The sequence below is a fragment of the Lithobates pipiens genome, unplaced genomic scaffold (assembly GCF_037356315.1).
Source record: "Lithobates pipiens isolate NorthernLeopardFrog02 unplaced genomic scaffold, aLitPip1_a1.2 Scaffold_23, whole genome shotgun sequence".
NCBI classification, from domain to species: domain Eukaryota; kingdom Metazoa; phylum Chordata; class Amphibia; order Anura; family Ranidae; genus Lithobates; species Lithobates pipiens.
Genome location: NW_027507785.1, coordinates 176,196,409 through 176,268,497, shown reverse-complemented (window position 1 = coordinate 176,268,497; position 72,089 = coordinate 176,196,409). Strand labels below are relative to the sequence as shown.

The window sequence follows — 72,089 nt, the reverse complement described above, 5'->3', positions numbered from 1 at the left end:
GCCCCATAAAATTGGCGTTTTGGAAGGGATCCATCTTGTCTGCAAGACACAACACAAGACAAACCCTAAAATACTAATAATGCCATGATAAACCCTACTAATCTTGTCCCAGCGTCAGCCTAGATAGAAGCAGTCTAGTCTAGTGATGTACCAAGTTCAAAATTTTACCTTCGTTTGCACGATCGTCACGTCAGCTCCTCACTCTGTTCACAGATCGTACGGACGACACACGTGTGGTGCGTTTTATATACAGTGTGCATGCGTGAAACTCCGCCCGCCCCTGACGTTTTTTCTAGACTATTCCCCGCCCCGTGGGGAGAGCACATGGTGGAGAGAACGCAGGTGCACAATCAGAGTTCCACTAACGAGGAGGAGGGTGAGGAAAGCCTGGAGCCTGAAACGTCCCGATCCAGAAAGAAAAGATTTAAGGCCTCAAATATGTCTTTTGTAGAGATGTTGGAGATGGTGGACATATTGAACAGGACCGACTATGATGGGAAGTATGGACCTTACCCAAACCCAAATATCAGAAAGGCCAAGATCATGACTAAAGTTGTGAAGAGTCTTCAGAAGAATTTTGGCTTACGACGATCCAAGGATCAACTGAGAAAACGCTGGTCAGACCTGAAACTGAGGGAGCACGATCGGTACAGAAGGATCAAGCGTGTTCTTCAAAAAGTAAGTAGTTGTCGTGTGTTCATATTCTTGCTTGAATACTGTTTCATGTGCTTTGATTTCATGTTGTGCAATTTAAAATGGCCACTATCAAGTTCATGGTTTCATTCGTTCGCAAGAAACATCGTTCTGCAGGTAAGTATTCCAGCTTAACAAAGTGTCCACAATAATGTTCTCACCTTTAAACTCGGCCAAAAAACACAATTGTACAACACTTCCAAGCAATGTTTCATATTCCTATTTATGCCCTCTGTGTGCTAATTATTCCTTTTTTACATTCTCACAGGGGAGAGAAGACTCAGCAAGTCGGAGGACACCAGGGACCCCACCCCTCCCAAAGAAGGCAAAATTCCAAAACCAGAGGCAGAGGAGCAAGAGGAGGAGGAGGAAGGAGAGATATCGTTGAAGTTGGACAAATTGTCACCACAACAGGTGAGTGTCGGAGAACACAGCTTCCGGTAAGCTCATGAATGTATGTCGTCATATTTATAATACATAGTGTGTTTTTTTGCTTTGTTTTTTAGGTGATATGGAAGAAGAATAACATTTTACCAGTGAAAGTGCCCAGATCCTGATTGGGGAGATAATGGGGTGCAATCGGGATTTAGAAAATATACAGCAAAACATCAATGATGTTAAAAATAAAATGAAGAACATCATTGTTGTTTTGGGAAGAGTGTGAGACACCCCAAACTAGCTAGGGTTTTATTTTTTGGCTTTTAAACAACAACTTTTGTCTTTTATAAAAATAAAAATCATGGGGGATCAATGTACATTTTTTGTGGAAAGTGGCTGAGATGAAGGGGTTGCAGCCCCAAAACATGTACATTGATCCCCCATGATGGGAGATAGCACATGTTGACACACTGTGTGCATCTTCCAAATTTGGCTTTTCCAGGGGTGATTACATAAAAACACCAAGTTACAAAAAAATGACCTGAAATAATGTTTTTGATACACCCAATATGTTGGTTTGTTGTAAAACCCTTTTCTAAACGCACATGTGAATATGCTTGGATTAAAAAGTTAAATTATCAACAATGTGTGGCTTCCTTTTTCAATGCGCAAAAGCAGTATTTGTAGTAAAATTGTTGTTTTCGGTGACAATGGGTTTATTTACTAAAGGCAACTCCACTTTGCACTCCAAGTGCAGTTTCAGGTGTACTTTTGCAGTGCACTTGTAGTGCATAGTGGATGTGCCTTTAGTAAATAACACCCACAGTGATGTGTTAATTTTCACAATCATGCCATTTTCATGACCCCACATATTTCTGTCATGGTGCTGAAAATTAGCAAGATTTTGGTCAGTTATGCACTACATACATTAGTTAACAAAAACAAGGTGTGTGTAGCAGACCCACAACATAATAAGCGTATCTGAAGAAGAGACTGTCCCCTCATCTCGCTCAGAAATTGGGTTTGCACTGTTGTAGAAAAAGGCACAACAAGAAAAAACATAAATTTACCTAGGAGACACCTAAAACCAAGCCAAGCAGTAAATGAAAACAAATATTGGAGTTTCAAAGAAAAATGTATTTCAAAAATGCCGCTCAGACACTGTCTGGCATATCAATGGCCCCCCTACCCACAAAGTACTCCATATATTGGTTTCTAACCTCACGGGCGCTTTGGGGGGGCAAGCCAGGATGAGCAGCTTCAAGGCCCATGAGGTTCTCATTTTCTATCAAGTCTGCTTCTTGGACAACTGAGACCGCATAGTTTGCAGAATGTCTTTTTAGAAAATTGTGAAGAACACAGCACGCCAGCACTATGTGATTTACAGGTGTTCTCCACCACTCTTCAGGCTCTGGACAGGCGGAAATTAAAAATCCTCTGGTCCGGGGTGAGGGTTTTCATCGGGAAAGGCCGCATCAGATGGTTTGCCAGGGAAAACGCCTCATCCACGACGAAGACGAACGGGAGTCCTTCCTGATTCTCTTCTGGGGGTGGCAAGCCCAGACTGCCACTCTGGAGACACCAGTAGAACTCCGTCCGTGCGAACACTCCACCATCCGACATCCAGCCATTTTGCCCCACATCCACATACAAGAAGTCATAGGTCGCAGACACCACCGCCAACATCACGATACTATTAAACCCCTTGTAGTTAAAATAGTACGACCCCGAGTTGGGTGGTGGGACGATGCGGACATGTTTCCCATCAATTGCACCTCCACAATTGGGAAAGTCCCAATAACTGGCAAAGTGGGGGGCCACAGTCTGCCATTCCTGTGGCGTTGAAGGACACTGTGGAGTGAAACAAGACCAAAAATTAGTAATTTTGCAAACCAACATTGCAAGCAGATTAGACACCAATATTTTTGGCCAAGATCAGTATAACATTTTGGGAACTGAGTATTTAAAGCCTAAAGTATAAGGTCCCCTTATCAGAGTCATCACCCCCCCCATCCCCCCCCATCTGATGGGCCCTTGCTAAAAAATGAGGGGGGGGGGGTGTTTTGGACAGGTAACCCTCTCCACTTGATTGAGAGCTGAATGCTTAAATAATGTGTGATACTTTGGGAAGCCCCTCCTTACTTACGCTATTGGCAGCCCACCGGACAGGTAAGAAGTGTCATAATACCAAAAAGAAACCAAAATGGAAGCACATTTTCACATTCTGCTATTACATATCAAGATAATAATAGGGGAAAAAAATGATAGCATTTGAAAGTATTGAGGCAGGCCCTTGCACTACATGCTTTGGTGAATTCATCCATAAATGTGACCATCAAAAAGGTAGATATAGTGTGTATTGGGTTTGGTAAAGTCAGCAGATAGAGGATTGCTAGCAGCTGAGCTAGCAGTTGGGGGGAGGGGGGGTTCCTAATGAGTTTGGCACAACCAAAAAAAAAAAATGGCACTCTGCATGAATTGAAGCACGCACATAACATTTGTAGACATTTTAGGGGGTGTTTAGGGGAAAGCAATACTATGGAACTGAAAAAAGACATTGGTAAGTGACTAGACTATAGTTTTATGGGCCAAGAAGAGCATGGTGGGGAAGTTAGTGAGGCAAATATGCATGAGGACAAAGGGACAGAGCATATGAATTAGAGCATATTGCAATGATGGTAATTAGGTAATGAGGAAAGAAATGCAAGACATTAGCAATCATTAAATACATAGAATGTGATGTTAAAGGATAAAACTTACCTTCATATAGTCCTTCTGCAGGACCTGAATGATGGCAGAACAGGTCTCTAGAATAATGATCCCCAGAGCCTGGGGGGAGATGCCTGTAGAGAACTTGAGGTCCTGAAGGCTTCTCCCTGTCGCCAAGTAGCGCAACGTGGCGATGAGCCTCTGCTCCGGAGTGATGGCTTGCCGCATGCAGGTATCCTGCCTGGTGATATAAGGGGTCAGCAAAGCCAGCAGACGGTGAAAAACGGGGTCCGTCATCCGGAGATAATTCCTGAAATCATCAGGATTATTCTCCCGGATCTCACGGAGCAAAGGCATGTGTGAGAACTGGTCACGCTGACGCAACCAATTCTTGGTCCACAAACGCCTCCCCTCCCTGTTCATGGACCGGGCTTGTGTCAAAGTAAGAACCCCAACACGAAGCCTCTGCACAGCACAAACTCTACGATGAGTATGTAGACGAAACATGGTTTGAAAACGTTCGGCTGGTCAGAACGGACAACAGAAAGCACTGATAAACAGCAATGCCTGAAAGAACGACCTGAATAGCAGAAGCAAGCAGACAATAAGCAATGCAAATCAAAGCGTACTATACCAAGATATAGTTCACAATGAGAAACAAATACTTACTGACTACACGCACTGATTATCAGATACGCAAAGACAAGCAGAAACTGAAGAGCAGTAGCGAACTGAATCACAAATCTGAAAAGCGCAAATTGTCTCTCACCAAACTTCTACTAACACGCGATGCACACGAGATCAGCAGAAGGAGCCCAAAGGGTGCCGGACGTGGTGCTGAACTTCCCTTTTCTAGGCCCGCCGTACGCGGCTTACATCACCACGTTCTTGGCAACCCGAAATTCCGACAACTTAGTCTGACCGTGTGTATGCAACATCACTTCCGGACCTCGTCCGGAATTAATCTGTCTGAATAACTCCGACGGATTTGGTTGTCGGAATCTCCGACCGTGTGTACAAGGGCTTAGGGGTAGATTTCATCTCACTTCCTGTTGTCTCCTCCCATTTGCAAGTAGGAGTCATTTGTAAGTTGGATGTTTGAAAGTAGGGGCCGGCCCTATATACTCTGCAGAAATTTGGGCCTTAGGTGTTGGTGTTGACACAATACTGTAAGCCCTCACAGTTACTCTTGGTGGGCGCTGGAACGCCCTACTGTGAACTATTATATCAAGAATTGTAATTACATGCCATTGTTGAACAGTGGTAGAAAAATTGGACCTTTGGTTGTGGTGCTGGTGCCACAACACTGTAAGTCCTCACACGGTCGTCTTGGTGAGCGCTGGAACGGGCCCTGCTGTGAAATATTATATCAAGAGTTGTAATTGCATGCACCTGTTGAACAGGGGCAGAAAAATTTGGCCTTTAGTGGTGGGGTTGCCACAACACTGTAAGCCCTCACAGTTACTCTTGGTGGGTGCAGGAATGGGTCCTGCTATGAAATATTAGATTAAGAATTGTAATTACATGTCCCTGTTGAACAGGGGCATAAAAAGTGAGCCTTAGGCACTGGTGCCACAACACTGCAACACCTCACAGAAACTCTAGTTGGAGTACAGGAATGAGCCCTGATGCAAGTATTGCATCAAAAATTGTAATTACACGCCCCTGTTAAACAGGGGCTGAAAAATTGGGCCTTAGTTACTGGTGGCGGTGCCCAGAACCAAAAATGTTCTTACAAGCTATCAGCATGATCATTGAGGAGGTAGAGGATAGTAATTCAGCATAACAGGCAGTCTTGAAGGCATCTGACATTTCAAAAAAAAATATTCGGTTAGATCAGCATCAGGTGCTTGGTAGCTGGTAGTGATCCAAGACTGATTCATTTTTATGAAGGTCAGTCGATCGGTTACAAAGCCTCCAGCAGCACTGAATGAAAGAACGCTGGATGCAGGACAGGCCAGTAGCTCAATTGCATACTGTACAAGCTCTGGCCAGTGATCAATCCTTAAGACCCAGTAACCCAGAGGATTTTCGGTGGGAAAGATGTCCAAGTCTGATCTTGCTCCTAGGTATTCCTGCACCATGTAAATCAGACGCTGGCAATGGTTGCTGGAACTGGTCATACCTCTTCATTCATTCATACCTCTAGACTGCAGACTAAAAAATTATCTGAATGCATTGGTCAGGTGGCCACCTTCTCCACCGCTCCTTCTGTGACTGACCGAAGCCTCAGCAACACGTTGTCAAGGACGAGGAATTTGTAACCTCCCAGTCTCTGGGAACGCGTTGCACAGACCTTTCTGCAAGGCCTCCCGAAGATGTTTCATCCTCTGCTCCCTCTGCGACGGCATAAGCTTCATCTTGTAAAAAATACCCAATCAGGTGCAAGAAAGAGAAAAAAAAATCATTTTTGCTTGCTCATAATTGGATGATGGAAATCAGCAGAACATTCACTAAGCTCTGGGGAAAATGAGTGCAACTACTCAGTCTATTTGCTTTTAGTAAACACCCATTGTCTGTTTTTCTGGCAGATTTAAGCTCCTTACATTTCATGAGACAACTGTAAGTGATATGTTGACAAGGAGAGGTCCAATAGTCTCTGTTTCTGAGGGGAAAAGGGATGGGGGGGGAGAGATAAGTGAGAAACTAAATAAATATACAGATAGATAGCAGAGGCTGAAAAACAGGCAGATGGATGGAATGGAAAACTGTTCCACTACTCTAATGCCTTGTACATACGGCCGGATAGTCCGACCACAAAATCCATCAGATTTTTTCAGACGGATTTTGTCCAAAACTTGTGTTGCATACAGATGGTCGGACAAAGTTGTCTGTAAATTCGATCGTTCGTTACGAAGTGACGTACGTTGCGTATGAGGGGACTACGTAGAGGCTAGTAGCTTTGGTCTCGTAATTTAATCTGAGCATGCGTGGCACCTTTTCCGTTGGAATTCTCTACAAACAATTGAAAAAAGATCGGATTTTGTTGTCGGAAAATTTTAGATCCAGCTCTAAAACTTTTTCCATCGGGATTTCCCATGGAAAAAGTCCGATAGAGCCCAAAAATGTAAAGTCCCCTTATCAGATTCCTCACCCCCTCTGATGGCCCAAATATACATGCAGGCCAAAAAAGGAGCATTAAAAGATTCCAGCATGCATGAGGACAAAGGGGACATTCACAGCATATTACAATCGGGTAATTATGGAATGATGAAAGAAATACAAAACATTAGCATACATTAAATACATATAATGTGATGTTAAAGGATAAAACTTCCCCTAATATAGTCCTTCTGCAGGACCTGAATAATATTAGAGCATGTCTCTGGAATAATGATCCCCGGAGCCTGGGGGGAGATGCCTGTAGACAACTGTAGAGAACTTGAGGTCCTGGAGAATTCTCCCCATCGCCAAGTACTGCAAGGTGGCGACTAGCCTCTGCTTGGGAGTGATGGCTTGCCGCATGCAGGTGTCCTACCTGCTAATATAAGGGGTGAGCAAAGCCAACAACCTGTGAAAAATGGGGTCCGTCATCCAGAGAAAAATCCTGAAAACATCATGGTTATTCTCCTGGATCTTCCGCAGCAAAGGCATATGAGAGAATTGGTCACACTGGAGTAACCAATTCTTGGTCCATGAACTCCTCCCCACCCTGTTCATGGACTGGGTTTGGGTTAAAGTAAGAACCCCAACACCAGGCCCCCGCAAAGCATGAACTCTACGACGAGTACGTAAACACAACATGGCTTCAAAACGATCGGCTGGTCAGAATGAACTATCCGAACGCACTGAAGAACAGAAAGGCCTGTGTCAAGAAGGTCGTTCTGGTCGTCCGGCTTTCCCCGGAGGTCTTACCTGTAAAGCTTCTTGCAAAGGAGCCAACCGGCGCACGCGGGTGCGCGCTAACGCTGATGGGCGCACGAGGGTGCACGATAATGCTGATGGGCGCACGCTGGTGCGCATTAACTCTGTCGGGCACACGCGGGTGCGCACTAACGCTGATGGGCGCACGCGGGTGTGCGTTAGCTCTGTCGGGTGCACGCGGGTTCGCGCTAATGCTGGTGGATGCACGTGGGTGCACGCTAATACTGGTGGGCACACGCGGGTGCGTGGTGGAGTTGGTGCGTGCACGCGCGGGCGTGCGCGGATGCACGTGAGCGCACGCAGGCACGCAGCATGACAGTTCTTGGCGCCAAAGGGCTTATTTAAAGGGACCTGTCACATTGCCTCCTTGCTGTCCGGTCTACAGCGTTCCTAAGAGACCCCCGGTTACTACCTTGATCATTACCTGATTCCTGTTACCCAGCCTGCCTCTGACTACTCCTCGCTTGGTGCCAGCCTCCGACCTCGGCCTGTCTGACTATTCTTCCGCCTGCTGTTTTGGTACCATATCTGCCCGCCCGTGTATGACCCTGCTTGTCTCCGACTACGCCTGCTTGCTGCCTTGCTGTGTTCCTGCCAACCAGCATCCTACCCGATCTGCTTGAAGGTCCGCTGAGTGTCCTGAACTACAAGACCCCTTCCTCTCCGATCCGGTGTGAGTGTTCCTGCTGCTCCTGCTCCTCACTGACCTCAGTTCCAGCCTGCATCCGGTACCCCTCTGCTTCTTGGAGTCCAGACCAGCCCTTGCACCAGTGACCTGCTAGGCGCTTGTGCCCCTTCTGTGCTCCTGAACATCTGTCCGCTCTACCAGGAGTTCTTGAGCCAGAGGAATACGAGCAGCCCTCCCAGCATCCGTGGGCTCAGCCACCAGGTACGTGACAGCCTGTGAAGAGTGAGCTGAAAATCAGTAACGAGTGGACAAGTAAGCACTGAAAAACAGATACGAACTGACTACATGCACTGAAAACCAGATAGAAACCCATAATCACAAACTGAACAGCAGTAAAAGGATCGGAATAAGGACGAGTCTGAAAAGTGCGAATCATCTGTCACTAAACTTCTACTAACATGAGATAAACACGAGATTAGCAGAAGAAGTCCAAAGACTGGGTATTGAACTTACTTTTTATAGTCCCGTCATACGTATTGTACGTCACAGTGTTCTTTTTTTTTTTTTTGTTTCACAAAGTTTTATTGGGTGAAAAAGAAAACATAATACACCTTAGTATAGAAATACACAATAGCGCATATTACACATGTGATGATAGCAAAGTACAATTACAAAGGAAAATAGGAACAATATTCATGTGGGTAGTACAATATATATGTGATCAAATAAACATATTATTCCATCATATTAATGAAGGTCAGCTGGTTGTTAGGTTGAATATACACAGAGTGGCAAGGGGAGGAATGGGGGTGAGGGTGAGGGGGGGAAGGGGGAAGAAGAGAAAAAAAAATGGGGGGGGGGAACAGTACAGTGAGAAAAATACTTATATTTACAAATTTTATTTCAGTTATATCTGAGTTTTTCTCCTAAAGATGTTATTCGTTAATGGTTGACAATTGATTTATATTCCTGAGAGCTCTTATATTCTATCCATTCATGCCATGTTGCATAGAATCTTGTAATTTTTTCCTGAGATATACTGATAAGTTCTTCAATTTGCTCTATATTATTTATTCTGCGAAACCATTCGTTTTTCGTTGAAATGGCTTCGGAGCGCCAGTGGAAGGGGATACAATGACGTGCAGCGTTAACCATGAACATTGGCAGTGATTTCAGATATTTTTTCCTGGGGATGTCGTTTATATGAAGGAGGTATTGTGCAGCATTAAAGCTCAGGTGTTCTGAGGATATTTAGTTGATGGTTTCGTGAACCACTTCCCAAAAGGTCTGGATTAAGGGGCAGGACCACCATATATGGAGCATCGAGCCCTCATCCCGTTTGCATCTCCAGCATTTTTCTGAGATTGTGGGGGAAAATTTGTGTAGAATAGAGGGGGTCCTGTACCATCTGGATAAAATTTTATAGCTACATTCCTGAGTGGCTACATTTAGAGACCCTTTGTGTGCGTAAATATGTATTTTCTCCCATTGTTCTTCGGATATTGAGATATCAAGGTCTCTTTCCCAATTTTTACATGTTTTGTTGGAGAAGTCCGGTGCCCCTTCAAATAGTGAGTTATATATGATTGAGATAATATGTCTGTGTGGAGTTTATTTCGTACAGAGGTCTTCAACAGTCGTTAGGGGTTGCGTCCAAAGATATGTTGTCTGTTTGTTGGTCAGGAAGTGTCTAATTTGAATATAGGTCCATTGGGGTATTCGGAGAGGTGTTATAATGTCATGGAGGTCTTCTCTAGAAAGTATTTTCCCATATTTAAAGAAATGTTTGGTAAGGATTTCCTTATGTGGTCAATTATGTTTAAGAAAGTTTCTTTCTAATCCTGGTGGGAAGTCAGGGTTGTTTCTCAGAGGAGTGAGAGGGCTATACCAGGGAGTAGAGTTCTTGGATTTGAATGTGTTGTGAAAGATTTCTAATGTGGGTCTGACTAGTGGATGTGTTTTGATGTAATTAGAGTGATGTTTAGGGTGGATCCATGGAAGCAATTTGATTGTTGAGGTAAACTGAGATTGTTCTATCGTCACCCAGTCCTTTACAGATTGATGAATGTTCCAATCAACTATACGCGTTAAGAGTGTTGCTTGGTGGTGTTTCCTAAGATCCGGGAGAGCTATACCACACTTGTGTTTAGGGAGGTTTAATCTGGCAAACTTTATTCTGGGGGTTTTGCCCCTCCATATAAATAGGGAGCACGCCTTACGGAAGGCTGTAAAAAAGGATATTGACACTCTGATGGGGATAGTTTGCATAACGTATAGGTATCTAGGTAGGATTGTCATTTTTATCAGCGAGGCTCTGCCAAACCACAAGATATTTAGGGCGTTCCATCTTCTCTGGTCCTCTCGTGTTTCTTTTAGAATGGGTAGAAAGTTTAATTGGTATCGTTTTTGTAAATCCGAGGGGATTTCAATGCCCAAATATGTGATGCTCTTTTCAGCCCAGGTAAATGGGTGATTTTTCTTGCAAAGTTCTACTGAACTTGGCTGCAGTGTAATATTAAGAGCGTTTGACTTGGAATGGTTGATTTTTAGATTGTAGAGAAGATGGAAATGTTCCAGGTCTTTGAGGAGATTAGGCAAGGAAGTGTGTGGTTCCGATAAGAAAAGGAGCATATCGTCAGCGAATGCTGCAACTTTATAGGTGTTATTTTGGATCTCTATTTCTTTGATGTCATTATTTGCTCTGATTTTATTTAGTAGCGGTTCTAGAGTGAGGACAAATAGGAGTGGGGAAAGTGGGCATCCTTGTCTGGTGCCATTTTGTAAATTGAAGGCGTTCGATAGGTGGTTATTTACGCGAACTCGCGCAGTCAGATTGGAGTATAGTGCATTGACGTAAGATCTCATTTGGGGTAAGATTCCTATATGATTCAATACTGCGTCTATGAAATCCCAAGCCACCCTATCGAACGCCTTCTCTGCATCGAGGGAATGAAAGAATCCTTGTTTTTGTTTTGAGGTTAACCAGTGAATAATGTTCAAAGCTTTGGTCGTATTATCTCTTCCCTCTCTGCCAGGTATAAAGCCCACTTGGTCTAGTGTTATTAGGGATGTTAGGAAAGGTAGGATTCTGTTTGCTAAAATTTTCGCATATAGCTTTACATCTACGTTGATTAAGGAAATCGGCCTATAATTTGTGACCTGGGTTATGTCCTTGCCTTCCTTGGGTATTACAGTTATATGTGCTTCTAGTAGTTGTTTGGGGGGATGTTTTTCAGTATGTAATGATTGAAAAGATTTCAGAAATCGTGGTTTTAATATTTCAATGAAAGTCTTGTAATATTGTAGGGGTAATCCATCAGGGCCTGGGGCTTTTCCTATTTTAATCTCTTTTATAGCTTTGTCTAGTTCTGTGCCAGAAATCGGTTCTTCGAGTTTTTGGGCTGTTGCATCTGAGATTCGGGGTGGACTATATTTACCTAAAAAGTCTTGAATAAGGTTAGCTCTTAGGTCTGAATTTTGCGGACTTTTGGGATTGGAAGGGATATTGTAAAGAGACTGATAGTAGAGTTCGAATTGTTTTGCAATCTCCTCATTTGAGGATTGTAATTTTCCTTGTTTGTCCATTATCTGATGGATTGTTGCTGAGATTTTTTTGTTTTGTACTGCTTTAGCGAGCAGTCTCCCACTCTTGTTTCCTTGCTCGTAGTATATCTTGTGTCTCAAGATATATTGCCTTTTGGTTTTAATATTTAATTAATCTGCGAGCAGTTTTCTCGCATTTGTAAGCTCCTCAAATGTTGAGACTGCAACAGTTTTTTTATGCGTTATTTCTAGATTGTGGATGTGGGCTATCAATGAATTTATTTTGGCTTGTTTTTTTTATAAATTCTCCTCTAATAACACATTTGTGTGCCTCCCACTGTGTGATTGATGAGGTTTCTCCGTTATCATTTCGTGCAAAGTAGTCTTTTAATATTTCATTAAACTCTGAAATATCTTTGGGGTCTTTCAGTATGGAAGTGTTCAGTCTCCATGTTTTGGTGCTAGTGTTTTTCTCTGGGAAGGTTATTGTCATGGTGATTGGGTGATGGTCTGATATAGTCATTGGTTCGATGGTACTGTTGCTCAAGAGGGATAAGTCTGATTGTGTTATAAAAAATTAAACGATTCTTGAATAGTTTTGGTGAACATTGGAAAAGAATGTGAAGTCCTTGGATTGGGGGTTGAGGGTTCTCCAGGAGTCGTGTAACAGAAGGTTTTGGTACTGGATTTTAATTGCTCTGTACGGGAGGCTCGTTGCTCCATTTGAAGTGTCTATTGCGGGGTTTAGCGGGATGTTGAAGTCCCTCCCTAGGATGATAATTCCTGACGCGAAGGTCGTTAATAGGTCTTTGATTCTACGAAAAAAGGCTACCTGCTTAGAATTTGGAGCATATATATTAGCAATAGTTATAGGGTGGTGTCCTAGTTAACCTTTTAGAATATAAATCTACCTCCAGGATCTGTCATAGTGTCTTGGAGTTGGAATGGTGTCTGTCTAGAAACCAAAATCGAGACCCCTTTTGTTTTCCCTTCGGGGTTTGTGGCATGGTAAGCAAATGGGAATCTTTTGTCTTGTAGTTTTGGGGCTTTTTCGGATTTAAAATGTGTTTCTTGGATACAAATGATATTTGCTTTGTGTTTGTGAAGCTCATTGAGGAGTTTGGTTCTTTTTTCAGGTATGTTAATGCCATGGTGTGTGATGGGGGTTGGACCGGGGGTAGAGATAGACCTGCTAGTCTACCCTATTAGGAATCCGGTATGTTGAAAGAGTAATGGTGGTTGCCCTTTGTGTGAGAACGGGGTCCACTCAGGGTTCAATGGATGCTTGTGGTTGCTAATTAATTAGTGGTATACTAACCACTAAGAAGTTCTTTCTTTTTTCTCTTATTTTTTTTCCTTTCTTTCTTCTTTAAAATTTCTCTTCTTACTATTGAATAACTTCCTGCACTCGGGAGAAGTCAGTAAGATAATGCTTGATTAATTTAGGGCGTTTTCTTGATAGAATGGGCCAGGGTAAGGATTTGTATTTGACCTAGTATCAGTTAGATAGTGTTAGGGATGAGTTACTGTGGTTCAGCCCCCTGTGTACGAATGGAGAAACATGTTGGGGCAGATACTGTGCAGGTGTACCAAGACATATGACTTGATTGAGACATTCGTGAATTTCAAGTGCCTGAAAAAAGCTAGTAAAACGATTGACTAGCCTTTAGCGGAGGCCATTGTGTCTAACCTATAAGATGTTTGCGTCAGGTGCATATTGTACTAAAAACAGTAAACCAACATTAAGTCACACCAGTAGCCTAGATTTGTATTTTAACTTACACCAATAGTATTAGGTGTTGATCTTTCCTCTATGTCTGTTTTTAACCATATGAGGTAATATATAGCGTGTAAGCGTATAACTTTGAAGTATGTTAGTAATAGCAGGCAAAGTTAAGATATTGATTGTGTTGTCAGTGATCTGAACTAAGTGTCTCTCCTAGCGGAATATAGGAGGGGAAAAGATTGGTTGCATTCTAACGTCTTATATAAACACCTCCAAACTTCCAAGGGAGAGGAGCTCTCCCTCGGGCTTACCACCATAAATAACAACTCTATTAGAATTCCGAGCTTTAAACATTTTTAACCTGTGTCAACAATGCATGTGTCTTAATCATCTTATACCCAGTTCTATTGTCAAGGTAATCTTATCTTTGGTATTAAGAACACGTACGTAAAAACATTCTATATTATGTAAAGACGTATCTAGCAGGCTGCACTCTGATCAATACGTTTGTTAACCTTAGGATGCATGAAAACGGCATTCTTTGTCTTTAACCCTTAATTGTAATTACGGCAAGAGCAGTAGCTAAACTAGCTATTAGAACAATGAAGTAACTAGATCCACATTAAATTCTAACACTTCCCTCCCTACTCTACTCTCTTTGTCTCCTTCACTTCTTTTTGGTATTATACCATAACATTAAGTAATGTTTATCTACTCTACGACTTGGTTGGTCTGAGTCGTTTAAAGAATTTGTCTCAGTAAAAGGGGTGTTCATTACTGTGATGACTCAAAAGGTCAGCTCCAGGGGGGGAGGGGGTGCTACTAGCCTAAATTTGTGAAGTTGTCTAATCATACATCAGATCCATAGGGACCAGAAAAGGTAGGCATAAAAGAAATGTACTCTCCTTTCTCTTCCGCAACCCCTCACTTTCCTTTGTTCCCCTCTCAGGATCTCTTACCAGTTCTTGCTTGAAACGTCCTTCTTTGCGAGAGGGAGGGAAGAGACAGAAGACAAAGGGGAAAAAAGTGAAAAGATAAAAAATAGAAATAAAGCAAAAAAAGAGAATAGATAAGGGTATTGGTAGCGTAGAGTAGACAAAGTCACATTTTGTGAGGATTTCTAGGAGTATGACTTATCATGGAAGACATGAGTTCAGGTGTCCATTTGCTCTCGATGATCCATGCGGTCTCTGCGTCTGGGTGGGGAGATTCCGGGACTTCTTTGGAGAGCGTTTCTTCTGCTGTAATGTGGAGACGGTGATCTGCGGTGGCGGTCTCTATTCCTCTGGGTTCTTGGAGTGAGGTTGTTAGAAATTGCGATCCACGATTCGTTCGGTGTAAAGGAACTATACCAGTCCGGTACCTCAATTCTAGGAAGATCTAGAGTTTCGGAAAATGACTGTAAGTCTTCTGGTGTGCGTAATAGCGCTGTGTGGCCTCTCCACGTGGCTGATAGGCAAAAAGGGAATTTCCACCTGTATGGAATGCCTCTGGTGTGCAGTTGCTCTGTGATCGGGCGTAAGGCTTTGCGTTGTTGTAGCGTGATATTTGATAGGTCTTGGTACAGTTTGATTTCATTTCCATTAAAGATGATTCTGCCTTTTTCTCTTGCTTTTTTAAGAATTGCTTCCTTCAGGGGGAAATTAACAAGGCAACAGATTATGTCTCTAGGGGGGTCATCATCTCTGGGTCTGAGAGCTCTGTGGATCCTCTTGAATTCAATAGGGGAATCAGGGGGTCTGTCCAGGATGTCATTAAATAATGCAGCTGCAGTCTGTTCAACTGGATTTTGATCAGTCATTTCTGGGACTCCTCTGATTTTAATATTGTGTCTTCTCCCCCTATTGTCCAAATCTTCTATGCGGCGGTGCATATCTATGATGTGATTGAGGTGTATGTCAGCGTTTTTTTGTACCTGTTTTATTGCTTCTGCTTGATGAGCTGAGGCTTGCTCCATTGCTCCTGTTGTTGCTGCAATGCCTTGTATGTCTGCTCTTATCTCATTGGTGGCAGCGGAAAAGGAGGCTTTTATGTCCATAGACATAGCCTGCAGGTTGGCCTGAAGGTCTGTTAGGCTAAACGATTGGGAATGGTGTGTCTCTTGTCTATGAGCACCGTTTGCGCTGTTAGCGGTGTCCGCAACGGACGGGGAGCCGCCGGGCGGCATAGGCTTTTTAGGCGAGGCCGCGGCTTTGAGGCCTTCTCCGTGCGACATCCGGAACATCGCTGGGATGCTTACCGGCGGCTGTTGCTGATGCTCCATCTGAGCCTGGGGTGATGGGGAGCACAGATCTACTGTTCCCTGGCGTGGATGGCTTAAAATTAGCCCTGATTGAGGTGGATTGTTCTCGCGAGTGCTGGAGCTAAGGGATTAGGCATCCATCTTCGTCCGGAGTTAGGCCACGCCCCCTTTTTTGTTTTATGTATAAATAATTTATTTGGCATACAAAATGTACTTATACAGTTCATTTATATATTATATAGAAAATGCAATCAACGCAAAAAATGTCAAGACAAATATGCAAGCTGAACACTAAAAGATCTTCACAGAAATCCATAGCAGTATTGTAAACAAGAAAATGCAGCGCAAAAATCAACCACAAAAGAACAAAAGTCCAAAAGGAAACTGGCGAACCACAAGTCCTGAAAGAGATAAGCCAGGATAACCCCACAAGTGACCAACGGACACAAACCAGTGGGGGCAGACCCCCCACCCCCAAACCCACCGCCACGCCCACCCCACGGCATGGACCCCCGAACCAACAGGCAGCCACACCAGCAGGTCCCACACAACCAGGCAGGCAACAATGTCCAGTGGATCCTCTCCTCCAAAGCGACACCGCCAATGAGAACACCAGAACCACACACAAACAAAGAAGGGGAGAAGGGGAGAACCAAGTGCTCACTGCATAAATTCCGAACCCCATTAGAGGAGGAGCCATGCATGGATGACGTCACCCGCTGGCATCCTAGTTTTACATAGCATGGTGTTTGTGCTACATGCTTGATGATATCTGTTAAAATGTGAGTAGGATACCTTTGTTTTATAAAGTTCAGGATTCATACAGCAAGCACTCAGATCTCCCCTTCCCCATTTGTACATGGTTCCGGTGCTCCCACCGGTGACACCGCCCCCGAGGAGAAGACCCACCGGACACCGTTGCCGCCCACCCAATTGTGTGGGACCCGCCTGTGCGACTGCCCGTCAGCCCAGGGGTCCACACCGCGAGGCGAGCGCAGCGACAGGCCCGAAGGCGGAGCGCCACCCCCGATCCGCGCCCGCTGGTCTTCACCCATGGAATCATACTGGCTCATCTCCACTGGCATCCACAGCCCACCAGTTTCCCTCTGCACCCCCACTCCCCTGCAATTGACCTTTGCTTTGCACTTTGTTTAAAATACGTTTATACATTCTGTAAATTATTAATCTTTTATCACTATTGCTTTGTTTTAAAGTAGCTGAGACAGCTGCATCTTTTATATATCAGATTGTCATTAGTAACAATTTCATAGCTTTACTGAATCTGTCAATAAAATGGGATAAAAAAATATATAAAAAATCAAGGTAAACTTGATGAGAAATGTGTACAAACAGGAGACGGTTTCAATTTATTTTTTGTAGGAAAGGGGATTTCAATATTTTTTTTGGACATTCACTATCTGGGTGGGTTATATTTAGAACAGGAAAATTTTAATGGATTCGATTCATTCATTAAAAGGGAGAGAGTGTGAGCTGTGTATATTGAATGTAGGCAGCTATCTGAAATATCTTATCTGCTGGATGGCTAATAACTTTGTCAATTAAATTTCACCTAGATAACCTATAAGTCACATGGTCCAGATCTCGGTTTGTGGATTTTGTTTGATTTTTCGCAACTGGCATAGGGTGTATTGATGCTGTATTGCTTCCCATTTGTTTTTCTTTCCTACAGACTGTAATATCTGCTGGTGTTTAAGATGGTAAAAGATTTAATAAAGAATGCAAAAAAAAGAATAGTAGAGTGTGGCTGGATGCTGCAGATAACACCTCCACCTTCTTTCCTCCAGACTGTATCCTTGAAGATCCTAAAAACTAGCTAATTTATTAATGGAAGTAATAGGATCTAAACCAACACAACACAAACATTTTTTGGTCAATATTGTATCATATACAATATATCAAATATTGTATATTAAGGACACACTTTTTTTGCAGTTTGTTTTCAGTGGAGACAAATGAATTTTTGTGATAGCAGTCAAGGTCACATACATTAGACAATATATAAACACATCTATTCAATAATAAAAAAAAAAAAAAAAAAAGTTTCATCTCTCATTTTTAGTGATGTGGTGCTTTCCAGAGAGCGCCAGTGGAAAAGTGTTTACAAAAAGTGTAGCGACAAATTACCAAATCCTTGTGCTGAGGGTATCTCTAATATGTAACGGCAATAATTCCATAGATTGCAAAGTACATGTATATTTACTGTCCACAGTGCATTTTGTGAGCAGAACCAGTACTAAAAAGAATACAGTTATGGAATAGTTATTTGATTTCTACAGATTTATTTCTCTGTAGCTATCTTTAGTGCCTGCGCAAGGCAGACAGAAGTGCAGTGTGTATACGTATTCATAAGAAAAGCCCTTGACTGTTGTACAATAATTATATGCTTTGTACAATAAAACCATTTATATTTTTATAAAATTGGAAACAGGTAGCTTAATTTTGACGTTTTCCTTACATGATTTTCTTACTATATTTATAATAAAAATGTTTCTCTGTAAAAATAAATATTTCTATCAAATAGGCATAAGGTGTCTATGTTTACCCACATAAACATTTGGCCCACTTGATTCAAGTCAGATTTCAGAGATGATATGGTAACACTAGGATACTGAATTAAATGTTGGATTTTCTATGTAGTAATCGCTAGGAGACAGATTTAAAATATATCCTCCAATGGGGGACCTTCATCTCCTGGAGGTATTTCGGCTTCAAACATTCGCAGTAACAGGGCATCCACTGTTCTGCACCGTTTTGAAGCTATTCAAAACATTAGTCCTTTTTGCTCTCTCCCCAAATGCTCCAATATCATTTTCACAGTCTTCCATGTTGTCTGTTAAAGTGGTTGTAAACACTTACAACACACTTTGACCTACAGGTAAGCCTAGATTAAGGCTTACCTGTAGGTCCAAGAAATATCTCCTAAATCTACATGGTTTAGGGTGATATTTGCCGAAAGACAGGCACCGCTGTCTAAGGCGCACTGTGTGCATGCGCAGAAGTGATGTCATCGCGGCTTCGCCAATTGACAGCGGCGGAGCAGCGAGACCCACCGAGAAGATGGATACGCCGGACTACAGGGGACAGCAGTGACTTCGCTGGCTCCTGTGTCAGGTAAGTGACACATAATGGACTACTATGCGATGCATAGTAGTCCATTATGCTTTACCTTTGCAGGGAATGAAAGAGGAAGTAAACTCATCAGGGTTTACTTCCTCTTTAAGTTTCCAGAAAGATGATCTTCCTCTTTCACAGCCATACCCAGCTCCTGAATCTTGGTCTCAATAGTAGTTTCAACTTTACTCCTTTCCAACGAATACTCCACAAAAAAAGCTTCCAAAATAAATGCCATGAAGATGTTGATTATCATGATGACAACCACCACATGGAATAGAAGAAAATTAATTTTAGCTGCTGGGTGGGTCACCAGAGAAAAGCCAATGGCGATAATATGCCACTGGTTGACGACAGTCAGCTCCACTAATACAATGAATGCATATCCTATGTTATTGAAGTTATTTTTGCAGTACTTGCTTTTAGAAAAAGCAGAGTCCCTCAAGACGATGGTTCCACACTCCAGTGCAGAAGGGTCTGTGGAATTTTCAGGAAAGAAACACATTTTGTTCTTGAAGATTTCCATTCCAATAATGGCAAACACATAATATATAATGAAAATAATACCACAAAATGTCAGCATGGAGGGTAGGATGTTGATCAGTGTATTCATGATGACTCGAAACCTTTGAATACTGTCAATGATCCTGATGAGTCGGAGAACCCAGAGAATGAAGACCATGTCTAGGATTTGCTGGCTATTGTACTGACTCCCTGATTTCAGTCCTGAGTTGACTATGGTGGCAATAAGGGCAGCAATGATGATAAAGGTGTCAAACCAGTTTCAAAACTGATTCTTGGCAAAGAAAGTCCTAGGATCATATGTGTAGAGTTTCAGGATAATTTCTATAACATAGAGAGAGAGGAACCTCCACTCTGCATGTGATATTAGTGGGTTTCGGTCATCCAGGGCGATAAAAATGGCATTGATTAGAATGATCACATCAAAAGCATAAACAAACCCCTTATGATGGATGACCTGTCGTATAAAGCGACTTGCTGCACTTCTGTACAAATGAGGCAGCCAGCATTCAATTGGATGTTCACTGTGATAACTTTAATGTTCAACAAGTCAGCTAAACGGATAAAGGCATTCTTCCCCACGCATCTTTGGTTTTCTTCTTTAGATACGCTTAACAGCAGTTCTCTGTGAGAGTTACTGATGTCTGGTGCCACCAACTTCACCAGTTTGTTCCATGTGTCCACTGTTATAACAAAATCTGAGCCTTCTTTCACTTTGGGTGCATTAAATGCCTCTGCCATCTTGCGGTGTTTCATGTAAGCTAGCTTACAGATTTCATTCTTTAAGTGCTTCCTGTAATTGTTGTACACAACAGCCAAGAAGACTGACATAAGGATGTAAGTGTTCAAAATTATGTAGACAATGAAGAAAATGGAATACCACCAGTTGTAGTCATAAGCTGGCATCATGACATCAGGGCTATTAGCAGTAGTCACCAGCACATAAAGATTAAATACAGCTTCTAGGTAGTTTTCAAAGTAAGCTTCTCTGTCAGCTGTCTTGAGTTTTCTGTTCACAAAAGGTTTTAAAGCCATAAGTGAAAAAATGAGGACACTGAACATAAAGAGAAGGAAGACATAGAGGATCTCAGGTAAAGTGTTTCTAATGCTGCGGAATGCTCGACGAATCTGCTGACTTTCAGAAAAGTTAACCAAGTAAATGGGACATAACACTCTTGACCATCGAATTCTGTGAATGTGAGCTATACTCAAACATCCATAGATAATAAAATCAATTAAATTAAGCAGTATTGTGACAATTACACAGATTTTACTAAAATGTACAAGGCGAGCAAAGAAAGCCATTAGGCAGAAAACTTCAACAATGGATATAGCCAGGAATGGAAGTGGATATACAGCAGGCTCTTCAAAAACTGCCAGAGCTAAGTCAACAGTTATACAAACTGAACAGCAGTAAAATGATCGGAATAAGCACGAGTCTGAAAAATGCGAATCATCTGTCACCAAACCTCTACTAACATGAGATAAACACGAGATTAGCAGAAGAAGTACAAAGAGTGGCGCACTGGGTATTGAACTTACTTTTTCTAGTACCGTCATATTGTACGTGTTGTACGTCACCGCGTTCTTGACGATCGGAATTTGGTGTGACCATGTGTATGCAAGACAGCTTGAGCGGAATCCTGTCCGAATCCCATCGGAAAAACCATCAGGGCTTTTTCCGATCAAAATTCCGATCGTAGGTACACGGCATTAGAGTAATCTGCAACCACAAAGTGGGGAGCTACCTAATGCGGTACGGTAAGGCAATTTAGAGCATGAGACATTTAGAGCATGTGACATTTATGGCCAAGGAAAAACATACCATAACTATAACTGTATGCAGCACCTTGTTATTGTCCATTAGTCAAGAAGAGCATCAATATAACTGACAAGGGAAGTTTTACCTCTTCTTCCAAATATCTAAATATCAGTGAGTAGTATTAGTGGAAAATCTGCCAGAAGGCTAAAACCAGAGTAGGACAATATTTTAGTAAGGAAATTTAGGATCCAAATTGATCAGCAAAATGTTTCTATAACATTCACAAAGCATTGAATGTGTTTTTCAGAATTGATACTGTAAAGGCTTCCTGCATAGATGGTGGTGGTAGCTTAGTTATATAATGTCAGTAAACACAGGATTAATTAGTCTGTAGAAGTTAAATGCTATTCACTAAGGAATCTGAATACAAAATCTTCTGTTTAAAAATGGATAGAGTCTGTTCGGTTTCCCCAATAGTAATTGAGGCATCAAGGAATTTCTTTTGTTCTAGAGTAAGGTTGGATAGATCATCTGAAAACAGGTTAGCCACATGATCAGAAAGGTCATAATGTGTCTGTGACGCATATACTTTTTCATACAATTGGAGAAAATATTCCATAATTTGGTAGGTGGATGTTTGAAAGACATGGGTTTGATCATAAATAATAGGTATAGTGATAGGTTCAGGTACAGTATCTCATAAAAGTGAGTACACCTCTTACATTTTTGTAGATATTTTATTATATCTTTTCATGTGACAACAATGAAGAAATGACAATTTGCTACAATGTAAAGTAGTGAGTGTACAGCTTGTATAACAGTGTCAATTTTCTACCCCCTCAAAATAACTCAACACACAGTCATTAATGTCTAAACCACTGGCAACAAAAGTGAGTACACCCCTAAGTGAAAATGTCCAAATTGGGCCCAAAGTGTCAATATTTTGTGTGGCCACCATTATTTTGCAGCACTGCCTTGCATGGAGTTCACCAGAGATTTAAGGGTTGCCACTGGAGTCCTCTTCCACTCCTCCATGATGACATCACAGAGCTGGTGCATGTTAGAGACCTTGCACTCCTCCACCTTCCGTTTGAGGATGCCCCACAGATGCACGATAGAGATCAGGTCTGGAGACATGCTTGGCCGGTCCATCACCTTTACCCTCAGCTTCTTTAGCAAGGCAGTGTTCGTCTTGGAGGTGTGTTTGACTTTGTTATCATGTTGGAATACTGCCCTGTGGCCCAGTTTCCGAAGGGAAGGGATCATGCTCTGCCTCAGTATGTCACAGTACATGTCGGCATTCATGGTTCCCTCAATGAACTGTAGCTCACCAGTGCTGGCAGCACTAATGCAGCCCCACACCATGCTTGACTGTAGGCAAGACACACTTGTCTTTGTATTCCTCATCTGGTTGCCCCCACACACGCTTGACACCATCTAAACCAAATAAGTTTATCTCGGTCTAAGACCACAGGACATGGTTCCAGTAATCGATATCCTTAGTCTGCTTGTCTTCAGCAAACTGTTTGCAGGCTTTCTTGTGCATCATCTTTAGAAGCGGCTTCCTTCTGGGATGACAGCCATGCAGACCAATTTGATACAGTGTGTGGGGTATGGTCTGAGCACTGACAGGCTGACCCCCCACCCCTTCAATCTCTGCAGCAATGCTGGCAGCACTCATATGTCTATTTCTGAAAGACAACCTCTGAATATGACGCTGAGCAAATGTACTCAACTGTTCTGAGTGTAACCTGTCCTGTTAAACTGCTGTATGGTCTTGGCCACCGTGTTGCAGCTCGCTTTTAGGGTTTTTGCAATCTTCTTATAGCCCAGGCCATCTTTATGTAGAGCAACAATTCTTTTTTTCAGATCATCAGAGCGTTATTTGCCATGAGGTGCCATGTTGAACTTCCAGTGACCAGTATGAGAAAGTGAAGGCGATAACACCAAATTTAACACACCTGCTCCCCATTCACACCTGAGACCTTGTAACACTAATGAGTTACATGACACCGTTGAGGGAAAATGGCTAATCGGGGCCAATTTGGACATTTTCATTTAGGGATGTACTCACTTTTGTTTAGACATTAATGGCTGTGTATTGAGTTATTTTGAGGGGATAGCAAATTGACACTGTTATGAAACTGTATACTCACTACTTTACATTGTAGCAAAGTGTCATTTTGTCAGTGTTGTCACATGGACAGATAGAATAAAATATTTACAAAATTGAGAGGGGTGTACTGACTTTTGTGAAATACTGTACCAGCTTGACCAGAAAGGCAAGTAGTTGGTAGAATTGTGCGAACAATTGGAGCCAAGCAAAAGTTTAGCCCGAACATTGCCTGTCCTCCCCTTCAGTGAACACCTGCATTTGCAGGAAGTTTGTCAGGATGTGTGCTGCACAGTGTGTGCCAAGCCCTGATTGGGCAAAGCTTTGTTCCACTAGTCTAATGCCCTGTACACACTGAAAAAAGCTTCACCACGGCAGAAGGCGGCGGTGATGCAAAAAGGAGTGGGACTTTAAATGAAGCTCAAGATGACAAAGATGAGTAAAATGGTGGAAAATAAAGATTTAATAATACATAAAAAACTAATTTACAGTACTGTACACACTGTCGGACATTCCGACGAGGAAATCCGTCTGATTTTTTCCGATGGATTTTGGCCCAAATTTGTCTTGCATACACACGATCGCACAAAGTTTTCAGAAAATCCGATTGTTCAGAACAAGGTGGTGTACTACACGTATGACAGGACTATAAAGAGGGCAGTAGCCAATAGCTTTTGTCTCGTAATTTATTCTGAGCATGCGTGGTACTTTGTGCGTCGGAATTGTCTACACATGATCGGAATTTAAACGATCAAATTGTTTTTTTATTTTTAATAAAGGCATTGTCAAAAACTGTATGTGCTTTTATTCCTTTTTAAACTTTTTTGGTGAATGGGTAGGGGCATACCCCTAATCATCCACATGGGGGAGCGAGATCTAATAAGGGGGCTTCCAGATTTCGATAAGCCCCCTGCCTGCAGATCTCCACAACCACTTCCCAGGGTTCTCAGGAAAAGGCCCTTGTCCTCATCAACACCCCCCCCCCCCATGTTGAGGGCATGTGGCCTGGTATGGTTCAGGAGGGGGGGGTGCTTGCCCACTCAGTTTTTTTTTACATTTTGGGGAAGGGTTCCCCTTAAAATCCATACCAGACCTAAAGAGCCTGGTATGGATTAGGGGGGGACCCCCACGCCATTTCTTTTAAACATTGTTGTATTGCTGGCAATGGTATTGCATTTTTTTTCCTTATAAATGTCAGTTTTGCCACAGCATGGTTTATGCATGGTACAGATGCCCCACTTTACAGGCAGACTAAGGGGACCCCCCCATACCCCATACACTATAGTAAAAGGAATTTCTCATTTTTATTGTTTATTTTTTAAGCCTTTTTTTTTACTCCTACACCTGATACACCCTACACCCGTGTTGTCAGCCCCCTGCCTGCAGATCTCCACAACCACTTCCCAGGGTTCTCAGGAAAAGGCCCTTGTCCCCATCAACCCCCCCCCCCCCCATGTTGAGGGCATGTGGTCTGGTATGGTTCAGGAGGGGGGGGGGGGGTGCTTGCACACTCAGTTTTTTTTTACATTTTGGGGAAGGGTTCCCCTTAAAATCCATACCAGACCCAAAGAGCCTGGTATGGATTAGGGGGGGACCCCCACGCCATTTCTTTTAAACATTGTTGTATTGCTGGCAATGGTATTGCATTTTTTTTCCTTATAAATGTCAGTTTTGCCACAGCATGGTTTATGCATGGTACAGATGCCCCACTTTACAGGCAGACTAAGGGGACCCCCCCCCCCCATACCCCATACACTATAGTAAAAGGAATTTCTCATTTTTATTGTTTATTTTTTAAGCCTTTTTTTTACTCCTGCACCTGATACACCCTACACCCGTGTTGTCAGAGGGGGGCGGGGTCACCCCTCTGACAACACAGGCAAAGCCATAGGGAAGTCCCTGTGCGTCAGTGGAGGGCGGGGTCACTGAGTGGCCCCGCCATCCGTTATTTAAGAAGTGTCAGAAGAATCGAAGCGTCACACGGCTGAAGACTCCCACAGAGGCGGAGTTTTCAGATGGCGCGGAGAAGAAGCCAGAGCAAGATGCAGAAGGAGAAGAGTGGAGGAAGAAGAAGATTAAGAAGAAGATGAAGAAGAAGAAGTTGGAGGAACAAAAAGAACAGGGAAGGAAGACCAGAAAAAAGAAGAAGAATTTAATAAAGGACTTGTCAAAACCATCTCTTGTCTTTTTTAACCTTTTTGTCACTTTCTTTTGTGAAATGGTAGGGGTACATTTGCACCCCATTACCAATTCACACAGGGGGGACCGGGATCTGGGAGTCCCCTTGTTAGACCCCCACAACCACAGAGCAAGGGTTTTGGGGATGAGGCCTTTCTCCCCATCAACATGGGGACAAGGTGCTTTGAGGGACTACCTCAAAGCACCCTCCCAATGTTGAGGGCATGTGGCCTAGTACGGTTCAGGAGGGGGGGCACTCTCTCATCCTCCTCTTTTCCTACGGCCTGCCAGGTTTTTTTTTTTTTGGTTCGGGGTTCCCCTTAAAATCCATACCAGACCTGAAGGGTCTGGTATGGATTTTGAGGGGGACCCGCACGGTATTTTTTTTTTATTTTGGAGCGGGGTTCCCCTTAATATCCATACGAGACCTGAAGGGCCTGGTATGGAATTTAGGGGGACCCCACGCATTTTTGCTGTTTTTATCAATGAACTTTTGTGTGTATTGCGTACCGACAATTCATTGTAGCCACGAGTATTACTGTACAGTACATCTCTATCAACCAATTAACAAGCAGAAATTATTTTTGTAACCTCTAGCAACCAGTCAGTAAGCAGTAATGACATGCTGTAACAGTTGGCAACCAGTCGCAATTGCTGCCTGATCTGATACAGTAAACTGATTTTAAGTCTAGCTGCTATTTATTGTATGTCTCAGAGCAGGTGGAGGGTGGATTTGATTGGGGGGGGGGGGGGCAAGAAAATGTTTGCCCAGGGTCCAATCAATATTAAAGATGGCACTGTCTATATGATGTCCATCTCCTGACGAACTAGTAAAAAGTCTGACATTCATATGAACTCCTGAACAGCCAACTTTTGGTCTAAATATGTGTTTAGACTAAACTTTGAGCTTATCCCTAATAGTAGTCAAAAAGAGGCAACTTCTTTTACAGGGACCTGCATTTAAAATCATTTAGAGTACCTTTTATTTTTTATTCAGCTGGAAGGCCTTGAGGACTGAGTGTCTGTCGCCTCCCCTTGGCTTCTCAAAGTTTCCAGAAAGTTCCAGAGCTTAGTGGGCGGAGGGATGGAGATAGAAGCTTGAATATTCATGGAAGCTCTACCAATCCCTGGGTAAGGATGACCTAGAAGGTAGAGAGTTGGACAAAAAATGCTCAGGAGCCTGGCCATGTGGGGCGAGAATCCAATATCCAGAGGCCTGGAGGGGACCACTGTGCTGGTCATCTCGATTGGTTGAGACACCCTGGCAAGCAAGTGGGGCTTGAACAGCAGGAGGCCTAGGCAGAAGTCACCATCTATGCTACAGGATTAAAAGGGACTGAGTGAGTAACCTCTACACTTTTCACCCCCAATGCCTACACAGGAGATTGCAGCCAAATGAAATATTCATATAGTTTACAGAGGGACACCATACTGTTATCCTCCATTCTAGCTTGGGGAATCCTCAGTTGGAGCCAGACGCACTGGCATTATGCAGGAAAGACTATCAAGTTGCCACTTGTGGCTAGCCAGGATGTACAGTTATTCCGGAGGGAGTACAGTCTTGGATCTTTGCTAGAAGTCTGTGATCACTCATGTTGTCCTTAAAGTTCTACATTGACCAAGTTCTGGGCATCCCATAGCCACCCTATCCCCATCTAAGTTATTTACACCCAATAAATAAATAAAAAAACAAAGCCCTGGAACTGGTTCTTTGACTATGCATGCCTGCTGAAAATGTTTGTTGCCTAGCTGTGCAGGCAAAGTGGAACCCACAATTCAGCAGCTCCTGATTAGGTAGCGCTACATACAAATATCTGTGTAGAGGCTTGTCCGCACACCTATAAGCACATTTATTGCTGTGAAACTTCATTCTGCTAAAGTAATGCTCATTTAAAGTGTTACTAAACCCACAACAGTAAGGCCGCGTACACACGGGCGGACTGTTCGCCCAACTAAGTTCGTCAAACAATCCGACAAACAGTCCGTTCAAAATTAGCATGAACGGACTTGACCACACACGATGAACGAACAGTCCGCTGAAAACGTGCGTGATGACGTGTACAGCACGTACGACGGGATTAGAAAAACAACGTCCTATACACTGCAATGCAACCTTCGGCCGTGTAAACCCTTTCTGAGCATGCGCCATACTTAGTCCGTCCAACTTGCCTACACACGAGCGGACTGTCCGCTGAAACCAAGTTTGGACGGACAAAACCAAGTTTGAACGGACTGTCTTACGGAAATTCCGTAAGACTTTGTTCGTCAGACTGTCCGCTGAAACAGTCCGCTGAAGCCCACACACAAGCGGACTGTCCGCTGAAACACTGTTCAGCGGACTAAGTTGGGCGAACAGTCCGCCCGTGTGTACACGGCCTAAGGCCGCGTACACACGGGCGGATTGTCTGTCCAACTTAGTCCGCTGAACAGTGTTTCAGCGGACAATCCGCTCGTGTGTGGGCTTCAGCTGACTTTTTCAGCGGACAGTCTGACGAACAAAGTCTTACGGAATTTCCGTAAGACAGTCCGTTCAAACTTGGTTTTGTCCGTCCAAACTTGGTTTTAGCGGACAGTCCGCTCGTGTGTAGGCAAGTTGGACGGACTAAGTATGGCGCATGCTCAGAAAGGGTTTACACGGCCGAAGGTTGCATTGCAGTGTATAGGACGTCGTTTTTCTAGTCCCGTCGTACGTGCTGTACACGTCATCACGCACGCTTTCAGCGGACTGTCTGCTCATCGTGTGTGGTCAAGTCCGTTCATGCAAATTTTGAACGGACTGTCTGTCGGATTGTCTGCCGAACTTAGTTGGGCAGACAATCCGCCCGTGTGTACGCGGCCTTAGATCAGTCTGTATATTCAGTAAATTATGCTTGTCATACTCACTGTGGAACCTAAGGGCTTATTCCACTGCATTGTGTAAAAAGGCTGTTTGATCCTATCTTCTCTGATTCTCCACTTCTTCCACTGTCCCCAATCTATCTCCTGACAGAACAGAGCCTTGGGGGCAAGCTGCACATGCTCAGTTTGGTGTGTATTGCTAGAGTTTTTTTTTTTTTTCTTGGGAGAGTGCATGTAATCAGCACAGGGCTGATCAGCACTGCTCAGACAGAGGGACCGGGGTCCTGCAGTCTCATAGGACAGTCATAGGAAAATAAAACTTCTGCTATAAGCTTTCACCAGTGCTCTGCTGGACACTAATAGATGTCATGAAACTGCTAGACACTGTTGATGAGGAAAAAAGGTATTTAGCAGTTTATATTTACTAAACAAATTGCATTTCCATTATCTGTGTATTGTGGGACACCAGATATAGTGAATGTAGGGTACTAGGTTTAGTAACACTTTTAAATAAAAAGGCATTAAAAACAACAGAAATAAGAGCATAACGTTACCTTTTTTTTTTTTTTTAAAGCCATACAATCCCTGATCTCAGAGTTTCATGTCATTTAAAGAAACCGCCTAATACACGTCATTCTAAAGTTCATCTTCCGGTGCCTGCATGTGGATGAAAGGCAAGAGAATAGGCAACCGCCATACATTACATACATCAGACGTCACCCCTGATGACGTCAGAGCATACTGAAGAAACCAGTAGGGTATATCAAATGTAACTTGTTACTTACGCCTTAGCTGCGTGGCTGAACTTCAGCAGCGTCCGTGTTTGTTAAAGACTGTCTGCATGAATGTATGAGGTTTCTTCACTTGTTTTTATTACGATCGGTGTACTACGATCGCTTGTATTATGATTTTTTTTTATAGATTTTTGATATTTTTGACATACTTCACTATGGGAACATTCCTTTTTTCTCTAAATCTATGGTATTGATGGTCTAATGTTCAATCCCGCATCGAGGATTTAAACAAGTCCACCCAGTGTCCAGGCAGGTCACAGCATTTTCTATCTCCACAACATTTGGATCAAACCACAGCAGTGAGAGTCCAATCAGCATTTTCCATATAAGCATATTTGACTCTTGTAATGAGAGTCACTACTTTCTGGTGAGTAGACTGTGTGACCAGTGTTGGTGGTGGAAGATTAGCCCATGTGATGATCGTTGAATATTAGGAAGACCTTATCCAAAAAGCATTCAGATTTTGTCTGTCAAGCTTGGACAATATTTTATTTGAACACATCAACATTTATATTTTGGACTTTAGTTTATTAAGCACTTATGGTGTTTGCAATTTTTTTATTAGTTCTGTTGTGTTAACCATTTTGTTGTTTATGCACTTGCACTTTGTAAGAGAGCGTGGCTTAACTAACTTGTTAGTTTTTTCCTTTTTTTATTGGAAGAATGGTGTCTGCATAAAGCGGGCCTTGAGAGGAAAGGAAGTCCTCCTCTTCCTCCCGCTGCTATGCCTCGAGTGCCCTGTCCATAACAGGTACTCATTGACGGCCCAAGCACTGGCTGTGTATGACCACCTGAAATGGCTGCAGACTATTCTGGCCTGCTTTAGCAGATCTTTCAAACATGGGTACCTATTTAACCACTTGAGATCCGCGCTATAGTCAAATGACGGCTACAGCGCGGATCTCAATTTCCGGGACTACGTCTATTGACGTCGTCCCCTTTAAGAGCTCCCCGCGCGCTCCCGGGAGCGCGCATCGGGGAAAATCTGTGTTGGCCAATCACAGATCGCTGTAAACGGCCAATCACAGCGGCCGTTTACAGCGCGATCGCCGCCTCCAATGGGTGATGATCTCAAATGTAAACAAATGAGATCATCACCCATTGCCGAATCTGTCTCCTCACACAGCGATAGCGTTTGAGGAGAGAGATACTGTAAGTGAATAAAAAAAAGGTGTTTCTGCCATCTGTGCCCAGATCTACCCTACCAGTGCTCAGATCTACCCTGCCAGTGCCCAGATCTACCCCGCCAGTGCCCAGATCTACCCCACCAGTGCCCATCTCTACCCCACCTGTGTCCACCTGTGCCCACCTGTGCACCGCCAGTGCCCACCTGTGCCCACCTGTGCACCGCCAGTGCCCACCTGTGCACCGCCAGTGCCCCATCTGTGCACCATCATTGCCCGCCAGTGCCCATCTGTGCACCGCCAGTGCCCGCCAGTGCCCACCAGTGCCCGCCAGTGCCAATCGGTGCCCATCTGTACCAATCTGTGCCCATCTGTGCCGCCTCAGCAGTGCCCATCTGTGCCACTTCAGCAGTGCCCATCTGTGCCGCCTCAGCAGTGCCCCTCTGTGCCGCCTCAGCAGTGCCCATCTGCTGCCTCATTAGTGCACATCTGCAATAAATCTGCACATCTGTGCAATAAATCAGTGCACATCTGTGCCGACCCATCAGTGCCCATCTGCCGACTCAGCAGTGCCCATCTGTGCCGACTCAGCAGTGCCCATCTGTGCCGACTCAGCAGTGCCCATCTGCCGCCTCATCAGTGCACATCCGTGCAATAAATCTGCACATCTGTGCAATAAATCAGTGCACATCTGTGCCGACCCATCAGTGTCCATTTGTGCCACCTCAAAAGCACCCATCTGTGCCACCTCAAAAGCGCCCATCTGTGCCACCTCAAAAGCGCCCATCTGTATAATCAGTGCACATCTGTGCCACCTCATCAGTGCCCATCAGTGCTACCATGGCTAAACGTGTCTTTTCCGCTGAGGAGGCGTACCAAATTATTTCCACGGCCGACGAGAGCAACGGGGAGCTCTCCTCTTCAGATTCCTTTTCAGATTCGGATTCTGAAGCCGACGTAAATTATGAGCCAGTCCTCAGCAGTGAAACACTGACTGAATCCGAGGAGGAAGATATCCGGCCCATCAAACAAAGGCGTTCTAGTGAGGCAGTGCCGTCCACCAGCACCGAAGTGCCGTCCACCAGCACCGCAGTGCCGTCCACCAGCACCGCAGTGCCGTCCACCAGCACCGCAGTGCCCCGGCAAGAAAGGCCAAGTACCAGTGGGGTGTCATCTCAGCCCCAAAGGGTTAGGAGCCATGCCGGCCTTCCCTATGCCCTTCAGAACCCCTTGTGGCTTCCTCCTAATTCAGGAGAGGCCAATGTTCCCCCTTTCACCGCCCAGCCAGGAGTCCAGGTAGACACAGAGAACTTTACCCCAATAGATTTTTTTAATTTAATTTTTACGGAGGATATGTTGTCGTCAATTGTGGCCCAGTGCAACTTGTATGCACAACAATTTATTTTGCAAAATCCGACCTCTTATTATGCCCGTCCCTACGAATGGAGAGACCTAACGATGGAGGAGTTCAAGGTTTTTTTAGGCCTCACATTTAATATGGGACTCAACAAAAAAAATCAATTACGTACCTACTGGTCAACCCACCCCCTCCACCACTCACCGCTCTTCTCCGCAGTAATGCCCAGAAGCAGGTATCAGATCATCCTGAGGTTCTTACATTTCAGTGACAATTCCCAGTGCCTTCCACTAAATGATCCAAATTATGACCCTGGACTGTTATTCGACCATGCTTCTGCCTAACGATTCTGTACATACCTCTGCCTGATCTGGAACTGACCCTGGACTGTTATTCGACCATGCTTCTGTCTAACGATTCTGTACATATCTCTGCCTGATCTGGAACTGACCTTGGACTGTTTGACCACGATATTTGCCTGCCTCTTGGACTGATCTTGTATTCTGCAACTGGACTAGTGGGATTCAACACGGGGTCTCACATATGTGAGGGGCTCCAGTATAGTTTTTCTGGAAGAAGAAAACAATTTTCTTTGTTTTATTATTCCTAGATTAGGGTCTGGAGACTCGGAGGCTTCAAAGAGATTTGGGAGGGAGAAGCCTCTACCCCTATCCCCATTCTGTCCTGAATGAGGCTCTACTTCTGTCTGCTGCCTGTAGGACTTACTGCCATCATGCCGCACTGACCACACCACAAGGACCTGCCTACTACCAGGACCAATATTTTTGGCACTGCTGACATCTCTGCACTGACCCTGGACTGTAATATGGACAGTATCCCTGCCTGCTGCCTGAAAAACTGTGTTCGCTGTTGCTGACCAAGTCCCTGCCTGCTGCCTGGACCAGTGATATCCTCCTGTGGACAACTGCGCTTCTAAAACCACAGGTAATCTTTTCTTTACCCTTTGCTCAGCATAATGTATTTGGGGGTGTAATTCTTGGTATGTGCAGGCTATGTGTCCCTGGAACGCCGACGGTGTTTCTTGCATGTTGCACCTCTGCATGTGGCCAGGCTGTGTAAACGTCTCACACATGTGGTATTGCCATACTCAGGAGGAGTAGTAGAATGTATTTTGGGGTGTTATTTTTGCTATGTAAATGCTATGCGTTGGAAATATCTTATAAACGGACAACTTTGTGTAAAAAAAAAATGTGTTTTCATTTTTTTCCACATTTTCCAAAAACTTCTGGAAAAAAATGAACCATTGAAAAGACTCATTATGCCTCATAGATTATACGTTGGGGTGTTAGCTTTCCAAAATGGGGTCATTTTCTGGACGTTTCCATTGCCCTGGTGTTCCAGGGCCTTCAAAACTGTAATATGTGGTTGAGAAATGAAATGTGTAATTTATGCTCCTAGAATGCCTAAAGGTGCTACTTCAAAATTAGGCCTCTGTATGTGGTCAGGCTGTGTAAAAGTCTCACACATGTGGTATCGTTATACTCAGGAGGAGTAGGAGAATGTATTTTGGGGTGCTATTTTTGCTATGTAAATGCTATGTGTTGGAAATATCTTATAAACGGACAACATTGTGTAAAAAAAATGCGTTTTCATTTTTTTCCACATTTTCCGAAAACTTCTGGAAAAAAATGAACCATTGAAAAGACTCATTATGCCTCATAGATTTTACGTTGGGGTGTTAGCTTTCCAAAATGGGGTCATTTTCTGGACGTTTCCATTGCCCAGGTGTTCCAGGGCCTTCAAAACTGTAATAGGTGGTTGAGAAATGAAATGTGTAATTTATGCTCCTAGAATGCCTGAAGGTGCTACTTCAAGCCTCTGTATGTGGTCAGGCTGTGTAAAACTCTCACACATGTGGTATCGTTATACTCAGGAGGAGTAGGAGAATGTATTTTGGGGTGCTATTTTTGCTATGTAAATGCTATGTGTTGGAAATATCTTATAAACGGACAACTTTGTGTAAAAAAAAATGCGTTTTCATTTTTTTCCACATTTTCCGAAAACTTCTGGAAAAAAATGAACCATTGAAAAGACTCATTATGCCTCATAGATTATACGTTGGGATGTTAGCTTTCCAAAATTGGGTCATTTTCTGGACGTTTCCATTGCCCTGGTGTTCCAGGGCCTTCAAAACTGTAATAGGTGGTTGAAAAATGAAATGTGTAATTTATGCTCCTAGAATGCCTGAAGGTGCTACTTCAAAATTAGGCCTCTGTATGTGGTCAGGCTGTGTAAAAGTCTCACACATGTGGTATCGTTATACTCAGGAGGAGTAGGAGTATGTATTTTGGGGTGTTATTTGTGGTATGCACATTCCGTGTGGGAGAAATAAGCTATTACAATGAAAATTTTGTGAAAAAAAAAAAATCGTAATTTTGCAAAGAATTGTGGGAAAAAATGACAACTTAACCACTTTAAGACCGGACCATTTTGCTGGTAAATGACCAGAGGTCTTTTTACACTTTGGCACTGCGCTGCTTTAACTGGTAATTGCGCGGTCATGCAATGTTGTACCCAAACAAAATTTGCGTCCTTTTCTTCCCACAAATAGAGCTTTCTTTTGATGGTATTTGATTGCCTCTGCGATTTTTATTTTTTGCGATATAAACGTAAAAAGACCGCAAATTTTGAAAAAAAATGATATTTTCTACTTTTTGTTATTAGAAAAATCCAATAAACTCAATTTTAGTCATACATTTAGGCCAAAATGTATTCAGCCACATGTCTTTGGTAAAAAAAAAGTCAATAATTGTATATTTATTGGTTTGCGCAAAAGTTGTCACATCTACAAACTAAGGTACGTTTTCTGGAATTTACGCAGCTTTTAGTTTACGACTGCCTATCTCATTTCTTGAGGTGCTAAAATGGCAGGGCAGTACAAAACCCCCCCAAATGACCCCATTTTGGAAAGTAGACCCCCTAAGGAAATTGATAAGAGGCATGTTGAGCCCATTGAATATTTTATTTTTTTGCCTCAAGCGATTGAATAATGACAAAAAAAAAATTTTTTTTTTTTTTTTACACAAAGTTGTCACTAAATGATATATTGCTCACACATGCTATGGGCGTATGTGAAATGACACCCCAAAATAAATTCTGCTGCTTCTCCTGAGTACGGGGATACCACATATGTGGGACTTTTTGGGAGCCTAGCCGCGTACGGGGCCCCGAAAACCAAGCACCGCCTTCAGGCTTTCTAAGGGCGTAAATTTTTGAGTTCACTTCTCACTACCTATTACAGTTTTGAAGGCCATAAAATGCCAAGATGGCACAAAACCCCCACAAATGACCCCATTTTAGAAAGTAGACACCCCAAGCTATTTGCTGAGAGGCATGTTGAGTTCATGGAATATTTTATATTTTGCCACAAGTTGCGGGAAAATTACAAACTTTTTTTTTTTTTTTTTTTTTTTCACAAAGTTGTCACTAAATGATATATTGCTCACACATGCCATGGGCATATGTGAAATGACACCCCAAAATAAATTCTGCTGCTTCTCCTGAGTACGGGGATACCACATATGTGGGACTTTTTGGGAGCCTAGCCGCGTACGGGGCCCCGAAAACCAAGCACCGCCTTCAGGCTTTCTAAGGGCGTAAATATTTGACTTCACTCCTCACTACCTATTACAGTTTTGAAGGCCATAAAATGCCAAGATGGCACAAAACCCCCACAAATGACCCCATTTTAGAAAGTAGACACCCCAAGCTATTTGCTGAGAGGCATGTTGAGTCCATGGAATATTTTATATTTTGCCACAAGTTGCGGGAAAATTACAAACTTTTTTTTTTTTTTTTTTTTTTTCACAAAGTTGTCACTAAATGATATATTGCTCACGCATGCCATGGGCATATGTGAAATGACACCCCAAAATAAATTCTGCTGCTTCTCCTGAGTACGGGGATACCACATATGTGGGACTTTTTGGGAGCCTAGCCGCGTACGGGGCCCCGAAAACCAAGCACCGCCTTCAGGCTTTCTAAGGGCGTTACAGTTTTGAAGGCCATAAAATGCCAAGATGGCACAAACCCCCCCCAAATGACCCCATTTTGGAAAGTAGACACCCCTAAATTTAGGGGTACACTAGTGAGACTAGGTAATAAATGGCGGGTGCCCTGAAACTATAAAAAAATAACTAACCAACCAGCGTCACCTGTAACAGTTATATGGTGATCACTGGTGAAAGGGTTAACTAGGGGGCAATCAGGGGGCTTTATGCGGTAGTATATGGGGGTCCCTGGCGCTATAAAAAGCTGCGGCGAACCTAAATACCTACTTGCCTAACTAGCGTCACCTGTGACACTAATACAGCGATCAGAAAAACGATCGCTTATTAGGCTGGGTTCACACTGGAGCGATGCGGGAACGCCACGAATGCGCGGCGGGTTCCCGCATCGCATGCCTCCCGGCGGCAGTTCACACTGCCCTATGCGAACTGCTGGGAGTGTCAGTGAAATGTTACTGACACCCCCAGATCAGTTCGCATATCGCAGTGCGATCTGAAAACTCGGATCGCATGGTGTGAACACCCATGCGATCCGATTCTGCTGCGGGCCAAAAAAAGGGTCCCGTGCGAATTTGCGGCGGGTGCGGCGGGTGTGGCGGGTGCGGCGAATGGCTGAACTCGAATCGCACAGAGATCGGATGTGATTTGCACTGCAGTGCGGTGCGAATCACATCCGTTCTCAAACCGCTGCAATCTGAACCCAGCCTTAGTGACACTGGCGACGGGGGGTGATCACGGGGTTAAACCTTTATTGGGGGGGTTAGGGGGGTACCTTAGAACTAAAGGGGGCTAACCCTAACTGCCCTAACAGTTATTAGTCACAAATGACACCCGCCGGGTGATCAGGGGGTTAAACCTTTATTAGGTAATAAATGGCGGGTGCCCTGAAACTATAAAAAAATAACTAACCAACCAGCGTCACCTGTAACAGTTATATGGTGATCACTGGTGAAAGGGTTAACTAGGGGGCAATCAGGGGGCTTTATGCGGTAGTATATGGGGGTCCCTGGCGCTATAAAAAGCTGCGGCGAACCTAAATACCTACCTGCCTAACTAGCGTCACCTGTGACACTAATACGGCGATCAGAAAAATGATCGCTTATTAGGCTGGGTTCACACTGGAGCGATGCGGAAACGCCGCGAATCCGCGGCGGGTTCCCGCATCGCATGCCTCCCGGCGGCAGTTCACACTGCCCTATGCGAACTGCTGGGAGTGTCAGTGAAATGTTACTGACACCCCCAGATCAGTTCGCATATCGCAGTGCGATCTGCAAACTCGGATCGCATGGTGTGAACACCCATGCGATCCGATTCTGCTGCGGGCCAAAAAAAGGGTCCCGTGCGAATTTGCGGCGGGTGCGGCGGGTGTGGCGGGTGCGGCGGGTGCGGCGAATGGCTGAACTCGAATCGCACAGAGATCGGATGTGATTTGCACTGCAGTGCGGTGCGAATCACATTCGTTCTCATAAACCGCTGCAATGTGAACCCAGCCTTAGTGACACTGGCGACGGGGGGTGATCACGGGGTTAAACCTTTATTGGGGGGGTTAGGGGGGTACATTAGAACTAAAGGGGGCTAACTCTAACTGCCCTAACAGTTATTACAGTCACAAATGACACCAATGCAAAAAAAAAAAAAAAAAAAAAAAAAAATGACATTGGTGTCACTGTGACTGGGGGGCAGGGGTAATTGGGGGGGTGATCGGGGGGTAAAGGGGGGGTGTGAGTGTGCCTGGCATGTTCTACTGTGTGTGTAGAGTGTTGGTGCAACTCACCGATCCGCTCTCCTCCGTGTCGGAACGGAAAATACCGACACGGAGGAGAGAATACATCACTTCCTCTCCTGTGTTTACATTACAGGAGAGGAAGTGATGTCACGGGGGATTTCCATTCGTCGAGAGCGATCGCGAGGGGGTGGCCATGAATGAATGGCCGTCCCCTCATCCCTGATCTCTCCCGAACGAATGCCGACCGCCGCAGGCACCGGGGGGGGGCCCGATCGGGCCCCCCACCCGCGGGCAGGCATGGACTTATATATACGCCAATATGCCTGCCCGTGCCATTCTGCCGACGTATATCGTCGTGCGGCGGTCGGCAAGTGGTTAAAATAACTCACCATGCCTCTTACTAAATACATTGGAATGTCTGAAAAACTATTATACCATATACCAGAAGAGACAATCTGTGACCACACAGTCACAGCTTACCACTGGTACACTGGCGAGCAGCGCTATATAACAGTGCACCTTTGCTGTAAATACATTAAAATAATAATATGTGTATACATGTGCGAAATTTGTATAACCATCACATATATCATACACTGTGCAATCACATTACGATATTATTATACAATTCGGGTGAGGATATTTTTACTCTCCCCTTTATTACTCTTCTCCCAAGATCAAACGCAATGTCACTACAGGAGGCACTGTACCGATGTCGCCTGTGTGTACAAGCCACAATTCATTCCAGGAGAGTAAAACCACACATTTCGAACGAATAGTCTTTTAGTGTTGGAACAGACTAATCACCGCCACCGTTCTTCTTATCACACCTCCACACGTGGTTTCCACAAACGGGGGGTTCTTAGTGACAGGTGGAAAGACACCCCCTTTTGGTAAAACTCTTACCGGAATATATAGGTCAAATCAGCGCTTCACATATACTCAGCGGGGTCCTCTCTTTACATCATCCTCCCTTAGATCATGGTTGTGACTGTTACTTCAACCGTCCCAATGATTGTAACGTGAATGGAGAATCAAAAAATATATATATAGTGTGATACCGTAAAACACTCCGATTTATTTAAATACAACAAAGAATACACTCACAAACAATAATTCAAAATCAGGCAAATTCAGATTATCACCACAGAATAATCCACTGGATCACCTTCCCCCTGGACTGCATCGGGCATACAACTGAATATGTACCTCTAACCTTCTTTTTGTGGTGCGTCCTTGTATCGTTACCCTGACGCGTTTCGTCCGTTAATGGACATCAATGGTCCTCAGATGATGTCCATTAACGGACGAAACGCGTCAGGGTAACGATACAAGGACGCACCACAAAAAGAAGGTTAGAGGTACATATTCAGTTGTATGCCCGATGCAGTCCAGGGGGAAGGTGATCCAGTGGATTATTCTGTGGTGATAATCTGAATTTGCCTGATTTTGAATTATTGTTTGTGAGTGTATTCTTTGTTGTATTTAAATAAATCGGAGTGTTTTACGGTATCACACTATATATATATTTTTTGATTCTCCATTCACGTTACAATCATTGGGACGGTTGAAGTAACAGTCACAACCATGATCTAAGGGAGGATGATGTAAAGAGAGGACCCCGCTGAGTATATGTGAAGCGCTGATTTGACCTATATATTCCGGTAAGAGTTTTACCAAAAGGGGGTGTCTTTCCACCTGTCACTAAGAACCCCCCGTTTGTGGAAACCACGTGTGGAGGTGTGATAAGAAGAACGGTGGCGGTGATTAGTCTGTTCCAACACTAAAAGACTATTCGTTCGAAATGTGTGGTTTTACTCTCCTGGAATGAATTGTGGCTTGTACACACAGGCGACATCGGTACAGTGCCTCCTGTAGTGACATTGCGTTTGATCTTGGGAGAAGAGTAATAAAGGGGAGAGTAAAAATATCCTCACCCGAATTGTATAATAATATCGTAATGTGATTGCACAGTGTATGATATATGTGATGGTTATACAAATTTCGCACATGTATACACATATTATTATTTTAATGTATTTACAGCAAAGGTGCACTGTTATATAGCGCTGCTCGCCAGTGTACCAGTGGTAAGCTGTGACTGTGTGGTCACAGATTGTCTCTTCTGGTATATGGTATAATAGTTTTTCAGTTTTAGAATACTACTCATATGAATAGTAATTTTAAGCAGCTGCAGATTTTTTATGATTTCCACTGCTGCCTACTAAGCGCTTGTGTTTATACATTTTTTGGATTTGGGGCACGAGAGTATAAACATTGTGAGGATTACATTGGAATGTCTACTTTCCAAAAAGGGGTCATTTGGGGGGCATTTGTACTTTCCTGGCTTGTTAGGGTCTCAAGAATGGAGATAGGCCTTAGTACATCAGATGTGATCTTTTTTTGCAAATCTTTATGATTTGCACCATAGCTTGTAGACTCTATAAATTTCACACAGATCATATAATATGCAAAAATTTGGGTTATTTTTACCAAAGATGTGTAGTAGTATAAATTGTGGCCAAAATTTATGAAGAAAAATTGCTAATTTGCAAAATTTTGTCACAGAAACGAAGAAAAATTCATTTTTTTTCAAAATTTTCGGTCTTTTTTCATTTATAGCGCAGAAAATAAAAAACAGAGAGGTGATCAAATACCACCAAAAGAAAGCTCTATTGGTATGAAGAAAAGGACAAAAAAATAATTTGGTTACAGTGTTGCATGACTGAGTAATTGTCATTCAAAATGTGAGAGCACTGAAAGCTGAAAATTGGTCTGGGACTGAGGGGGGTTTAAGTGTCCAGTAAGCAAGTGGTTAAACTATGCTGCACCATCAAATTGAGGACATGTGCCAGGCATAGCACATGTGTCAACTTTCCCGGCCTAAGAGCGGGCAGGAGGTTTGTGCTATTATCGCACACCAGAGTTTTTATTTTCTGTGTCTTAATTGTGTACAGTGTTCACATATGATCAAAAGGAGGTATTTCAGTCACTAACGTCAGGATTATCAAATAAAGATAAAGGGTTATTATACCTGTAGAACCAGTTTTAAAATAAATTTACTCAAATGCCCACGTGGATACTATTATATTAGTGAAACAGAAAATAAATGATTGCTTTGCTAGACATAAATACTCCATGAAATCAAACAAGTCAAATACCTTACAGCATAAAATACAGTATCTTCGACTATCGTGCCCATTTTGAAGGCTTATATGCAAGTAATATGGCATACAATATACTGCCCTGGGAAACATGTATTAATGAAAAAAAAAGTCTGTAAAAAACATAATTTTTAAATGAGCAGTGATTTATTGATGCTTGAAGCGAAAGTATAAAAATGAAAAATTCCTTTCAATATAGTGCCTGGGAGGTCCCCTTATTCTACTTGTAAAGTGGCACATCTGTACTGTGTATAGAAGCTGCTACAGCAATAATAGCACGTTTAAAGACAAAAAAATGACATTTTCCCTGCAAGCTTTCTTTATTTTGTAAACGATGGCTTGGTGAGCCAGTCTATATGACGAGGCTACAATGTAGTGCGCTAGGAACAAGATTTTTTGGATAAATTCTGGTGTCTCTACCACAGACTTTGGATTTTTACTTCTGTAATGGGTGCGGAAAAATTGTTCTTTGGGTGTCTGTGTTGCCTTCACACTGTAACCCTATAGTGGTACTCTTGATGAAAGCAAGAATTGGCCTTGCAGTAAAAAATTGTAATGATATGCACCTGTCAAACAGGTGTGGAAAAAATGTTCTTTGGGTGTCGGTGGTGCATTCACACCATAACCCTATTGTAGCGCTTATGAGGACCATTTTCCTGCACGGCATTTATGAATGAGAAAAAATAGTACCGTATATACTCGAGTATAGGCCGACCCGAATATAAGCCGAGGCCCCCAATTTACCCCCAAAAAAACTGGCAAACTTATTGACTCGTGTATAAGCCGAGGGTGAGACATGCCTGTCCATCCCTGTGTGTGTGTCCGTCCATCCCTGTGTGTCCGTCCATCCCTGTGTGTCCGTCCATCCCTGTGTGTCCGTCCATCCATCCCTGTGTGTGTGTGTGTCCATCCATCCATCCATCCCTGTGTGTGTGTGTCTCCATCCATCCATCCATCCATCCCTGTGTGTGTGTGTGTGTCTCCATCCATCCATCCATCCATCCCTGTGTGTGTGTGTCTCCATCCATCCATCCATCCATCCCTGTGTGTGTGTGTCTCCATCCATCCATCCATCCATCCCTGTGTGTGTGTGTGTCTCCATCCATCCATCCATCCGTGTGTGTGTGTCTCCATCCGTGTGTGTGTGTGTGTGTGTGTGTGTGTGTGTGTGTGTGTGTGTGTGTGTGTGTGTGTGTGTCCAGCCTACCTGTGTCCCGAGCCTTTGTCCCGAGCCTCCGTCCCGTGTCGTGCCTTGCCTTCGTCCCGTCCCGTCCCGTCCCGTCCCGTGCCGTGCCTTGCCTTGCCTTGCCTCCGTCCCGTGCCCTCTTCGTCGGCGGCCATTGTAAAATTCAAAAGCCGCGCCTCCTCCTTCGCCTGTGATAGGCGGAACACTGAATTTCCCAGCAGCCTGTGTTCCGCCTATCACGGACGTCGTATCATCCTCGTCCGTAGTACGAGGATGAGCGGATGCCCGTGATAGGCGGAACACAGGCTGCTGGGAAATTCAGTGTTCCGCCTATCACAGGCGAAGGCGGAGCCGGAGGCGCGGCTTTTGAATCAGAATGGCCGCTGTCTGTCTGCTCGACACGCTGATCGAGCGGGCAGACAGCGATGACTCGAGTATAAGCCGAGGGGGGCACTTTCAGCCTCAAAAAAGAGGCTGAAAATCTCGGCTTATACTCGAGTATATACGGTAGATTTATTCACCAGACATGTAGTCATGCAAAATATTTATGTAGCGCCGGCTCCTGAAGAGCTGTTTTTGAAAGTTAAGGTTACACCTGAACTGCAGTTTGGTTTGGGTACAATTGTTCTAAATTTGGAACTCATCATCAGTCTGACTGAACTATAGGATGTTCAGCCTGGCCACAAGGGGCACTGTCTCTTCTGGTGGGCAAGGAACTACAGTCTGGCTGGGCACTTTAAGTTTACTCTCTCTCGGAGCCTGCCCAGTGGGAGTGTCACTCTTGCTGTGCTTTCTGGGAAAGGGTACTTAAGATGTGGATGTCACGTGGTCCGAGGTTCTGGTCCAGAAGTATGTGCTGACTCCATGGTCCTGGTCCTCTTGACCAGCCCCCAGGAAGGCTATGGCCTGGGATGCAGATCCAGATGATTAGTTGTCTCGGTTGGCTAGCCCAAGGAAGGAAGCTAAAGAAGGATCCTAAGGTGGTCCGGTGCCGTTTCCGGTAGTTGGAGAGGCCCAGTAACTTCATAGCTATCCAGGGGAGGACTCTTCAGAAGAAGGCCATGTACGAGTTGGCTTCTTAGCAAGAGCCTGGAGGGGCTGAAGTACCTAAGTGAATCCAGTCTCGTGGGTATCGCCAAGCTGGTTGAAAGATCCAGGTATCACATGAGTGTTCTACAATTTTAGTTTCCTGAATGTTCTACAACACCATCTGTGGCAGAGACGTATTCCTGTATGTTCTACAACAACGTCTGTGGCAGAGCCTTGTTCCTGAGTAAAGCACCTTGTTGGCTGCTAAGCCTTGTGAGAGAGGGACTATCCAACCTGAGTGAAGTTCACATCCAGTTGTGAATGGCTATTCTCTGGATTTAGTCAAAGTAAGAAAGTCCTTTGTCATTGACTTTGACACTAAGAGTACCTAAACTTCCTTCCTAACCCTCTGAACCCTATTTTAAGTGACTGTTTGTTTTTTACGTTTTTTGCAAATAAAAATTCCTTTATGCGGATCTGTCGTCAGTCTCTAAAGTTACTGGGCCATCTACCACGGGAAACCCCTAGACACAAATCAAGGAGAAGAAGGTAACGGTAAGCCCAATCAAACCAGTAGCTCCTTCGGGGTTAGTGCTACAGTTATATATATATATTGGTTGACAGAAACAAATGTTACATAAAATTAAGAATATTATTTGTGTTACATAAAATTAAGACTATTAATTGAAACACCTGCTAATGGAAGTGTTGAACTTTTTATATGACACAGAAATAATAAAATTTCCCTGTAGAATCATTAACTGAGTAAATATGACAATTAGACGGAACGTCTGTATTTCACTAATTCAAATGTTACTATACTGCAAGTAATTAAGTGATCAACAACATGAAATAAAACTAGACATTTGCTATGTCAATAGAAGGAAAATTATAAAAATTATGATTAAAAATGGAAGATTATAGAAAAATCAGATGGTTGTTGACTCGAGAGAAATAGTTATCCAACTGTATATAATAATCAATATTTAAGATAACACAAATGAATATAAGGTAAAAATCAATACGACATAATTACCCTTTCCAAAATGGCTACTGGTTTGAAATGAGGGTTACCAGAGTTTTAAAATGCCTGCCGTGGTTTCCAAGATGGTTTCTGCCTAAAGAGGAGTTACTTCTTGCGTCCTCAGAGTTTTAAAGTATAAGGTGTCAGGGAGTCTTCATGAATGTGGAGATATAAGTTGATAAATGAAGTGTGTGTGTTTGTGTGTCTGATTCAGTGTCCTTCCATGGCATCTATCTTGATTAGAGATGAGCCCGATGTTTGTGTCGAGCCTAAGTTCCTAAGTTTATCCTGAATTTAGAACATTGTGGGGTGTTCGCGGGAAATTCAGAAGGGGCGAGTCACCCGGTAATGTCATTGGGTGGCTCCGCCCTCAGCTATATAACAACTAGGGATGCTCCGCCCTCAGCTATATAACAACTAGGGCTGAGCTTCACATTAGAGTCAAACTCATGTTCCACTCGAACATTGCCTGTTCGGCGAACAGTGAACAATTTGGGGTGTTCGCGGCAAATTCGAAAATCGGGGAACACCCTGTACAAGTCTATGGGAGAAATCTAAAGTGCTAATTTTAAAGGCTAATAAGTTATTGTCCTAAAAAGTGTTTGGGGACCTGGGTCCTGCCCCAGGGGACATGGATCAATGCAAAAAAGTTTTAAAAACTGCAGTTTTTTCGGGAGCAGTGATTTTAATAATGATGATTTAATAATAAAGTGAAACAATAAAAGTGTAATATTACTTTAAATTTCATACCTGGGGGGGTATAGTATTCCTGTGAATGGGGCGCAGGTTTCCCGTGCTTAGAACTGTCCCTGCACAAAGTGTAATTTCTGCAGGAAAAAAAGTCTTTTAAAATCACTTGCGGCTATAATGAATTGTTGGCTCCCGTAATACAGAGAACACTCATTGAAAGTCATTGATAAAAAATAAAAAAAAGCGTGGTTTAAAAAAAATTGACGTGGGGGTCCCCCTAAAAATCCATACCAGACCCTTTATCTGAGCACGCAACCTGGCAGGCCGCAGGAAAAGAGGGGGGGACGAGAGAGTGCCCCCCTTCCTGAACTGTACCAGGCCACATGCCCTCAACATTGGGAGGATGCTTTGGGGGTCTGTGACCCCTCAAAGCACCATGTCCTAATGTTGATGGGGATAAGAGCCTCATCCCCACAACCCTGGCCGGTGGTTGTGGGGGTCTGCAGGCGGCGGGCTTATCAGAATCTGGAAGCCCCCTTTAACAAGGGGACCCCCAGATCCTGCCCCCCCCTGTTTGAAATGGTAAGGGGGTACAAAAGTACCCCTACCATTTCACAAAGAAAGTGTAAAAAATAGTTAAATAAGACAAACACACTTTTGAAAAATTCCTTTATTAAAAAAAAAATAAAGATTCCAGCGGTGGTAATCCACTCTTGCTATCCAGCGACAGATGATCATCTCTCTGGGGTCCAGCGATGGCTGATCAGATCCAGCGACGGGTGATTTTCAGTCCAGCGCAGTCCATCCATGCATCTATCTTCTGTCTCCACTGTCAGAGACACTGCGGAATCCCAGCATCTGACGTTTCTTATATTAGGTAGGCGGGCCATCCGTCACCTGACCCCGCCCCCTCTGACGCTAGTGAGGGAAGCCAGGGCTTCCCCAATGAGGTATGGGTGACCCTACCCCCCTCTGATGTAACGGAAACCTACATTACATCAGAGGGGGGTGGGGTCCCCCTTCTTTTTAGGACAGTAACTTGCATATTAACCTTTAAAATTAGCACTTTAGATTTTGAACGTTTGAGTCCCATAGACTTTAATAGGGTTCTAAAGTTCACACGAAGTTTAGGTCTGTTCGCAGGTTCTGGTGCGAACCGAACAGGGGGGTGTTCGGCTCATCTTTAATAACAACTGTCATCTTGAAAAGGCTGCAGAGGTGGAGTTTCTCAGTTTTTTGTTTTGTTTTGTTTTTCAGACCATCCACGCTGGTGATTGAAGATGGATTTACATTGCTGGAAACTTTTTTTTAAATAAATGACTTGTCAAACACTGTCTCCTGTCATGTTTACTTGTTTGACCCTTTTTTTGGTGTATGAGTAGGGGTACAATGTACCCAATATCCATTCACATAGGAGGGGCAGAATCTGGGGGCCCCCTTGTTAAAGGGGGCTTCCAGATTCTGATAAGCGCATTGCCCACAGACCCCCACAACCACCAGACAAGGGTTGTGGGGAAGAGGGCCTTGTCCCCATCAACATGGGGACAAGGTGTTTTGGGGGGTACCCCAAAGAACCCTCCCCATGTTGAGGGTATGTGGCCTGGTACGGTTCAGGAGGGGGGCACTCTCTGGTCCTCCCCTTTTCCTGTGGCCTGCCAGGTCGCATGCTCAGATAAGGGTCTGGTATGGATTTTGGGGGGACCCCACACCATTTTTTTATAATTTTGGCACGGGGTTCCCCTTAATATCCAGACCTGATGAAGTCACATGATAGGTGACGATACGCGTAGGAATACGAGGAGAATAGGATACCGGAGGTGACTTCCGCAGTACGCGCGCTGTGCTCGGTTGTACTATGCATGCTTTTTCATTGATGTTTGTGAGTACCTTCTGCTGAACAATTCTGATATAAGCTTATGGTCATTGAAGTGACCATAAGCTTATAGAAGAGGGAGAAAAGAGGTCCATACACCGTACTGACTTGGCCACCTGCGGGCAATTCTGTAGGTCCGTACAGCGTACGGACTTGGCAGTGAAAGGATTAAACTCCGAGCGATTGTAATCTGACTCTTTTTCTGCTAAGTGGTAAGCACTTTTTAGCATGGCCAGAAATTCAGTGGGACTTTAACCACTACAATACAGGGCACTTTCACCCCCTTCCTTCCCAGCCCAATTTTCAGCTTTTAGCACTCTAGCGCTTTCAGTGACAATTGCGCGGTCATGCTACACTGTACCCAAATGAAATTGTTATCATTTTGTTCGCACAAATAGAGCTTTATTTTGGTGTTATTTATTCACGACTCCGTTTTTTTTTTTGCGATATAAGCGCAAAAAAAGCGGAAATTTGGAAAAAAAACAATATTTTCTTTTTTCTATTTGAAAAGAAATCCAATAAAATCAAATTTTGTCATAAATTTAAGCCAAAATGTATTCTGCTACATGTTTTTGGTAAAAAAAATTCCGTTAAGTGTATAATAATTGGTTTGTGTGATCACGGACATATGTACGCAAATGATCATGTACATATGTGTGCAGGTGATCACGTACATATGTGTGCAGATAATCATTGGGACATGTGATTTTAGTGGGACATATGTGGGGGACATGTTTTTATTATTAGGGACATGTGTTTTTATTATTTGGGGACATGTATGTTTTGGGGACATGTGTGTTTTGGGGACATATGTGGGGACTGTGTTTGTACTGTGTGGTGTGTTTACACTACACTGATGATCAGTGAGTAAAAAGCTGTAAAAAGCAGCCCATACTCACTGATCATCAGCCGGCTGCAGCATTCTGCTCTCCTCTCCTCAGCGGTGACTTCCGTGTGAGGAGAGGAGAGCCGATTGCCTAGCAACCGGCTGTTTGTTTACATCACATGACGGCCGTGATTGGACACAGCCGTCATGTGATCAGGAGGGCCAATCACAGAGCCCTCCTGCCGATCTGAGATGTGCCGTGTCCGGGTGACACGAGCACATCGGGATCGCGCCGCTGCGCGGGCACGCGCGTGCGCGGGCACGCGCGTGCGCGATCCCGCTACTCCTGAAGGACGTTCCTGAACGTCCTATCAGGAGTAGACGGCTCCCACCCGGCCGTATATATGCATTGGCCGGGTGGGAAGTGGTTAAAGGGATTATAAAGTAAAAAAAATTTTTTTCTTAAATAACAAACATGTTATACTTACCTCCACTGTGCAGCTCGTTTTGCACAGAGTGGCCCTGAACCTGCTCTTCTGGGGTCCCTCGGCAGCTGTCTCTGCTTCCTCCCGCAGGTACTTCTCACGTTCATGCGAGCTCCCTCGCATGGTGAGAAGCACCTGTGGGCTCGCTCCCGTGATACAGCCGGCGGCTATAGCCGCTCGCTGTATCACATGGCCCCGCCCCCGGCGCTCCGCGTCAGTGGATGTGATTGACAGCAGCGCGAGCCAATGGCTGCGCTGCTTTCCATCCATCCACTCCAGCCAATCAGTGGCCAGGCTGAGTGGTGAAGAGGACGGCAGGGGCAAGCATGGGATTTTTGAGGGGTGAGGTAAGTAAAATGGGGTGGGGGGGCTGGGGGCGCAGGCAGTGTCAGATGTTTTTTCACCTTAATGCATAGAATAGCACGCGCTAGGCGGTTTTTCAAAGTTAAAGTTATGCCTGAACTGCAGTTTGGTTTGGGTACAATTATCTAAATTAGACTTCAGCATCAGCCTGACTGGACTGTGAAATGTTCAGCCTGGCCCCTGGGCATGGTCTCTTCTGGCAGGCATTGAACTATAGTCTGGTTAGGTGCTTAAGTTACTCTCTCTCAGAGTCCACCCAGTGGGAGTGGTGCTCTCCCTGTGCTTTCTGAGAGGGGGTATTTAAGATTCGGACGTCACGTGGTTCAGAGTCCCGGTCCAGAATGATGTGCTGACTTCATGGTCCTGGTCCTCCTGACCAACCCCCAGGAAGGCTATGGCCTGTGGTGCGGATCCACCCAATTTTGATGTCTTGGGGCTGGCTAGCCCGAGGCAAGGAAACTAAGGAAGGATTCTGAGGTGGTTGGGTGCCGTCTCCGGTTTGGGAGAGACCCAGTGACCTCAAGCATTCCAGAGGAGGACTCTTCAGAAGAAGACCACGTACGGGTTGGTTTCTTAGTAAGAGCCTGGAAGGGCTGAGGTACCCGAGAGAATCTGGTCTTGTGGATATCGCCAAGCTGGCTGAAAGATCCAGGTATCCTACAAGTGTTTTCAAGCTTAAGTTTCCCTACGTGTTCTACAACAACATCTGTGGCAGAGACTTGTTTCTGAGTAAGCACCTTGTTGGCTGCTAGGCCTTGTGAGAGAAAGACTGTCCAACTTGAGTGATCATCCAGTTGTGAATGGCTATTCTCTGGATGCAGTCAAAGTAAGCAAGTTCTTCAACATTTTGACTGACACTAAGCCCTTGTACACACGGTCGGAGATTCCGACAACCAAATCCGTCGGAGTTATTCCGACGGATTAATTCCGGACGAGGTCCGGAAGTGATGTTGCATACACACGGTCGGACCAAGTTGTCGGAATTTCCGGTTGCCAAGAACGCAGTGAGGTAAGCCGCGTACGGCGGGCCTAGAAAAGGGAAGTTCAGCACCACGTCCGGCACCCTTTGGGCTCCTTCTGCTGATCTCGTGTGTATCGCGTGTTAGTAGAAGTTTGGTGAGAGACGATTCGCGCTTTTCAGATTAGTGATTCAGATCGCTACTGCTCTTCAGTTTCTGTTTGTCTTTGCGTATCTGATAATCAGTGTGTGTAGTCAGTAAGTATTTGTTTCTCATTGTGGACTATATCTTGGTATAGTACGCTTTGATTTGCATTGATTATTGTCTGCTTGCTTCTGCTATTCAGTTCGTTCTTTCAGGCATTGCTGTTTATCTGTGCTTTCTGTTGTCCGTTCTGACCAGCCGATCGTTTTCAAACCATGTTTCGTCTACGTACACGTCGTAGATTTTGTGCTGTGCAGGGGCTTTGTGTTGGGGTTCTTACTTTGACACAAGCCCGGTCCATGAACAGGGAGGGGAGGCGTTTGTGGACCAAGAATTGGTTGCACCAGCGTGACCAGTTCTCGCACATGCCTTTGCTCCGTGAGATCCGGGAGAATAATCCTGCTGATTTCAGGAATTATCTCCGGATGACAGACCCCGTTTTTCACCGTCTGCTGGCTTTGCTGACCCCTTATATCAGCAGGCAGGATACCTGCATGCGGCAAGCCATCACTCCGGAGCAGAGGCTCATCGCCACGTTGCGCTACTTGGCGACTGGGAGAAGCCTTCAGGACCTCAAGTTCTCTACAGGCATCTCCCCCCAGGCTCTGGGGATCATTATTCCAGAGACCTGTTCTGCCATCATTCAGGTCCTGCAGAAAGGTAAGTTTTATCCTTTAACATCACATTCTATGTATTTCATGATTGCTAATGTCTTGCATTTCTTTCCTCATTCCCTAATTACCATCATTGCAATATTCTCTAATTCATATGCTCTGCCCCTTTGTCCTCATGCATATTTGCCTCACTAACTTCCCCACTAGGGATGAGCCGAACACCCCCCGGTTCGGTTCGCACCAGAACTTGCGAACGACCCCCGAGTTCGAAACGAACGTTAGAACCCCATTGAAGTCTATGGGACTCGAACGTTCGAAATGGAAAGTGCTAATTTTAACGGCTAATATGCAAGATAGTGTCCTAAAAAGGGTTTGGGGACCTGCCTCCTGCCTCAGGGGACATGGGTCACTGCAAAAAAAAGTTTTAAAAACTGCCGTTTTGGCGGGAGCACTGATTTTAATGACGATTAAAGTGAAAAAAAAAGTGAAATATTCCTTTAAATATGGTGCCTGGGGGGTGTCTGTAGTATGCCTGTGAAGTGCCACGTGTTTCCCGTGTTTGGAACAGTCCCTGCACAAAATGACATTAAACGGAAATAACACCATTTAAAACTGCTTGCGGTTTTAATATTATATCTGGTTCCTGCAATATGGTTGAAAATCATTGAGAAAAATGGCATGGGTAGCCCTCCCTGCCCATTACCAGCCTATTTGGGTCTTGTACGCATATTAAGGGGAACCCCGTACCCATATTAAAAAAAGGAAATGCGTGTGGCCCCCAGGCCCTATATACTCAGAACAGTAGTATACAGGCAGTGCAAACAAGACAGGGACTGTGTAGGTTTGTTGTGTTAAGTTGAATCTGTTTGTAATTTTCAACCGGTACATTTTTAAAGTGTAGCTCCAGTCAAACAAACTATTTTTAAGCTTTTTGGAAAACATAGGGAAGGGTTATCACCCCTGTATAATTTGTTTTGTCGTCCATCTTTTTTCATCTCACTTGCTGCTGTCTCCTTGCGTTTGCAAGTAGGAGATGTTTGTAAGTTGGATGTTTGAAAGTAGGGGCCTGCCCTATATTATAGCGGTATGTACTGGGTACAGAGCACGCAGACAGCACGCACTATCTCCTAACACTACTGACTGCAAGCTTTATTATTAACCACTTGACCACTGGGCACTTAAACACCCTTAATAACCAGACCAATTTTCAGCTTTCGGTGCCCTCACATTTTGAATGACAATTACTCAGTCATGCAACACTGGACCTATAGGAAATGTTTGTCCTTTTTTTCACACAAATAGAGCTTTCTTTTGGTGGTATTTAATCACCTCTCAGTTTTTTATTTTTTGTGCTATAAAAGAAAAAAGACCGAAAATTCTGCGAAAAAATGAATTTTTCTTCGTTTCTGTTATAAAATTTAGCAGATTAGTAATTTTTTCTTCATAAATTTTGGCCAAAATTCATACTACTACATATCTTTGGTAAAAATAAGTACAAATTGGTGGATATTATTTGGTGTTTGTGAAAGTTATAGAGTCCACAAGCTATGGTGCCAATATCTGAAAATTGATCACACCTGAAGTACTGACGGCCTATTTCCTTTTTTTTTTTTTCCACAAAATTGTCATATTATCAGGTTATTTCACACACACAGCATATGCATACCAAAAGACCCTGTAGAATACAATGGTGGTCGTTGCAAATTTTTATCTCACACGGTATTTGCACAGCAATTTTTCAAACGCGTTTTTTGGGGGGAAAAACAGTTTTGTGCTTAAAAAACAAACAAAAAAAACAGTAAAGTTAGCCCAATGTTTGCATAAAGTGAAAGATGAAGTTATGCTGAGTAAATAGATATCAAACATGTCACTCTTCAAAATTGCACATGCCCGTGGAATGGCGCCAAACGTCGCTACTTAAAAAATCCCCATAGGCGACGCTTAAAATTTTTTTTACTGGTTACATGTTTTGAGTTGCAGAGGAGGTCTAGGACTAGAATTATTGCTCTCGCTCTAACGTTCTCGGCGATACCTCACATGTGTGGTTTGAACACCGTTTTCATATGTGGGCGGGGCTTACGCATGCGTTCGCTTCTGCATGCGAGCACATGGGGACATGGGCGCTTTAAAAATTTTTTTTTTTTTTTATTGTTCATTTTACTTTATTTATTTTAGTTTGACATTTTTTTCCCCAAAAATATATTTTTGATCACTTTTATTCCTATTACAAGGAATGTAAACATCCCTTGTAATAGGAATATGGGGTGACAGGTCCTCTTTACAGTGAAATCTGGGGGTCAATATGACCCCACATCTCACCTCTAGGCTGGGAAGCCTGAAATAAAAAAAATAAAAAAGATTCTGGCTTTGATCGTACTGGCGAGTTGGTAGAAGCACCGGAGGGCGGTGAGGGGTGGGGGGCGTCTATGGCTGGGTATTTCAGGGTATCACCGAGTATGGCTGGGTATCTCCGAGTATGGCTGGGTATGGCAATTTATGGCAGGGTATTGCAGAGTATTGGCGGGGTATTGGCGGGGTACTACAGAGTAATAGCAGGGTACTGCAGAGTATTGGGGGGTACTCCAGAGTAATGGTAGGGTACTGCAGAGTAATGGGGGTTACTGCAGAGTAATGGGGGTTACTGCAGAGTAATGGGGGGGTACTGCAGAGTAATGGCAGGGTACTCCAGAGTAATGGCAGGGTACTGCACTGCAGAGTAATGGCGGGGTACTGCAGAGTAATGGCGGGTACTGCAGAGTATTGGGGGGTACTGCAGAGTATTGGGGGGTACTGCAGAGTAATGGGGGGTACTGCAGAGTAATGGCAGGGTACTGCAGAGTAATGGCAGGGTACTGCACTGCAGAGTAATGGCGGGGTACTGCAGAGTAATGGCGGGGTACTGCAGAGTAATGGCAGGGTACTGCAGAGTATGCACTGGTATTGCAGAGTATTGGCAGGGAATTGAGGGGTTAAATTCGGTGAGCAGCGATGTGGGCACTGCAGATGCAGCCCACATCGCTGCTGACACCGATCTCTTTCCCCTCCGCTGTACCGATCGGTACAGAGAGGGGAGGGAGGAACCGGCGTCATAACATGACGCCGGTTTGTTTACAAGTGATCACTCCGTCATTTGACGGAGCGATCACGTGGTAAACGGCCGTGACGAGCGGCCGTTTACCGTGATCACGGACGCTCTCGAGTGCGCGCCCCAGGGGGCGCGCGAGAGCAGAACTCTGGGAGGCCGTTAATTAACGGCCTCTCAGAGTTAAACATCCGCCCTGAAGCCGTTAATCGGCAATAGGCAGTTGTTAAGTGGTTAAAGCTAGATCACTAGCTATATAGGTGAGGTGAATATAGTGGTGTATACTGCGGTCAGGGCACAGACAACAACCACTACACAGCAGCAAGATAGGAAATCAGCCAAAAACGATTGGTGTGTACTGTGTTAAAGGTACACAGAACACCCACTGCTTCAGATGCTAACACACTACACGAGGCCTCAAAGGCGGCCTTATATAGTGTGGGGCGTGCACTACACAGCCTGAGCTATGATTGGCCACAGGCAGGATGCTGCACTGCGCCACCGCAGTGCATTGTGGTCCGCTCGAATTTTGACGCGAACGGCCCAAACGTTCGGAATTCGCCGAACGGCCGAACAGCCAATGTTCGAGTCGAACGTACGTTCGACTCGAACACGAAGCTCATCCCTATTCCCCACCATGCTCTTCTTGGCCCATAAAACTATAGTCTAGTCACTTACCAATGTATTTTTTCAGCTCCATAGTATTGCTTTCCCCTAAACACCCCCTAAAATGTCTACAAATGTTATGTGTGTGTTTCAATTCATGCAGAGTGACATTTTTTTTTTGGTTGTGCCAAACTTATTAGGAACCCCCCAACTGCTAGCTCAGCTGATAGCAATCCTCTATCTGCTGACTTTACCAAACCCAATACACACTATATCTACCTTTTTGATGGTCACATTTATGGATGAATTCACCTAAGCATGTAGTGCAAGGGCCTGCCTCAATACTTTCAAATGCTATAATTTTTTATTTTTTTCCCCTATTATTATCTTGATATGTAATAGCAGAATGTCAAAATGTGCTTCCATTTTGTTTTCTTTTTGGTATTATGACACTTATTACCTGTTCGGTGGGCTGCCATTAGTGTAAGTAAAGAGGGGCTTCCCAAAGTATCACACATTATTTAGCCATTCAGCTCTCAATCAAGTGGAGAGGGTTACCTGTCCAAAACACCCGATGACTCTGATAAGGGGAATACATTAGGCTTTAAATACTCAGTTCCCAAAATGTTATACTAATCGTGGCCAAAAATGTTTGTGTCTAATCTGATTGCAATGTTGATTTGCAAAATTACAAATTTTTGGTCTTGTTTCACTCCACAGTGTCCTTCAACGCCACAGGAATGGCAGACTGTGGCCTCCCACTTTGCCAGTCGTTGGGACTTTCCCAATTGTGGAGGTGCAATTGATGGGAAGCACGTCCGCATCGTCCCACCACCCAACTCGGGGTCGTACTATTTTAACTACAAGGGGTTTCAAGGGGTTTCATAGTATCGTGATGTTGGTGGTGGTGTCTGCAACATATGAGTTTTTGTATGTGGGCAAAATGGACGGATGTCGGATGGTGGAGTGTTCTCCCGGACGGAGTTCTACTGGCGTATCCAGAGTGGCAGTCTGGGCTTGCCACCCCCAGAGGAGAATCAGGAAGGACTCCCGTTCGTCTTCGTCGCGGATGAGGTGTTTGCCCTGGCAAACCACCTGATGCGGCCTTTCCCAATGAGGACCCTCACCCCAGACCAGAGGATTTTTAATTTATGCCTGTCCAGAGCCCGAAGAGTGGTGGAGAACACCTTTGGAATACTGGCCAGCCAGTTCCGCCTTTTTTTAACGCCTATCCACATGGCGGAATACAAACTAAATCACATTGTGCTGGCTTGCTGTGTTCTTCACAATTTCCTCAAAAGACATTCTGCAAACTATGCAGTCTCAGTTGTCCAAGAAGCAGACTTGCTGGAAAATGATAACCTCATGGGCCTTGAAGCTGCTTATCCTGGCTTGCCCCCCCAAAGCGCCCGTGAGGTTAGAACCCAATACATGGACTACTTTATGGGTAGGGGGGCCATTGATATGCCACACAATGTCTGAGCGGCATTTTATGAATACATTTTTCTTTGAAACTCCAATATTTGTTTACATTTACTGCTTGGCTTGGTTTTAGGTGTCTCCTAGGTAAATTTATGTTTTTTCTTGTTTTCTTTCGTGTTTTCTTTTTCACCAACAGTGCAAACCCAAGTTCTGAGCGAGATGAGGGGACAGTCTCTTCTTCAGATAATCTTATTATGTTGTGGGTCTGCTACACACACACCTTGTTTTTGGTAACTAATGTATGTAGTGCATTACTGACCAAAATCGTGCTCATTTTCAGCACCATGGCAGGAAAATGGCATAATTGTGAAAATTAACACATCACTGTGGGTGTTATTTACTAAAGGCACATCCACTATGCACTACAAGTGCACTGCAAAAGTGCACCTGAAACTGCACTTGGAGTGCAAAGTGGAGTTACCTTTAGTAAATAACACCCATTGTCACTGAAAACAAAAATTTTACTCCAAATACATCCTTTACGCAATGAAAGGGGAAGCCACACATTGTTGATAATTTACATTTTTAATCAAAGCACACTCACATGTGCGTTTAGAAAAGGGTTTTACAACAAATCAACAAATTGGGTGTATCAAAAACATTATTTCAGGTAATTTTTGTTTACTTGGTGTTTTTGTGTAAACAGGCATGTATCAAAACGTAACATACAGAACACAGGAACTTACAAAGTTCAACTTTGAAAAGTGAAGACAAATCAGACATGAGTATGTACAAACTGGGCTGATATTGCCTTCATCACATGGGGTGTCACCCCTGGAAAATCCAAATTTGGAAGATGCACACAGTGTGTCAACATGTGCTATCTCCCATCATGGGGAATCAATGTACATGTTTTGGGGCTGCAACCCCTTCATCTCAGCCACTTTCCACAAAAAACGTACATTGACCCCCCATGATGGGAGATAGCGCATGTTGACACACTCTGTGCATCTTCCAGATTTGGATTTACAAAAAATACAAAAGTTGTGGTTTAAAAGCGAAAAAATAAAACCCTAGCTAGTTTGGGCTGTTTCACACTCTCCCCAAAACATCAATGATGTTCTTCATTTTATTTTTAAAATCATTGATGTTTTGCTTGATATTTTCTAAATCACGATTGCACCCCATTATCTCCCCAATCAGGATCTGGGCACTTTCACTGGTAAAATGTGATTCTTCTTCCACATCACCTACAAAACAAAGCAAAAAAACACACCATGTATTATAAATATGGTGACATACATTGATGAGCTTACCGGAAGCTGTGTTCTCCGACACTCACCTGTTGTGGTGACAATTTGTCCAACTTCAACGATCTCTCCTTCTTCCTTCTCCTCCTGCTCCTCTGCTTCTGGTTTTGGAATTTTGCCTTCTTTGGGAGGGGTGTGGTCCCTGGTGTCCTCATACTTGCCGAGTCTTCTCTCCCCTATAAAAATGTAAAAAAAGACTAATTAGCACATAGAGGGCAGAAATAGGAATATGAAACATTGCTTGGAAGTGTTGTACAATTGTGTTTTTTGGCCGAGTTCCAAGGTGAGAACATTATTGTGGACACTTTGTTAAGCTGGAATACTTACCTGCAGAACGATGTTTCTTATGAACGAATGAAACCATGAACTTGAAAGTGGCCATTTTAAAATGCACAACATGAAATCAAAGCACATGGAGCAGTATGCAAGCAAGAATAATGATATGAACACACGACAACTACTTACTTTTTTGAAGAACACGCTTGATCCTTCTGTACTGATCATGCTCCCTCAGTTTCAGGTCTGACCAGCGTTTTCTCAGTTGATCCTTGGATTGGCGTACCCCAAAATTCTTCTGAAGACTCTTCACAACTTTAGTCATGATCTTGGTCTTTCTGATATTTGGGTTTGGGTAAGGTCCATACTTCCCATCATAGTAGGTCCTGTTCAATATGTCCACCATCTCCAACATCTCTCCAAAAGACATATTTGAGGCCTTAAATCTTCTCTTCCTGGATCGGGACGTTTCAGGCTCCGGGCTTTCCTCACCCTCCTCCTCGTTAGTGGAACTCTGATTGCGCACCTGCGTTCTCTCCACCATGTGCTCTCCCCACTCCGCCGAAAGCGAAGGGGCGGGGAATAGTCTAGAAAGAATGTCAGTGTATGCGCACTGTATATAAAACGCAACACGCGTGTGTCGTCTGTACGATCTGTGAACAGAGTGAGGAGCTGACGCGACGATCGTGCAAACGAAGGTAACATTTTGAACTTGGTACATCACTAGACTAGACTGCTTCTATCTAGGCTGATGTTGGGACAAGATTAGGAGGGTTTATCGTGGCATTATTAGTATTTTAGGGTTTGTCTTCTGTTGTGTCTTGCAGAGAAGATGGATCCATTCAAAAACCCCAATTTTATGGGTCTATTCCTGGAACTGTACAGGGAGATGCCCTGCCTGTGGCAGATCAACAACCAGTTTTATAATGACAGAAGAAAGAGGAACACAGCGCTGGAGAAACTTCTTTCTTTGGTGTGGATCATGGTCCCCATGGCAGACATGGCCTATGTGAATAGGAAAATTGGTGTAATGAAGAGTACATATCTCAGGGAGAGAAAGAAGCACCTGGAGTCCTTGAGATCAGGAGATCCAGATGCCATTTATTACCCCAGGATGGTTTACTTCCAGAGGCTGCATTTTCTGGTAGACCAGGGGGTACCCAGGCCACCACTCTCCAGTCTTCCTTCAAGGCTTCCTTCTCCCCCAGCTGAGGCTTCCAACGTCCAACCTGGGCCTTCCAGGCAGCAACATGTGGTGGGCCCAGCTTGAGACAGGTATTGCATTCTTGAACATATTTCTTGTGGTACATTTAATGATGTTAACTAGATGTTCTTATTGATCACTAAGTTGTGATTTAACAAAATGGTTTACATATCAATAGACAGTAGTGACCAAAAATGATTGGGACGAGAATGAAAAATGCTGGGCTCAGAATTATAGTCTGTTCTATTTGGTAACATTCAATTTGCAAAAGTCATGAGCTAAAAATGGTGTGATTGATGAGCAAAAAAAGCCTTGAAGGATGCCTGGTGGGAAGTGCCTAAGGAAGACGAGAGAGTGATGGCCTGGGTTCAGTCTGGTCTGAAAGAAGATGCAGCCTCTTGAAGAACCACATTCTGGGGACATAGATGGCATCTGCTTTTCCTGATCTCTAGGACTTCTGGACCAGACTTCTCTCCCTAAGATATGTACTCCTCAGGCCACCAATTTATCTTTTTCTAATTAGTTCGTGTCTGCCCTGGGGGCCAAAGGCTGCGCCAAAGTAACAAGTTTCTCCAGTGCTGCCTTCCTCTTTTCAGTTGTTTGAGACCTAAATAAAGGTTTTCTTTGTTTGAAGAAATACTTGCATATGTGTTTTCCTTCCAAAAGGACCGTTTATTTGTGAGCAGGCAGGTACACTTCAAAAATAAAAAGTGAAATAAATAACAAGGGGCACCAACACTAAACAACCTCCTGTAGATTAAAAAAGAAAAAGAAAATAGTAAAAATATAATAATGTTGTTGTGGTAAGTTTACACACAAAACACACCCCAAAAAATGGAAAGATGAGCACAATGACAAAAAAGGAGATGTTGATGAAAAAAACAAACACAAAATTCACCCAAAAAAAAATAAACAAAAAATAAAATTGTGTAGATGTGACGAATTCAAAAAATTGTATTGCTGAAATTAGTAAAAAAGAGTCAGGAAATACGTTCGGGAGAAGTGTGTGTGACTATGAGCATCAAAAGAAGCTCCTTCTTGCAGCATTGTAAAGAACAAGAGAATGCGCTTCATGAAAGAATTTTTAACATTGCAGCGTTACGAATGTGCTATATCGATTACGGGCAGTAGTTTTACCTGAGCGAGCGCTTCCGTGTCCGAATTTGATTGTGAGCATGCGTGGCACCTTGTCCATCGGAGTAGGCTACACATGATCGGAGTATGTCCGATCGGAGCATTTTGTCTGAAAATATTTCCGGCAAGTTGGAAAAGTTGGTCCGTCGGATATTCAGACGCAAACAGTCCGATGCAGACCAAACACAGTCAGAATATCCGACAAAACGCTCCGATAGGAAACATTCCGACGGAATCTCCGACCGTGTGTACAAGGGCTAAGCCCACGTACACACGGTCGGAGATTTTTCCAACCAAATCCGTCGGATTTTGCCCGTCGGATTTAGTCCGACGGATTGTGTCCGAAACTGTTGCATACACACGGTCGGGCCAAGTTGGCGAAAAATACGATGGGACTACATTCAGGCTAGTAGCCAATAGCTTTGATGTAGGAATTTGATCTGAGCATGCGTGGCACTTGGTCCGATGAAAATGCTCTACACATGATCGGATTAGGTCCGTCCGGCCCAGTTGGTCAGGAAATCTTTCCAACATGTTGGAAAATTGGGTTGGACGGAGATTCGGACGGAATCAGTCCGATGCATACCACACACAGTCGGATTATCTGACGACACGGTCCGATAAGACTCATTCCGACAGATTCTCCGACCGTGTGTACAAGGGCTAAGAGTATCTGAATTTTCCTTTCCAACCCTCTGATCCCAATTTAAGAGACTGTTCATTGTCTATGTTTTGCAAATAAAATCCATTCAAGTGGATCTGTTGTCGGTCTCTCAAGTTACTAGGCCATTTACCACAGGACACCCCTAGACATGCAACAAGGAAAACAGAAGGTAACGGTAAGCCCAAATCTAACCAGCAGCATCTTTGGGGGTTAGTGCTACATGTGGGGGCTCACAGTCCATGATTTACCGTTACCCCGCAAAGAACTGTACACGTGGTAAAGCATAGGACAGAGGGTTGTGTTTTTGAACTGCGCCATCAGCGCCATCTTTACTCGGACTTTCACTGAGGTGCGTAAGAGTGGGAGGAGCCCTTGTTGAAAAGCCCGCAAATTTACGCAGCCCAAGCATTACAGTGGGAGGAGTCTCAGTTGTTCTTTTCCTGCATGAGGCACCACGTGAGAGTGTGTTGTGGAAGGAAAAGAGGCCAGTCAATTCTTCTCTTGAGGTGTTGGAGAGAAGATTCTTTGAAAATGTACCATGCTCCGGGTATGCAGTCTGTGTCAGGACCCAGGATGCCTACTCGAAGGGGTTCCACAGTTATGCAGATGCACGGTACCGTGCTGACAGACACGGCCATTCGTCTGCTGCCGCAGGGGCGGTTTGTGCTACATACCGCAGGAGATATGGAGGGCCTTGGCATGTTAAGCGGGAAGTGTGATGGCCTGATCGCCAACCCTTGACCGTTTGCAAGATGCAGAAGGTGTGGAGAGTATGCTTTTAAAGTAGAGCAGTCAATTGTACTACCAAGGGCCTACCGCATGGACTGGGCCACGGGCGTGACAACCGAGGAGTCGGCCATCTTCGCCCCTTTGGTGAGGCCTTCACAGCAGTGACACCTGTCGTTGCTGACACCTCTGAGAGAGAGGCTGCTGCTTCTACCACTGCGACTGCTGAAGAAACCACTTTGGAGTAGATGGACACTGCTTCTACTACCTTAACTGAAATTACCATGCCTCCTTTGGAGAAAGTAGGGGCGTACAAAGTCTTCCCGGAAACCGACATGGAGGACCGCCACCGAGTCCGGCTGGATCCAATCGGTGGAAGAAGGTTGCTTCGGGAAAAAGTCTGACTGTGAGTAAACCTTTAGTGAGTTGTTTCCCGGCAGAGGAATATCAAGATTCGGAGTTAGGGTCTTTGTCAGATACTGGAGATGATGACATTTTGGGGACATTGTCTCAGGAGTTGTTGTGGGCTGGAGGGGACGATGTAGCTGCCACTTGTACAGATGTTTTGGACTGGCTCTGACCTCAGGGGGTGGAACGAGGAGTGCGGAAAACCCCATCACGGTAAATGTGACTCTCCCTGAACCCGTGAATTTGCCCACAATAAAAAGGGGCTCTGCCACGTTGGTACAACAGTCCCCAAACTCCTGCATACCGCCCGGGGAAGGAAGTGCCCGCGCACTGCCGAGACTTGCAAGGTCACAGCGACTCCTTAATAAAAGAGTAGCTAATGAGTATGGGGTTGGAATTCCCCTATGTTCCAAGGGACATTATGACCATTATTGAGGAGAACCGCAAGGCATGGTACGAGGACGATGTTTGGAGCTATTTAAAAGTATCAAAGCCACTTTGCAAAAAGGCTTTTTCACGGGAGTTGTATGAAGGGTTTGTCGGAAGTCTATAGCATTGGAGTTATAGTCGGCACATTTATGAGAACAAAATTGTGATTTTCAGACCGAATAAAGACAGTGCTGCCTATTTTATTACTACTATGGATGCACAGGGGAAAGATTTAACTTTGCCTGATCCCCGTTTCTACTGGTGAACTGTTTCTGAGTCAAGACTTTGAATTTGCAAGGAGAGTTTCTCTTGCTCTTTATCTCTTTGCAATTTTCCTTTGGAACTACTGAACTCTGGGGTAGTTAGACAGAGCCAGTTACACAGAGAAAGGAACATCCACCCTGTCAAGATCACTTTAACAGACTAATAACTTGTTTTAGTAAGAGACTGCACCTTAGCGACGCATACCACTAGGTGGCATGAGTCGGCTCAACTAGCACTGTTTTATGAGTAGAGAAAAAAAAAGGGGGTCTTAAAAGTTTTAAAGTTTAGAGGAGAGGAATCCATTGAGATTGGATGGAATCCTGCCTTCTAATAGTCTGTGTAAAGTGTATTGTTTGCATGTTTTTCTTTTTCAGGATTCACCAAGGAGCATCTATCAAGCTGCCAGTGAATGGGTGGTTTAGCTAGACAGGCTTGGGTGGTAATCTTTACGGTATGATAACTTTTGTGTTTAACAATGTCTTCACACAGTTCCAGGTTCTTCGTGTGCCCCGAGCAATCACGGGAGCCCGGCGATGATCAAGAATGCCGGCCACTTGCATCAGCTGGAGGGGCAAGCGAGGGGGGGCACCGGGCGAAGCGACGTTACATAACGTTGTTTCTTCCAGCCGAGCCATTCTTCCACAGTACAAGTGCGGTGGCTGGTCAGCATGTGGTTAAAGGTAACCCTCCTCACCTGTGATTTGTTTGCTGGTAATTAGTGTGTGTGTATAATAGGTCAATGAGTTTCTGGACTGCTGACAAACCCTGGCATCTTTCATCCAGTGTTGCACTGATGTTTCTGGATTCTGAGTCTAGGCGGAAAGCAAAAGAATTGTCTAAGGATCTGAGGGAACAGGTAGTTGAACTGTATAAAACAGGAAAGGGATATAAAAAGATATCCAAGAAATTGAGAATGCCAATCAGCAGTGTTCAAACTCTAATCAAGAAGTGGAAAATAAAGGGTTCTGTTGATATCAAACCAACTAAAATTTCAGCCACAACTGCTTAGAAAATTGTTCGGGATGCAAAGAAAAACCCACAAATAACTTCAGGTGAAATACAGGACTCTCAGAAAACATGTAGTGTGGATGTTTCAAGATGCAAAATAAGGAGGCACTTGAAGAAAGATGGGCTGCATGGTTGAGTCGCCAGAAGAAAGCCATTAACAAATGCCACAAAGTATCCTTTGCAATAACCAAACAGCACAGAGAAAAGCCTCAAACCTTCTGGCACAAAGTCATTTGGAGTGATGAGATCAAAATTTCGCTTTTTGGCTACAACCATAAATGCTTCATTTGGAGAGGAGTCAACAAGGCCTATGATGAATGGTACACTGTTCCTACTGTGAAAGGTGGATTGCTGATGCTTTGGGGATGTGGGAACTACAAATGCTCAGGAAATTTGGTCAAAATTGATGGCAAGATGAATGCAGTATGTTATCAAAAAATACTGGAAGAACATTTGCATTCATAAGCCAGGAAGCTGTGCATCTGATGCACTTGGACATTGCAACATGACAATGATCCAAAACACAAGGCGAAGCTGACCTGTCATTGGCTACAGCAGAATAAAGTGAAGGTTCTGGAGTGTCTATCTAAGTCTCCTGACCTCAATATAATTGAGCCACTCCAGGGAGATCTCAAATGTGCAGTTCATGCAAGACAACCCAAGAATTTACAGGAACTGGAGGCTTTTTCCAAGAGGAAAGGGCAGCTTTATCATCTGAGAAGACAAAGAGCCTTATCCACAAATATCACAAAAGACTTCAAGCTGTCATTGATGCTAAAGGGGGCAATACACGGTATTAAGAACTGGGGTATGTAAACTTTTGATCAGGGTCATTTGGGTAGTTTCTGTTTTCATTATGATTTTACAAGAGTAAATGCAGTTGATTGATAATAAATGACTTCAGCCAAATACTAACCATGAGTGAAAGAAAAGTTTTTGTGTTATCATTCATATTCTCTGAAAAATGGCCAAGAAATCATCAATTCTACCAGGGTATGTAAACTTATTAGCACAACAATTGGTTGACAGAAACAAATGTTAGATAAAATTAAGGATTTTAATTGAGACACCCGCTAATGGGAGTGTTGTACTTTTTTAATGACACAGAAGAAAACTTCCCTGTACAATCAATAATCATGTAAATATGACGATTAGACAGAATGTCTGTCTGTTTTTCACAAATTCAACCGTTATTATACTCCAGGTCAGTAAGTTATCAATAACGTGAAATAAAATTAGATGTTTGCTATGTCAATGGAATGGAAACGATAAAAATGATAATGAAAATGTAAGCTTCGAGAAAAATCTACCAGATGGTTATTTACTTGAGAAAAATAGTTATCCAACTGTATATAATAGTCAATAAATCAATATTTAACCACTTGCTTACTGGGCACTTAAACACCCTTCTGCCCAGACCAATTTTCAGCTTTCAGTGCTCTCACACTTTGAATGACAATTACTCAGTCATGCAACACTGTACCCAAATGAATTTTTTGTCCTTTTTTTCCCACAAATAGAGCTTTCTTTTGGTGGTATTTGATCACCTCTGGGGTTTTTATTTTTTGCGCTATAAATGAAAAAAGACCGAAAATTTTGAAAAAAAACGCATATTTCTTTGTTTCTGTGACAGAATTATGCAAATTATTAATTTTTCTTCATAAATTTTGGCCACAATTTATACTGCTACATATCTTTGGTAAAAAATAACCCAAATTAGTGGATATTATTTGGTCTTTGTGAAAGTTAGAGAGTCTACAAGCTGTGGTGCGAATCGCACAAAATTCATCACATCTGATGTACTGGTGGCCTATCTCGCTTCTTGTGACCCGAACAAGTCAGGAAAGTACAAATACCCCCCAAATGACCCCTTTTTGGAAAGTAGACATTCCAAGGTATTTAGTAAGAGGCATGGTGAGCTTTTTGATGATGTCATTTTTTTCCCACAATTCTTTGCAAAATTAAGATTTTTCATTTTTTTTTCTCCACAAATTTGTTATTGTAATAGGTTATTTCTCTCACGTGGCACGTGTATACCACAAATTACACCCCCCAAAAAATTCTGCTACTCCTCCTGAGTATTACAATACCACATGTGTGGGACTTTTTCACAGCCTGGCCACATAGAGAGGCCCAACATGCAGGTAGCGCCATCATGCGTTCTAGGAACATAAATTACACATCTAACTTGTTGACTATTTATTACACTTTTGAAGCACCAGGACAATGACACGTGACACTGATGACAGATGGCACTGATACGTGGCAATGATGACACTTATACGTGGCACTGATGACACGTGGCACTGATGACAGATGGCACTAATATGTGGCACTGATGACAGATGGCACTAATATGTGGCACTGATGACACGTGGCACTTATACGTGGCATTGATGACACGTGGCACTAATACGTGGCACTGAAGACACGTGGCACTAATACGTGGCACCGATGACAGATGGCACTAATACGTGGCACTAATACGTGCCACCGATGACAGATGGCACTAATACATGGCACCGATGACGCGTGACACTGATGACAGATGGCACTGATAAGTGGCATTGATGACACGTGACACTGACAACAGATGGCACGTGACACTGACAGGTGGCACTGATGACAAATGGCACTGATACGTGGCACTGATGACAGATGGCACTAATACGTGGCACTGATGACAGATGGCACTATGTGGCACTGATGACACGTGGCACTGATGACAGATGGCACTTATACGTGGCACTGATGACAGATGGCACTGGTGACAAATGGCACTGACAACGGGTGGCACTGGGGGCAGGTGGCACTGGGGGCAGGTAGCACTGGGGTGGATGGTACTGGGGGCAGGTAGCACTGGGGTGGATGGCACTGGGGGCAGGTAGCACTGGGGTGGATGGCACTGGGGGTGGATGGCACTGGGGCAGGATGGCACTGGGGCAGGATGGATGGCACTGCTGGTGGAGGATGGATGGCACTGCTGGGGGAGGATGGATGGCACTGCTGGGGGAGGATTGCACTTTTTTTTTTTACTTTTTTTTTTTCACAAAGCTAAGCAGAACGGCTGCCGCTGCAGCCGTTCATCTCTCCCCTCTCACTCTCTGTGTGAGGAGGGAGAGCGGCGCTGAGAGATGATCTCATATGTTTACATATGAGATCATCTCCCATTGGACACGCCGATCACGCTGTAAATGGCCGCTGTGATTGGCCGTTTACAGCGATCTGTGTTTGCCTGTCCCCGGGGGACACGGCGAACACAGAACTTCCGTGATGCGCGCCCTCGGTGGCGCGCATTGCGGAAGTAAACAATAGGACGTCCAGGGACGGCCACCCGGACGAATGCGCCTGCTCTACGGCCGTCATTCAGCTATAGGGCGGGCGCGAGGTGGTTAAGATAACACAAATAAATATAAGGTAAAAATCAATACAACATATTTACCCTTTTCAAAATGGCTACTGGTTTGAAATTATGGTTACCAGAGTTTTAAAATGGCTGCTGTGAATTCCAAGATGGCTTCTGCCTAAAGAGGAATTACTTTTCGCATCCTCAGAGTTTTACAGTATAAGGTGTCAAGGAATCTTCATGAATGTGGAGATATGAGTTGATGAATGAAGTGTGTGTCTATGTGTCTGATTGAGTGTCTTTCTATGGCATCTATCTTGACCCTACATACCATTTTGGACAATAGGCTTATAAAAATTATAATAAGCCTAGCCCAGAAGGTGTAACTTCTTTTTCATTGTATGAACGATCTGTTGATTACCTTTTTGTAGATTTAGGTAATACCGCTTCCAACCACTAAGGGCAAAGTCATCTCCACAATGGTCTCAGTCAAGTATTTGTTTAGTCGACTCATCTTAGTGGTATCAGGTCTTTTTATCTAACACCAGAAAATGTTTGGTTCTTTGGTTTCTAGATTTGAAAATAGTTTGTTTATAGTGTTAAGAATAGGTGATATATTAAAAGTTTGGAAACAGCTGGAATCATTGTGACCCTGTCTTCACCTTTCTTTCATGGGGCTCGTGATTCCACGTGATGGTAGAGAGCTGGAATGGCCTTACATAAAAAGAAATAGCGACTGTGAACCTGTCATTGTGGTACAGCACTTTCTGCAAATTCACGGAAGGGGGCAGAATCCACCAGGTGGAAAGGCAGAAGTTGTAGCGCCAGCAATTTTTACAAGCTTGCATTTAGATGCTGGGCATGTGGGTGGCAGTGACTGCATTTTTTTCCACTGCAGCAGATAGTACAGAGAAATTTGCTGGCTATAGTCTACAGCTGGTGGTGTGCTGCTGGCAGATTGCTGCAAGGACCTAGGACACCCTGCGCTATAACCTCATCCCTGTCGGTGGAGGCTGCTGAGAGGTCATGAGTTATAGCAGGGACAGACTGAGGTGAGCAAGGAGGTGGGACAGATTTGCACCCCTTTTGTGTGGCTTTTAGGTGCTCTTGCCAATGGGCTGAGTGATGGGAGGTTAAATTCCTTGTCAAGCATGCGGTACCCAAATGGTTGGTGTTTTTGCCATGCTTGATGTGCTTGAGACAAGGGATGAGCCGAACACCCCCAATTAGATCGTGTGAGGGCTTCATCGGATCTTTAATGTCGAAAAATCAGACGGACTTTAGATTTAGAACATATTTCAAATCTTTCTGACAGACTCGAGTTGAAAACTCAGTTCGTCTGTATGCTAGTCCGATGGACAAAAACCGACGCTAGGGCAGCTATTGGCTACTGGCTATGAACTTTCTTATTCTAGTTCGGGTTCGCACCAGAAATTTCAAACGGATCCCAAATTCGTACGAACGTTAGAACCCCATTGAAGCCTATGGGACTCGAACGTTCTAAATTAAAAGTGCTCATTTTAACGGCTAATATGCAAGATACTGTCCTAAAAAGGGTTTGGGGACCTGGCTCCTGCCCCAGGGGACCTGGGTCAATGCAAAAAAAAGTTTTAAAAACGGTCGTTTTGGCGGGAGCACTGATTTTAATGACGATTAAAGTGAAAAAAAAAAGTGAAATATTCCTTTAAATATCGTGCCTGGGGGGTGTCTATAGTATGCCTGTAAAGTGCCACGTGTTTCCCGTGTTTAGAACAGTCCCTGCACAAAATGACATTTAACGGAAATAACGTCATTTAAAACTGCTTGCGGATTTAATGTTATATCTGGTTCCTGCAATATGGTTGAAAATCATTGAGAAAAATGGCATGGGTAGCCCTCCCTGCCCATTACCAGCCCCTTTGGGTCTTGTACGGATATTAAGGGAAACCCCATACCCATATTAAAAAAAGGAAATACGTGTGGCCCCCAGGCCCTATATACTCAGAACAGCAGTATACAGGCGGTTCAAACAAGACAGGGACTGTGTAGATTTGTTGTGTTAAGTTGAATCTGTTTGTAATTTTAAACTGGTACATTTTTAAAGTGTAGCTCCAGTCAAAAAAACTATTTTTAACCTTTTTGGAAAACATAGGGAAGGGTTATCACCCCTGTATAATTTGTTTTGCCGTCCGTCTTTTTTCATCTCACTTGCTGTTGTCTCGTTCCGTTTGCAAGTAGGAGATGTTTGTAAGTTGGATGTTTGAAAGTAGGGGCCTGCCCTATATGCTCTGCAGAAATGGCGGAACAAGGTGTTGAGGAAGGAGCACGCATGCTCCGAACGCGTGCAACGTGCAACGACGTCATCACAGCGCGACCCCGTACGACCAACTAGCTAAACTCCGTGACGCTGCGACACCGGGCCGTGAGACGCTGGGAACCACCGGCGCCACCGGACGAGAACCAACAGCAGAAAGAGGACCGCTTCTCCCCGGGAGCCCTGTGATGTCCCCCACAAACTTTTCTTACACGTAAAACGTGATGTGCCTGAACCATTCCGACAGAGAGTGAGTGTACTACTTTACAAATAAATACCTGTGATCTAAAATACTGCACTTAGGTTGGCGCTGTTTTTCTTCTGTTTGTATATCTCTTAAAGGTGCCTTCTACCCTTGAACATGCTGCCTACCTGCTTGTGCTAAGAAATCCTCCTTTCCCTATGGCTATAACTAACTATTCTTATAACTGTTGACTATTGGCTACAACCTATGATTTTACATCAAAACCTGCCAGTTACTTATTGACTATTATCTGCCATACTTACTAAGAACTGCAGAATTCTGTGGAGCAGCAGATTTGAAACCCTAATACTGCTATATACCAAAGCCACAGCATATACCCCTTATCTCCCCATCCCATTTTCCTCCCCTCCATTTCCCATAAGCCTCCCCCCATCCTGGACATACATAACATAGCAGCGCAACACAAAAAAATGTTTTGTTTTACTTGGAACAAGATGTTGGTTTTGCCACAACATTGTAAGCCCTCAAAGTGACTCTTGGTGGGTGCTGGAGCGCCCTGCTGTGAAGGATTATATCAAGAATTGTAATTACATGCCATTGTTGAACAGTGGTAGAAAAATTGACCTTTGGTGGTTGTGGTGCTGGTGCCACAACACTATAAGTCCTCACAGTTACTCTTGGTGGGCACAGGAATGGGCCCTCCTGTGAAATATTATATCAAAAATTGTAATTAAACGCCCCTGTTAAACAAGGGCAGAAAAATTGGGCCTTAGGCACTGGTACTGGTGTCACGACACTGCAACCTCTCCCATATACTCTAGTTTTAGTGCAGGAATTAGCCCTGCTGCAAAGCATTGCATCAAAAATTGTAATTAAACGCCCCTGTTAAACAGGGGCAGAAAAATTGGGCCTCAGGCACTGGTGCTGGTGCCACGACTCTGCAGCCTCTCCCATATACTCTAGTTTTAGTGCAGGAATTAGCCCTGCTGCAAAGCATTGCATCAAAAATTGTAATTAAAGGCCCCTGTTAAACAGGGGCAAAAAAATTGGGCCTTAGGCACTGGTGCTGGTGCCACGACACTGCAACCTCTCCCATATACTCTAGTTTTAGTGCAGGAATTAGCCCTGCTGCAAAGCATTGCATCAAAAATTGTAATTAAACGCCCCTGTTAAACAGGGGCAGAAAAATTGGGCTGATGGCATCACCCAGAACCAAAAATGTTCTTCCAACATATCAGCGGAGGAGGAAGAGGATAGACAATCAACATAACAGGACAGTCACTCAGCATCAGCATAGGCAGTCTTGAAGGGATGTGATATTTCCAAAAAAATTATTCGGTTACATCAGCTTCAGGTGCTTGGTAGCTGTGGGTGATCCAAGACTAATTCATCTTGATGAAGGCCAGTCGATCAACTGATTCGGTGGACAGGCGCACCCTGTGATCGGTAACAAAGCCACCAGCAGCACTGAAGGTGCGTTCCGAAAGAACGCTGGATGCAGGACAGGCCAGTAGCTCAATTGCATACTGTGCAAGCCCTGGCCAGTGATCCATCCTCAAGACCCAGTAAGCCAGAGGATTTTCGGTGGGAAAGGTGTCCAAGTCTGACCTTGTCCCCAGGTATTCCTGCACCATGTAAATCAGACGCTGGCGATGGTTGCTGGAACCGATCATACCTTGGGGCTGCGGACTAACAAATTGTCTGAAAGCATCGGTCAGACGGCCACCTTCTCCTCCGCCTCAGCAACACGTTGTCCAGGACCAGGAGTTTGTAACCTCCCAGTCTCTGGGAACGCGTTGCACAGACCTTTCTGCAAGGCCTCCCGGAGATGTCTCATCCTCTGCTACCTCTGTGACAGCAAGATAAGGTCGGCAACCTTACCCTTGTACTGTGGATCAAGGAGAGTGGCCAGCCAGTAATGGTGCCTCTCCTTGATCCAAAGAATACGAGGATCCTTCCGCAGGCTTTGCAGGATCAGGGAGGCCATGCAGCGTAGGTTAGCTGAGGCATTCGGTCCGGAGTCCTCTGGGTCACTAAGGACAACATGATCCGCAGCTACCTCCTCCCAGCCACGTACAAGTCCACGGGTTTCTTGGGACTGTAAATCATCCCTACAAGACTGCTGCTGATGCTGATGCTGAGTGCCAGCCTCCACCTCTATGCTGACACAATCATCCTACTCCTCCTCATCCTCTTCCTGTGTGATGGGTGGCACAGCAGGAACACTGTCTGGATAAAGGGGGCCTTGAGAGGCAAGGAAGTCCTCCTCTTCCTGCCTCTGTTCTGCCTCAAGTGCCCTGTCCATTATTCCACGCAGTGTATGCTCCAAGAGGTGGACAAGAGGCACAGTGTCACTGATGCATGCACTGTCACTGTTCACCATCCTTGTGGCCTCCTCAAACAATGACAGGACAGTGCATGCATCCCTGATCATGCCCCACTGGTGTGGTGAGAAAAAACCGAGCTCCCCTGACCTTGTCCTGGTGCCGTAGTCGCACAAGTACTCATTGATGGCCCTCTGCTGCGTGTGCAGCCGCTGCAGCATGGCCAACGTTGAGTTCCACCTGGTGGGCATGTCACATATAAGGCAGTTCTTGGGCAGGTTAAACTCCGTTTGGAGCTCAGCCAGCCGAGCACCGGCATTAAATGATCGGCGGAAATGCACACAGACTTTCCTGGCCTGCTTCAGGACATCCTGTAAGCCCAGGTACCTGCCCAAGAACCGCTGAACCACCAGGTTAAGGACGTGAGCCACACAGGGCACATGGGTCAGTTGTCCCTGTCAGAGGGCGGAGAGGAGGTTGGTGCCATTGTCGCAATCCACCATTCCTGGCTTAAGTTGGTGTGGCATCAACCACCTCTCGGCTCCTGTCCCCCAAACAAACCAGCACAAGCACGGCATGGCATCGCTTTGCCTGCGTACTTGCGTAGCCCCTGGAACGCCTACGGAGCACCGCTGGTTCTGAGGACAGAGCACTGGAAGAGGCCATGGAGGAAGAAGAAGAGGAGGGGTGGAGGAGAGAGGTGTGTCACAACCAATAGTAGCATTTTGGAGGCGTGGTGGCGGAACAACCTCCAACACTACTGCACCTTGTCCTGCATCCTTCCCAGATGCTAGAAGAGTGACCCAATGGGCCATGAAAGACAGGTAACGTCCCTGTCCATGCCTGCTGGACCATGAGTCAGCGGTAATATGCACCTTACCGCTGACCGCCCTGTCCAGCAAGGCAAGGACATTGCCTTCCACATGCCGGTAGAGAGCCGGAATCGCCTTCCGTAAGAAAAAGTGGCGTTTAGGGACCTGTACAAACTCGCGGAAGGGGGCCGAGTCTACCAACTGAAAAGGCAGCAGTTGAAGTGCTAGTAATTTAGCCAAGCTAGCATTCAACCGCTGGGCATGTGGATGGCTGGGAGTGAACTTCTTTCGCCGGTCCAGCAGCTGGGGCAGGGACATTTGCCTGCTATAATCGGACGTGGGTGTACTGCTAGCAGAGTGCCCGGAAGCACTTGGCTGTGACACACCTAATTCTACACCTTCATTCCTCTCAGAGCAGGTTTCAGAGAGGACTGAAGATCTAGTGGGGTTGGAGATGCCAGCTGATGAGGAGCAAGGAGAGGTCCGCTTTGTTCTTTGGTGTGGGTCTTTGAGGTATGCTTGCCAACGAGTTGCATGGCAGGTCAACATATGTCTGGTCAAGCATGTGGTGCCCAAGCGGCTGATTTTTTGGCCATGCGAGATACGCTTGAGACATATGTTGCAAATAGCAGCGGTGCGATCTGATGCACTCGTCTCAAAAAAGGCCCACACCAAAGAACTTTTAGAATAACGCGCAGAGGCAGCGCCCTGCACAGGCAGGGCTCTGCGGTGTGATTCAGTCGGTGTGTTGCCCCTAAGCTGGCCCCCGGAGGGCATCCTGCCTCGTTGGACATGTGCCTCC

General features: G+C 44.4%; 1 pseudogene; it reads right to left on the bottom strand.

The window, feature by feature from the left end:
- Positions 1 to 18,404: 18,404 nt before the first annotated feature.
- On the bottom strand, positions 18,405 to 60,332 carry LOC143927126 (two pore channel protein 2-like; annotated as a pseudogene).
- Between the last annotated feature and the right edge of the window lie 11,757 nt (positions 60,333 to 72,089).